Genomic DNA, 72,089 nt, shown 5'->3' with positions numbered 1-72,089 from the left:
CATGCTGGCGCTGCGCTGGGCATGGACGTGGGGCTGGCACTGGCCCGCTGGCTGGACCGGGACGGCTCCTGCTCGCAGCTGACTGCTTTTTTAAAAAAAATGTGACTATGGGATTCCTTTCCAAATAGATGCCATCAATCCAATCTGTTTCTTCTTTTTCAAGCCATTTGATATAGCCTCTGTTTCTGTATATTAGTCTTTTTTCTAATCATGTTTTGGGATTCAAGGATCCCAGGTAAAAGCAAAACCTTACAGTGTAACTGCCAGATACTCAGTATCAATATTGGCTCACATGACACACAAGGTTCATGTTTGCCCTTCTCCACTTAACAGGAAAATCTATACCTTCTCTTTGATGGCCTTACACAAACAGGATCAATGTTCTCTATCCTCTGGAAATCATGACTTCATTACAGTAAGTAGATATAGGTTTCCAAAGCCTGCGGTATAAGATGCAAGATAGTGTATTCCGTTGTTGAGTTTGAAGTTGGGAATGCTTACCCAAGTTCAGTTTTGACCATCCTATCTACCTTGATAAATATGCAGAGTAGACAAGAGTGATAATCAATCTATACAAAGTCAACAGGGGGCCAATTGCAAGAAATACTATATAGATGCTCAGTCTATGTAGTCCAACTCTGCAATTGGTTTCTTGATAATTTAAGAGTTTGATGGAATGCTAGAGACTAGCTTTCAAAGATTGCTTTGGATAATGATGTGGGCCACACATTAATTTAAGAAATAAATAAATCAAATTATGGGATCCAAAAATGGGAGAAGGCATATCAATGAAGTCAGGAAAGCAAAGAGAAAAAGCCCAAGATATAGGCAGATTCAATTCAATTCCATTTTGTTACAATCATAAACCAGAGACCAAAAAAACCCCAAAAACACTCAGGAAATATACAACCAAAAGTTGCAAGATAAAATAGTAAATAACAGATAAAATCCATGGTGAAATCCAGTCTGTCAATTACAGCTTATCAATACTATTAAAATTACAATCCATAAACTGTGAGGCCTATAGTCAGTTTAATACTATTAGGGAAAGGTATAAACAGGGTTGCCACATTTGTTGCATAAATTAGTTATGGTGAATTAGATATTTAAAGACCTGCTACAGTTTATATATAGGATACCTTGCAGTTAATGGCAGAATATGTTTTCCTAATCTCTGCATAAAAGGAGCAACTCAGCAGCATGTTTCCGCCCTCTCCTGAGCCGCAAGGGCATATAGGCAGATAAATGTTACCCTGTGAGAATATAAATATTGCCCCCTGCACAAAGCAGAAACAAAAACAAACAATGTAGAGACATAATCTCTGGGATATATTTTTAAACCTTAAAATTTGTGTTCCTAAAATCCCTAAAACCATTCCATTCTCATTATCTTCAAATAAACCAATGCTGCCTTTATACCGTTGGCTTTTTGCACTCGGGATCATTTTCTTCACCACTGACAGCTTCAAAGAGAAGATTGTCAGTTCCCTACCCTGGTATTTTCCTTGTTTACATTGTTAATTTGCAAATCACTTAACTCCTGGCAGACTGGAGTGGTGTTTGGTTACATTGTTAGGGTGATCAGCACTTTGGAGAGCTCCCGTGACATCATGAAGAAGCCCGCTTTTTAAAAATTGAAAATCTTAGTGCTTGAAAAATGTTGCAATGGCAATTTTAAATACACGGAAGTCAAATTGTTTTTCAGCCATGCTTGACTCCTGGTGATTTCAAGGAAACATTCATGTAGTTTTCTTCACTCTGTTATGGAAATGGTTTGCTTTGCTTCTCTGAGGCTTAAAAAAAAAACAACCCTTCCCAATCTAGATTATGGCTTTGGGATTCCAAGACTGCTCCCATAAAACTACAGGTAAGTCCTTGACTTATAACAGTTTGTTTACTGACCATCCAAATAGTCCTAAAAATGTGATTTATGACCTTTTTATCACATTACCAGGGGGCACAATCTGAGGTGAGTTGGGGGAAAGATCAGAAGCAACATGAGAAAATATTATTTTACTGAAAGAGTAGTAGAGGCTTGGAACAAACTTCCAGCAGACGTGGTTGGTAAATCCACAGTAACTGAATTTAAACATGCCTGGGATAAACATATATCCATCCTAAGATAAAATACAGGAAATAGTATAAGGGCAGACCAGATGGACCACGAGGTCTTTTTCTGCCGTCAATCTTCTATGTTTCTAGTTTGCAGCATCCCCATCAGTACAGTGGTACCTCATGATACGAACTTAATTGGTTCCAGGAGGAGGTTCATAAGATGAAAAGTTTGTAAGATGAAACAATGTTTCCCATAGGAATCAATGTAAAAGCAAATAATGTGTGCAAATCCTTCAGGAAAATCCCACTTTAGAAGGGAGGCGAACAGAGGGCAGGGAGGAGCAGCTAAAGGGGGCAGGTGAAAGAAGCAAGGCTAGGCTAAAGGGTGAGTGGGAAGGAAGAAAGGCAAGGGGGGCACCCCTCCCTTTTCTTTCTTCAAAAGACACCCTTTCAGTGCCTCTGCAAGCACGCTGTTCTCCTACTTTTTTAAATGCAAACTCTTTCCCCCTCCAAGCTGCCCCTCCCTTTTCTTTCTTCAAAAGAGGGGGGGAAAAGAAACCCCTTCATCCCAGCAGCAGTGGCTTGGGTTCGTAAGGTGAAAATAGTTCAGAAGAAGAGGCAAAAAAATCTTAAACACCGGGTTCGTCTCTCGAAAAGTTTGTTAGAAGAGGCGTTCGTAAGATGAGGTACAACTGTATTGCGTTGCTACCTGGATGGGAGGGGAGGCACCATTCCGGTAGCGAAAATAGAACTGTGTGCGCGCTGGTCACATGCGTCAGAGTGAGATTTGCTTCCTGTACATGTGCAGGAAGCCAAATCTCATTCCAACAAGTGCACGAGAGGCATTTCGGTGATTTTCGGCACATGTGTGGAAGCAAAAAAATCCGTGAAAATCACTGAAATTTGGCTTCTTGCACATGTGCAGGAAGCAAATCTTGCTCAGACATACACATGTACGCATGCCGGGGTCACAGAGCTCTGCGGGAAGGGCACCGGTAACAGCAGTAAGTGGAATCCACCCTGATCCCCATGACCATATGATCAAAATTCAGATGCTTGGCAGCTGGCTCATATTTAGGATGGTTGCGATATCTTGGAGTGTCATGTCATCATCTTTTGAACAACCTTCTGACAAGCAAAAGCAATGGGGAAGCTAAAGATTCACCTAAAAACCGGATTACTAATTTATCAATTGCAGTGATTCACTTAACAATTGTGGCCAGAAAGGTTGTAAAATGGGACAAAAACTCACTTAACAAACATCTCACAACACACATTTTGGGCTCAGTTGCGGCCGTAAGATGAGGACTATCTGCATTTCCTGATTTCAAAGCATATGCAATTCGCATTTCTTCATATGAATATAGAGTGAAAGCCGGGAACTACCACATGTTCCAATTTTGGTGTGCACACAGTGTGAAATTTTCACCAGTAATAACGCACGCCAAGATTTCATGTTACTTTTTCATGCATAAACTATCAAAAATATGCAATGTGCAGAGCAGTTCTGTGAAGGAGAAAGATAACCTGACAATCTGGTGTTGTTTTGATCAGAGTTTTGTGATTGCATTGTAGCCATCTTAAGATTTATTTACTAAGGCTGAGCCTATAAAATAAGGTGGTGGCCCCTGACTGGTTTTGGTCTGGGTCAAGCCTGATTAACACAGGTACTCCTCAATCTATGACCACAAGAGAGCCCAAAGTTTCTATTGTTAAGTGAGACATTTGTTAAATGAATTTGTCCCCTGTTTTACAACTTTTTTTGCCACGGTTGTTAAAAGAATCACTGCAGTTGGTAACATGGTTGTTTGGGTAATCCGGCTTCCCCATTGATTTTGTTTGTCAAAAGGGTTGCAAAAGGTGATCACATGACCTCGGGATACAGCAAGGGCCATAAGTATGAATCAGCTGCCAAGCATCTGAATTCTGATCTCAGGATCATGGGGATGCTACCCTGTTTTCCTAAAAATAACACAGTGTCTTATATTAATTTTTGCTTCCAAAGATGTGCTACATCTTATTTTCAGGGGATGACTTATTTTTTTTCAATGAAGAAGAATTCACATTTATTGCTGAACAAAAAAATTGAACATTTATTATATATTGTACAGCAGTTGTCATCACAAACCAGCATAACCAAACTGTGAATCCTATCAAGAATTTGTTACTACTACCATACCATTATTTCCATGTACACCAATTATACTTTCTTCAAATATATGTTGATATATGTTCTGTTCGGGAATGCTGTGAAACGAAATGTCTCCTACGTCTTACTTTTGGGGGATGCCTTATATTAGGCAATTCAACCAAACCTCTCCTATGTCTTACTTTCGGGGGTGACTTATTTTTGGGGAAACAGGGTACAAAAGTCCTAAGTGTGACAAACAGTACTCAGTTCCATACAGCAAATTCCATACAGTAAATTGGAACGGTCACTAAATGAACTGAGGAAACACTAGTCCTCAACTTATGTTTCCACAGTTGGGAACCCAAATTTCTATTTTTTTAAACAAAGTGGTTGTTAAGTGAATCTCATTCAATTTTATGACTTTTTTGTCCACCATTTGTAAGCAAAACCCTGCAGTTATTAAGTGAACCTCGATTCCCCCACTGCTTGTCGGAAGCCAGCTGGGCAGATCAGAAATGGCAGTCTCATGACCCTGGGACACTGCAAGTGGCCTAAATACATGCTGGTTGCCAAATTTTTGTCTTGTGTAGGGATGCTACAATGGTTGTTAAGTGGGAGACCAGTTGCTAGTCACTCTTTTCAGTTCCTTTTGAAAAATCGCTAAATGAATGGTGGTACATTAAGGAGTACCAATATGTGGTATAGGGGTGAAACTGGTAATCAAATCCATGCCTTCACTGTTTTATACTAAAAGTGTTATTCTGAAAGATTTCATTGATCATGGCCATAAGTAGCAACCAAAGCCAGCATTCGGGGTCCTCTGGTGATGACCATGTCACAAGGAAATTTCCGTTCAGAATATCAGAGGACAAAGCCACAAAGAGTATGAATTATTGAATTAAAAGAAAGGAATATCTTTGTATATCTTTGAAACTAAGGGTGAAAATAAGGACGCAGTGAGATCTGAAAGAAGGATGTCTGATTTGGTGGAGCGGAGCTCATGAATATATGCAGGGAAGTTAAAATGTAGTTTAATTATGAATGAAAGGCCTAAACCATATGTCTGTAAGTAGCTGTTGTGGGTGTAAGAATCCTTGGATTAGTGGTACTTGTAAGTTATACAGCAATGAGTGGAAATTTTGGAAGAACCGAAGATAAATTTAAAGGGAAATTATACAGCATTCTAAATAAATGTAAACCATGGGGAAATTATTTTGCTACCTGTCGTGAATGATTAGAAAATATAGGGAAAAATGTTTGCCTCTTTGGAGATCCAACAATATTTAAGAACAGTGACTGCTTGCTGAGTATCTGCTTCATCTGCTTTATACAGTATAAATACACAGTTTAGTCATACGTAGTTGGGCGAACCCAACGATGTTCGGGTTTCGGTTCGGCACCCGAATTTTTAAAAAAGTTCAAGATCAGCAACTGAACCTGAAACTGAACTTTTGCAGAACTTTTGAGTTCGGCACTTGGGAAAGCGCCAGGAAGCACTGCCGCCCAGCTGTCACCTTCTGGAACAGTCGGGGTGCTTCCCAGCAATCTCCCGAACCCAAACTTTTGCAGAACCTTTGGGTTTGGCATTCGGGAGACCGCCGAGAAGCTCCCCGGCTGTTTCTGAAGGTGACAGCTGAGGGGTGGCAATTCCTGGCGCTCTCCTGAACCCGAACCTGAACTTTTGCCGAACTTTTGCAAAAAATTCGGGTTTGGGTTCGGTATGCCGAACCATGCAAAGTTCGGTACGAACCCGAACTTTGCAGGTTCGGTTCGCCCAACACTAGTCATAAGTCTATTAATGAATGGCCAAGGAATTAAAATAACTCTTGTAACATGATTGATTTGACTATTGGTCAAGATAGATTGAGAGAACTAGAGTAAAATATACGATGTCTGCAAAAGTCTGCATCGGATGAGGAGAGCACATCTTTCTCCTTCTGTCTTGGCCCCTTTTTACAGAGGCACGATTCAGAATATTTTAACAAACTCTATCGCCATTTCGTTTGGTGGCTGCAGTGTCTCAGATTGAAAGTCCATACAGAAAGTGGTAAGGACAACTGAGAAGATTATAGGAAGCTCACTTCCTGTTATTCAGGATACTGCTTATAAGCACAATGTGCTTAGAGTTCAAAGCATTGTTAGAGACCCGACACACCCACTTTACATTCTGTTTTTGTTGCTCCTCTCTGGGAGAAGGTTTCAAAGTATACTGGTCAAAAAAATAAAGGGAACACTTAAACAACAGAATATAACTCCAAGTAAATCAAACTTCTGTGAAATCAAACTGTCCACTTAGGAAGCAACGCTGATTGACAATCGATTTCATTTTGTTTTCAGCACATTCAACTTTGGACAGAACAAAGTATTCAATGAGAATATTTCATTCATTCAGATTTAGGATGTGTTCTTTGAGTGTTCCCTTTATTTATTTTTTAACAGTGTATTTCTAGCAAGTCTACCAGATCAGTGGTGGATCGTAAATGATGTTGCTACCTGCTTGCAACATTTCTGCACATACATCCTGGGCGGATGGGTGGAGCATCTTTGCACCAGCGCTACCAGTTCTAAGAACCAGTCCAAACCAGGAGCAACCCACTGCTGTACCAGATTCTGTAACAGCTTTGTTCCCTATGCCATCCATCTGGTAAGCTTGAAATATTCATTTTTCTCACCATGTACAGGTATACATCCAAACTAGACAGTGTTGTTTCACTGTGTCATATGTCTGGGTTTATGCATATTTTTTGTATTTATTTATTTAGTCATGTTTATGTGGTGTATATTGGAGGCGGCGCCGGTGACCCTTTGAGAGCTGTAAGCAAGGAAATTTCATTTTAATGTATGCTGTTTAATGTGTGACAATAAAGTTCTAATGGTGATGAGACATTCTACTACATGTGGCACATATTGCTTCTGGATTTGGGGGAAATTGGCATGGAAGTAAAGGAAAGAAGTGAAAGAAGCTAGAGTGAAAACAGAATGACTTCAGAAAGAGAAAATGATGAGCCTTGCTTTAAAAAGAAACTATGACAAATCTGTATATGTACCAGGGGCTTGGAGGGCCGTGAGTGATGAGATTGCCTCTGGCCGATATTATGAATGATTGAATTGGATGAATGTGCATGACCATACATGGTTTTTTAATAAATTTTTTAGCAATTTGTATAATTCTTTTAAAAAATAATTAGATTTCTTTGCATATATTGTTTGCATTTATAATGTTGTACGCAGCCCTGAGTCGCTTTGAGAAGGGCGGCATAGACATCTAATACATAAGTAAAATAAGTAAAAAAGGTAAAAAGGTAAAAAGTAAAAAAGTAAATAGGTAAATAGGTAAATAAGTAAATAGGTAAATAGGTAAATAGGTAAATAGGTAAATAAGTAAATAGGTAAATAAGTAAATAGGTAAATAGGTAAATAATAAATAAGTAAATAAGCACCATATTTTTCAGAGTATAAAACATACTGGAATATAAGATGCACCTTAGTTTTGGGGGAAGAAAATAGGGAAAAGAATCTGCTTACCAGGTATTTATCTAGCTAGCATCCTTAGTCTGGTCAGCTTCAGCACATTACTTTATCCCCTGGTTAAGAGCTTTTTTTTCTGAGAGAGTAACAATGAAAGAGCTTGCAAACCAGTAAGAGCTAGGAACATTGTTAGCACCTGGAAAGAAACAGTCTGAGCAAATAGAGCAATGGGAAAAGCCCTGCAAAGACTTAGGGCTTGGAAAACATTCTTCTTTGAAGAGAGTAACAATGAAAGAGCTTGCATGCCAGTAGGAGCTGGGGACATTATTAGCACCTGGTTAGGGCTGGAAAGAAACATTTGGAGCAAATAGAGAATTTTTTTAAAAAAATCACAGAGTTTGGAATACATTCTTGGCAGAGAGTAACAATGAAAGAGCTTGCAAACCAGTAAGAGCTGGGAACATTGTTAGCACCTGGTTAGGGCTGGAAAGAAACTTACTCAGAGCAAGTTAGAGTAATGAGGCAAAACCTGCAAAGACTTAGGGCTTGGAAAACATTCTTCACAGAGAGAAACAATGAAAGAGCCTGCAAGGTAAGAACTGGGAAGATCATTAGCAGCTAGTTGGGGCTGGTAAAAAGCTACATTCAGAGTATAAGCCGCACCCTAATTATCAGCCTCTTTTAGGGAGGAATAAGTAAATAAATAAATAAATAAATTGCTCTTACCTCCTGCTATCCGTGCATGCACAGGAAGCAAAAAATGCACTAAAATCTTGTGAAGGGACACGCATATAAGAGAGATTTCAATGATTTTTATCACGGAAGCAAAAAACCACTGAAATTTCATGCACACAAGCGCCCCCTCACAAGATTTTGATTCTGCACATGTGCAGGAATAAAAAAAATACCCCAAAAATGAGGGGGGAAATGGTGGCGCCCGAAGGACTGGCACCGGAGTAGTCACGTGAAAATTGCGCAATCTGGCAGCCGCTCTCGTTGCGCAGTTGCCTACCGCACCAGTAGCAAGCCATCCCTGGTATGTACATGGTTTAAAATTTAAGCAAGAATGATTCTCATACTTACAATATATCTCAATGCAATGCAATGCAATTAGGTGTAAAAGACAATCTAAATTATTGGAAGACATAATTGATTATAAAACAAATTGGCAAACACGTAGATGGTGAAGGGGAAGGTCTTAAAGCAACCCATCAGTTTGTTGGGGAAGAAGAATAGAGGCTGTTACAGATGGTGTTATAAGCCACAATTCAGAGTTTGACTCTGACTTGGAATCTGAGAACTTTGAATGTTGTGTTTCCTGTGTGTATCACCAACCTTGAAACAAAAGAGATGACTATTGGGTTTAATTCAGAGAAAGAATAGCTGATAATCCTAAAGTGGATTGGGCTGTGTATTTGTGTGCCATTGAAGGTTCATCAGTTCAGAAGTTGTCCCCAAAGTACTCAACGATGAGTGAACCATTTGAAAGGAAAAGTAATGTGATGCAAAATTACTAAGCAGTACTGATATTTGCCAGAAGATAGATGAAAGAAAGAAAGATCAAAGGCTTACCTATCAGGAGTTCCCAGTTGAATCTAGGCCAATTACCAGTTCCTTTGGACTACACTGGAAAATTGTAAGTTCTATAAGCCCTTACCCTAACTTTAGAGAGGGTAGGTTTAGTACAGTGATGGTGAACCTATGGCACAGGTGCCGCAGGTGGCATGCAGAACTATATCTGCCGGCATGCAAGCCGTTTGCCCTAGCTCAGCTCCAACGTGCATGTGTGTGCTGGCCAGCTGAATTTTGGCTCGCACAGAGGTTCTGGAAGGGTGTTTTTGGCTTCCAGAGAGCCTCCAGAGGGATGGGGGAGAGTGTTTTTACCCTTCTCGGCTCCAGGGAAGTCTTTGGAGCAGTTCGTGGCGCTGGCGAGGGAGCTTCGCGCCCAGGAGGATCTCCCAAACCCGCCGTGGATAAGGACTCCTCGGCAGGCTCCGGAGAAGAAAGAAGCGGCGGGTAGCTGGCGAGGCGCCGGCTAGAGGGCTGGACCCCGCCGCTTTGCCGCCGCTCTCGCCACCGGCTTTGCTCTCCCCGCCGCGCCTGGGGCTGCCTGCCTGCCTGCTGCCGTAGCCGGGCTGGGCGCGGGGCATCCTCGGCGTTGGGCAGCAGCGGGAGGAGCCGGAGCCGGCCAGCCGGGTGCCCCCAGGACGCGCATCGCGGACTGGCCCCGCCGTGGCACAGGAGGGATGGAGGCCGGGCCCGACGGGCAGCCGCGCCTGCCGCGCAACGCCGCCTAACGCCGCCCGCCCGGAGGAGAAGAGGCCTCGCCCGGGCCGAAGCCCGAAGACGAGCTGCAGCCTCCGGAGCCAGCCAGCCGGGCGCCCCCAGGACGCGCATCATGGACCAGCCCTGCCGCGGCGCAGGAGGGATGGAGGCCGGGCCCAACGGGCAGGCCCCGCCCCGCCCGCCCGGAGGAGAAGAGGCCTCGCCCGGGCCGAAGCCTGAAGACGAGCCAGCCCTGGTGCCCGGGACAATATACGACATACCCCCAAAGTAAGACACAGTGGGGTTTTGGGGGGTAAAAAGATAGTAAGACACTGCCTTACTATCGGGGAAACACGGTAGGGGTGTGAGCACTCGCGCATACATGACAGTTTGCACACATGTTCTTTGGGCACCCAAGGAAAAAACGTTTTGCCATCACTGGTTTAGTGTTTAGCAGCAGTGAAAGGTGCATATTTGCTACAAGCTAAGCTTATATCAAGACATGCTAAGATATCTGAAATGGTGTAAGACGGGAGTGTCAAACTCGTGGCATCACCTTGTCATCACATGACATATTGCAACTCCCCCCGGCCCCCACCCTGCTTCACTAAACCAGGAGTGGGTGTGGCCTGCACGTGACGCATCCAGCCCATCGGCCACAAGTTTGACACCCGTGATGTAGGGTTTCCTGCCTTAGCAGGGAGTTGGATTAGAAGACTCCCAATGTCCCTTCCAACTCTATTATTCTGTTATTCTGTTGGTCCTTAGAATGGCTTCAAACTAAAAATTAAGAATCTAGATGCAGTGGTTCTCAACCTGGGGGTCGGGACCCCTTTGGAGGTCAAATGACCGCTTCACAGGGGTCACCTAACACCACGGGAAAAGACAAATTTCCCAGGGTGTTAGGAACTAAAGCTATTCTGACACCTTGGAACATATTTTTACAATCCGACCAATCAGGTGTTTTACAGTGGGGGGGGGAGTGTTCCTCTGACCTTCCTGCCAATCAGCTTAAAGCTCTGTTGGGGGAATTGGCACTAGACTTATGGCTGGGGGTCACCACAACATGAGGAACTGTATTAAGGGGTCGCAGCATTAGAAAGGTTGAGAACCACTGATTTCTAGAGGAAAAGAAAGAGCTGTTTGCTTTTATAGCAGAATCTAATGCTGGAAGGGAAGAGAACTGTTCATTGTATAATGCAAAACAATTACAGTGTCATAAATCATGTGCTGGTTGGAATCTAGGGAACTGGATTTTTTTAAAAGTTAAATAAAATAGCAGGGAGAATTGGAAAACGACTTCTGAAATCTTACAGGGAGGGGGGGAGGGAGGGGGGGAGGGAGGGAGGAAGGAAGGAAGGAAGGAAGGAAGGAAGGAAGGAAGGAAGGAAGGAAGGAAGGAAGGAAGGAAGGAAGGAAGAGGCCCTTATGTATCAGTGGGAACACTTAGGGTTTTTTTAAATTAAAAAAGCCTTAAAATGACTTCCTTCCTTCCTCCCTCCCCCAATGCTGCAGGGGAATCAACTCTCAGTTCATTCCACTTCAGACTGCATTATTTATATCCACTTGAAGAGGCATTATTTACATGTGTTTATATTTATTGCAATAAACATGCAAGCCTTTCAGTTTGAAAATCAATAGAGTCATAGGATGTTTAACTGGGCTGAAAGCAGTGCTCTGCCAAATGACTGCTTTCCTTCAAGCACAGGGAGCGTCATGAAAGGGATGAAAGGAAATGGATGAAGCATTTGGCATAGCATTAATTTCAATCCAGTTATCTTTCTGACCCGAACAGTGCATGAATCCAAATAAATACAGGAATAAACATCAGATTCTTACCAATTATAAATAAGCTTCTTATGACGAAGAAAGCTGCTGCTGTTGCTAACATAAACTATTCACTCAACAGACATGAATAGTAATGCTGCAGAATCCTACAGAGATTAAAAACTTGTTCTCATTTTTTTCTCTCTCTTCAAAATTCACCATAGTCAATTCTTGAATAGTGCTTGTGGGAGGTGTGGTGGGGGAATGCCAAGGATAGCAGGGGAAAGATACAATCAGTTATCATTTTAAACATTTTAAAAGAATGAATGAAGCCTAAATATAAAGTGAGGTCGGTGAACTTACAATCCATCACGTCGAACACTGTTGCCAAGCATTGATAGTAGTCTGCTTATTAAAAAATAGCCATTCTTCCTTACTATTTTCATGGGAGCCAAAGTATGAAGTGCACAAATATTCAGAAATGTTTTTCTACACATGCTCAGAGAGCCAAAAAATCACCCAAAAATAGGGGGGAAAGATGGTGATGCACACTGACTAACAAATACACCCCGGAGCCATCACGGCAAAATTACACAATCGGCGTGTCACTACCAGAGCAGTGCACCGGACCTCACCGGTAGAAAACCACACCAGCCACGGGCCAGATGTGGCCCACAGGCCTTTGGTTTGACACCCCTGATTTAGGCTATTATAATGGACTCTACATGGAGCTACCCTTGAAAAATATCTGGAAACTTCAGTTGATGCAAAATATGGCCACACGGGTAATATTGGAACCTTATAGAACAGTGCATGTAACACCTTTGCTGTGGCAGCTGCACCAGGTGCTGGTTTGCTTTCAGTTCCAAGTCAAGGTGTTATTTATGACATTTAAAACCCTACATGGCAGGAGTGAGGGTACCTATGTAACTGTCTTTGGCCTATTAGTTTATATTTTTAACTATTAGATTTGAATACGTATTGTTTGCATTGTATGTTGTGAGCTGCCCTGGGTCCCCAGAGAGGGGCAGCATACAAGTCTAATAAATAATAATAATAAATAATAATTACATCTGACCATCCCACACAGTCAGGGAAGGTAGGTTGCAGATTTGGCCATTAGTATATTCAAATACATCTAGAGAACATGTTTAGGAAGCCTGCCATCCGGTGCACACACTCACACTTACACACAAACATTTATTTAATGTTCTTTCTGCGGCAACTCAGGAAGCTCAAACTGCCCAAGAAGTTGCTGATACAGTTCTACAGAGGAATCATTGACTCTGTCATCTGCACCTCTATAACTGTCTGGTTTGGTGCTGCAACCCAACAGGACCAACACAAATTACAGAGGATAATCAGAACTGCAGAAAAAACGATTGCTGCCAACCTGCCTTCCATTGAGGACCTCTATACTGCATGAGTCAAAAAGAGGGCAGGAGAAATATTTACTGACCTCCTTGCATCCTGGACACAAACTGTTTCAACTCCTACCCTCAAAATGTCGCTACAGAGCACTGCACACCAAGACAACTAGACACAAGAACAGCTTTTTCCTGAATGCCATCACTCTACTAAACAAATAATTCCAACACTGTCAAACTTTTTACTAAGTCTGCACTTCTATTTCTACCATTTTTTCTCATCATTCCTATCATCCTTTTCCTCCCACTTAGGACTATACAACTGTAACTTGTTGCTTGTATCCTAAGATTTTTATTAATATTGATTGTTTCTTCATTGCTTATTGGACCACTATGACAATCATTAAGCGTTGTTCCTCATGATTCTTGACAAATGTAGGCACCAAGACAAATTCCTTGTGTGTCCAATCACACTTGGGCAATAAAGAATTCTATTCTGTTCTGTTCTGTTCTATTGAAGTGGGTCGCATGGAGTTTCATCTCAAACCAATTTTGCATATTTTAAAATTGCGAAAACATTTGGAAGGTCCAATAAACAATGGAAAAAAATGGGCAAGAAGAAGAGACACTAGAAGAAGAAAAGACACACCCCAAACATTGCAATGCAATATACAATAAATCTTGTGACTCGAAGGATGCCAAAGGTTAATCCATGCAAACATAAGGGAGAGAGAGGGGATCGGTGCAAGAGCTGAAGAGAAACAGTGTTTTTAACTGTTGAATCATTGAAGAGTAAAGCCTTTAAAAAAAAAAATGCAACATTGGTTAGGAATGCTTCCACGCAATCTCAACCGGAACTGCTTAGCTTTACAGATGAAGAAAAATGCAGAAGTATTTGGATGATTCAGTTGAGTCATTCCAACTCCCCCAACACCCACTCAAACAATTTTGCACATTTTAGATTTGCTTAGTCACTGAAAGGACTGCCCTTTTCTTTTCTTTTCTTTTCCAGGCTAGCCCTTCTCCAAATTGATACCTTTAGATTACAATTCCCAGAAATGTCTCCTAAATATGTCCACCGTCATGAAGCTGGATTCCAAAATCCTTTGGTCCAACTGTCCATTATCATTTTTCCCCAGCCTAAGGTTATCCATCTGTGCGAGCCTGATTGCTTTTTTGGTTGAAAGTGCAATCTAAGAGTCCAGAGGGCTCAGCATAGCTATGATGTGGTGGATTCTCCAGCTAGACTGGAGGGGTGAAGAGGGGACTGTGCTTAGAATCCGTGCACCACAAGGGAAAGTAGCACAGGCCTGACACCTCTGCCCCCGCCCCAAATTCCTGAAGCCTTATCTGACTATTCCTAAGGGAATGCAGTCTGGTGAGATCTTTGCAAGGTAGTCCTTGTCAAGCACCAAGAAAATCAGGAGATTCAGACAGCTCAAATGAGTATAAAGATATATTGCAAGCTTCAGCTCTCTACAAAAATCTAAGCTACTAACGGTCAAGGGAAATGGATGGGAATTAAGGAGGCATTCAAGGTGGGCTGGACTTAGGTCTCTTGTGGGCATGCGGGGACTCATGGATTATAACGCATTTGACCCATCCTTCAGGCTCAGCTTGGTCCTCTCCTATAGCCCTAGAATTACAACCATGCATTTAGTGACCATTCAAGATTACAACAGTACTGAAAAATGTGACTTATGACCGATCCTCACATTTACAATTAGTGCAGTATCATCAAAGTCATATGATCAAAATTTGGATGCTTGGTAACCGGCATCTATTTACAATAGTTGCAGCATCCTGGGCTCCTGTAATTGCCATTTGTGACTTTCCCAGCTGGTTTCCAACAAGCAAAATCTATGGAGGAAGCCTGGTTCCCATAATAACCACACGATTCACTTAACGTTTGCAGTAATTCGCTTAACAATGTGGCAAGAAAGGTCATAAAATCGGGCACCACTCACTTAACAGTTGCTTTGCTTATCACCAGAAATGTTGCAGTTGTACATTGAGAACCACCTATAAAACTTCCACTGTTCATGAGTGGTCCTGATTGCTTGTGAATACCATAGAGATGAACTTTGGTTTACAGGTAACTTCTCTTTCTCAAAGTACTCTACAATCTACATTAAAGAAACATCTTTCAGCTGTGGCAAGGGGGGCGTTTGCCCAGGTTCGCCTGGTGCACCAGTTGCAGCCCTATTTGGACCGGGAGTCACTGCTCACAGTCACTCATGCCCTCATCACCTTGAAGCTCGACTACTGTAATGCTCTCTACATGGGGCTACCTTTGAAAAGTGTTTGGAAACTTCAGATCATGCAGAATGCAGCTGCGGGGGCAATCATGAGCTTTCCCAAAAATGCCCATATAACACCAACACTCCACAGTCTGCATTGGTTGCCAATCAGTTTCCAGTCACAATTCAAAGTGTTGGTTATGACCTATAAAGTCCTTCATGGCACCGGACCAGATTATCTCAGGGACCGCCTTCTGCTGCACGAATCCCAGCGACCAGTTAGGTCCCACAGAGTGGGCCTTCTCCGGGTCCCATCAACTAAACAATGTTGTTTGGCGGGGCCCAGGGGAAAGCCTTCTGTGTGGCGGCCCGGTCCTCTGGAACCAACTCCCCCCAGAGATTGGAATTGCCCCCACCCTCCTTGCCTTTCGTAAGCTACTTAAAACCCACCTCTGCCATCAAGCATGGGGGAACTGAGATACTCTTTCCCCCTAGGCCTTTACAATTTATGCATGGTATGTTTGTTTGTAGGTATGATTGGTTTTAAAATAAGGGTTTTTTAGTTGTTTTAGTATTGGATTTACATGCCGTTTTTTATTATTGTTGTTAGCCGCCCCGAGTCTACGGAGAGGGGAGGCATACAAATCCAATAAATAAATAAATCTGAGTCCCCTGGCCCGGTCCGTGGGCCTGCACGAGTCCACAGAATCGGGGACAGATTGTTCCTACTGCCACTACCGGTGCGCTGCATGCACAGCTTTGGCTGTCTTGCATGCACCCCGTGTCCAAGCATGTTTTTGCTTTTGTGCATGCGCAAAAAGCAAAATCTAGTGAGGGGATGCCTATGCTCATGAGATTTCAGTGATTTGGAGGGGGTTCCGCACATGCGTGGAAACAAACAAATCACCAAAATCTCTGACACACGCAGGTCCCCTCATGACATTTGGCTTCCTGTGCATTCGCTGAAGCAAAAGCATGCTGGGACACATGCACACGCATGCAAGACACCCAAAGCTGCATGCGCAGCTCAACTTTTGCTAACAGTGCAGTGTCCTTTATCGTCCAGGGTAGCAACCCATTACTGCACGGCTTGCCAGCAACCGGTCTACACAAACAGGAACAGCCCCATCTGCGGGGTGCAGGCAACACATGAGACCACGCCCCCTCTGATCCGCAGAAAAGGTCTTTCCACGGAATCAGTCCCTGGTGCTCAAACGGTTGGAGGCTGCTGCTCTAGAACTATGGTTCAGTAAGTAAGTTAAGTAAGGGGTGTGCATAAATGCACCTTTGTGCCTACTGTTCCTGTCCTAATGTTTTTTTAATATTTTCTATCTCTACTTTATCCTTATACTATGTTAAACATACTACAATACAATACTATATTTGTATGACAAATAAAAATAAATAAATAAACACTGAGGGACTAGAAATACGCTAAATGACAATTCACATGACGGTTTGAGGAAAGTCACAACACTGAATATTTGAAACTTCTCTTAACTCCCCGGTCAAAATAGCTTTTTTTTCTGAGAATTCTGGGAGCTACTTTTCACACATCTGGAAGGCATCCAGTTGGAAAAGGCTGGGGATCCAAATGTAGGGCAAGGGAGTATACGTTCGGGAATGAGGAGAGTCCAACATTAATTAGTGTTCAACACCGGGTCTCTACAGCTCTAGTTTAATGGTGCTGCTTGGTCTTTACTGCAGCATGAAAAATTGTGCAGGGAAAGGAGACTCAGATTCATAGGACACAAGATACAGGCTGTTTGAATATTTTTTTTTTCTTTTAAGCTTTGCTCCACTAGCAAAATGCCACCTCTGACAACAGCCATGAATCATCGGAAATGGAATACCTGAGGCAAGTTTTTAATTAAGAAAAAAATGTAGCCTCCCAACGTCTAACGGGTAGGTCAGGATCGGACTAGAGCCAGGTTATTGGCCGCGACTGACCACCATTGTGGATCTATACAGCTGTCAGTTCTGAGCTTCTTTTTCCACCCCCGGAATTCACAATCTAGGCTCGCGCTCTCTGTCTTGCTCCTGCAAGACATGTTATGCTACAGTAGAATAAATGTCATTTTTTTAAAAATAGTGTCTAGACAGTTGTCTGTGCATGATCAGACAATGTGACCGAACAAAGAAGTCAATGGGAAAAAGGTTGTGAGCCACTGCAAACTGCAAAAACAAACTTCTCTGGAACACTGTGGCTGATCTGTACGGTGAATGTTTCTGAGGAGCAGCCCTCTCCACTGAAGGGCTACCAAACCTTTTACTACCACACTGTGGGTGTGGCTTATGCAGGACGCCCTGCATTTTCTTTCAACATCTTTCAATGCAGATTGGGTGCTCTGGGGTGGAGCTCCATTTTCGCTAACCCACTGCATCCCCCCCCCGTCCAGGCAGCAGCCCACCCTTGGCCCTCTCCCTTCACACCCTCACCCACGCCCGGCTAAAAATGAACTCTCCATGGGAGGAGACTCCTATAACTTCTTCAGGTGTTGCCACTATCAGTTCTGCTGAGAAGAGTTTCATTATAGCAGTGATGGTGAACCTAAGGCACAAGAAGCCATATCTGCTGGCACACAAGCTGTTACCCTAGCTCAGCTCCAATACGCATGCTGATTTTGGGCTCAACTGGAGGCTCTGGGAGGGCATTTTTGGCTTCTGGGGAGTTTCCAAGAGGATGGGAGAGGGCATTTTTGCCTCTGGAACCTGGGGAGGCCCCCTACCAGTCCCACCAGAGTTTGAGGAAAGGGGTATTTCAGATCTCCAGAGCAGTGTTTCCCAACCTTGGCAACTTGGAGATATCAGGACTTCAACTCCCAGAATTCCCTAGCCAGCATTTGCTGGCTGGGGAATTCTGGGAGTTGAAGGCCAAATGTCTTCAAGTTGGGAAGGTTGGGAAACACTGCTCCAGAGGACCTCAAGGGGGGCGGGGCAGGCCATTTTTGCCATTAGGCATTGAACTATGGATGTGGGCACTCACATATGCGTGATAGCACATGCATGCCCACTTTCGGCACCCGGGGGAAAGAAGGTTCCCCATCACTGAGTTATAGCTTCAGTCTCAAGAGGATTGTGAAAACGTAGACTATGAGTCAGGTTGGTCTAGTGGTTAAAGCACCAGGTTAAAAGCCAAGAGACTCTGAATTATAGTTCCACCTTAGGTGTGAAAATGGCTGGGTGACTTTGGACTAGTCCCCCTCTCTCAGGCTAATTCATCTTGCAGGATTGTTGTTGCGGAGAAAATAGGAGGAGGAAGAAATATTAGGTGTCTTCACCCCTTTGGGTTTTTTATACAATAATAAAGGGTGGAAGGTGGGGAGGGAGGGAGGAAGAGGAAAAAGAGAGAAAGAAAGAAAGAAAGAAAGAAAGAAAGAAGGAGGGAGGAAGGAAGGAAGGAAAGAAAGAAAGAAAGAAAGAGTAATGGAGGGAGGGAAGGAAGGAAGGAAAGAAGGAGGGAGGGAGGGAAGGGAGGAAGGAAGGAAGGAAAGAAGGAGGGAGGGGGAAGGGAGGAGGGAAAGAAGGAAGGAAAGAAGGAGGGAGGGGGGAGAAGGGAAGGAAGGAAGGAAGAACGAAAGAAAGAAAGAAAGAAAGAAAGAAAGAAAGAAAGAAAGAAAGAAAATTTCAGCACAAAAAAAACCAGCCAATCACTGGCCATCAACATACCAATCACACCAATAGGAAAACACTCCATAAATGCCATGCATTGAGTAAGCACATATTACAGCAGAGAGAAGTTCCCTGAAGATGGGCTCCAGTACAAGTCCCAAAGCTCAGAAGATGAAACCTCTGGTCCAGGTGACTGATCCAGATTGGATCCTGAAAAAGTAAGTATCATAAAATAATACCTTGGACTCATGGAGATACCTCCAGGAATATCCCAGAGAGGCCAGCATGAGAGAGCTTAGTCATGCTAATGGTGATGCCTTTTTACCTGGCTTCAAAATTGTATCTGTATTCTCCAAAGACATTACCTTATTTCATTTTTTTAAATACAGCTTTATAAATGGCAACAAACAAACCCCCAAACCGGCATCTACACAAATGGTAGAAGCAGAGAGAATTCTCAACACAGTATTTTTCAGATCATCATTTATTAAGATCTTTTCTCTTTTTTCTTTCATCCTCCTTTGTGCTGCTGCTGTTTACATGACAATTTAGTGGAGGAGCGATGGCTGTGTTCACTTAACTTAACCGCTGCTTAGAGAATTGCTTGAAAGAGAACTCTGGGTTTGCAAAATTCACTGAATCACAGCCTAGCCAACAGAGGCTGGATCTGCAAAACAGGACAGACTGAAATGCATCTGGCTCCTTTGCGGTTCAATATGTTATGCGAACACAGCTTATAACTGGGAGAGTAAAAAAGGGAGTTAATATGACTAATAAGCTCTGTGATTAATAAACGGAAAGAATGGGAAATAGCTCTGGGGCAGAGCTCCATAGCATTTCATCCCGAGAATCCCGGGCTTGATCAGATCAATTGTCTCTCTTGAAAGCTTGGAATTTGGAAAAACCACTTCCAGACAATTATATTATTAGTCTAGAATGGACCTTCAGACTTACTCATTGACTCACTATAGCCAGTCTCGTCTAGTGGTTAAGGCAATGACCTGGGAACCAAGAGTGACTTTGGGCCAGTCACTCTTTCTCAGACCAGCCCACCTCATAAGGGTGGTTGTTGTGAGGAAATTAAGAAGAGGAAAGAGTACAACAGTTCATTTGAAGTTACAATGGCTCTAAAAAAAAGTGACTTATGATCATTTTCTTTCATATTTAGGACCCTTACAGAATTCCCATGGTCACGAGTTTGATCAAAAATTTGGACCCTTGGCCACAGGCTCAGATTTATGACAGCTGCAGTGTCCCCTGGGGTCATGTAATCTGCTTTTGTGACCTTCTGATGAACAAAGTCAACAGGGAAGCCAGATTCACTTAAACATCTCCGGGACCACCTTCTGCCGGACGAATCCCAGCGACGGGTTAGGTCTCACAGAGTTGGCCTTCTCCGGGTCCCGTCGACTAAACAATGTCATTTGGCGGGACCCAGGAGAAGAGCCTTCTCTCTGGCGGCCCCGACCCTCTGGAACCAGCTCCCCCCAGATATCAGAGTTGCCCCCACCCTCCTTGCCTTTCGTAAAGTTAGGTTAGGTTTAGGTTAGGTTTATTGGATTTATATGCCGCCCCTCTCCGCAAACTCGGGGCGGCTCACAACAATAATAAAAAACAGTACAGTACATAATACCAAATCCAATGCCCACCCATCTAGTTACAATTTAAAATTAATAATCTCATAAAAACAGTATATATAAAAAAACAGGCACACAGTCAATCAATCAACAAAACAACATGGGCAAGGGGGAGGTGTTTTAGTTCCCCCATGCCTGACGGCAAAGGTGGGTCTTAAGGAGTTTACGAAAGGCAGGGAGGGTGGGGGCAATCCTAATCTCAGGGGGGAGCTGGTTCCAGAGGGTTGGGGCCCCCACAGAGAAGGCTCTTCCCCTGGGTCCCGCCAGACGACATTGTTTAGTCGACGGGACCCGGAGAAGGCCAACTCTGTGGGACCTAACCGGTCGCTGGGATTCGTGCGGCAGGAGGCGGTCCCGAAGATATTCTGGTCCGGTGCCATGAAGGGCTTTATAGGTCATAACCAACACTTTGAATTGTGACCGGAAACTGATCGGCAGCCAATGCAGACTGCGGAGTGTTGGAGTGATATGGGCATACTTGGAGAAGCCCATAATTGCTCTCGCAGCTGCATTCTGCACGATCTGAAGTTTCCGAACACTTTTCAAAGGTAGGCCCATGTAGAGAGCGTTACAGTAGTCGAGCCTCGAGGTGATGAGGGCATGAGTGACTGTGAGCAATGACTCCCGGTCCAAATAGGGCCGCAACTGGCGCACCAGGCGAACCTGGGCAAACGCCCCCCTCGCCACAGCTGAAAGGTGTTTTTCTAATGTGAGCTGTGGATCGAGGAGGACGCCCAAGTTGCGGACCCTCTCTGAGGGGGTCAATAATTCCCCCCCCCCAGGGTAATGGATGGACAGATAGAATTGTCCTTGGGAGGCAAAACCCACAGCCACTCCATCTTGTCTGGGTTGAGTTTGAGTTTGTTGACACCCATCCAGGCCCCAACAGCCTCCAGGCACCGGCACATCACTTCCACTGCTTCGTTGACTGGACATGGGGTGGAGATGTACAACTGGGTATCATCGGCATATTGATGATACCTCACCCCATGCCCTTGGATGATCTCACCCAGCGGTTTCATGTAGATATTAAATAGCAGGGGGGAGAGGACCGACCCCTGAGGCACCCCACAAGGGAGAAACCTCGGGGTCGACCTCTGACCCCCCACTAACACCGACTGCAACCGACCGGAGAGGTAGGAGGAGAACCACTGAAGAACAGTGCCTCCCACTCCCAACCCCTCCAACCAGCACAGAAGGATACCATGGTCGATGGTATCGAAAGCTGCTGAGAGGTCAAGGAGCACCAGGACAGAGGACAAGCCCCTGTCCCGGGCCCGCCAGAGATCATCCATCAACGCGACCAAAGCAGTTTCCGTGCTGTAGCCGGGCCTGAATCCAGACTGCTGAGGACCTAGATAATTGGCTTCATCCAAGGACCGCTGGAGTTGAAGTGCCACCACCTTCTCGACAACCTTCCCCATGAAGGGAAGGTTGGAGACTGGACGGTAGTTATTAAGCACGGCTGGGTCCAGGGAAGGCTTCTTGAGGAGGGGGCGCACAACCGCCTCCTTATAAAGGGGTGGAAAGGGCCCCCTCCCCAAGGAGGCGTTGACAATCTCCTGGACCCAGCTCCGTGTCACCCCTCGACTGGCCGAAACCAGCCAAGAGGGACACGGATCCAGTAAACAGGTGGCGGAACTCACAGCTCCAATGGCCTTGTCCACTTCATCAGGTGTCACCAAGTCAAACTCTTCTCTCTGATTAAGAAGGGAGCGGGTTACCCTAAACAGAGCGGCCGGGCGGGATTCCGCTGATGCAATCAAGGCGGCATGATACGCGCATCTTGCCGCCTTGAGCGCCACTTTGTAAGTCTTAATATGAGCTCTTACAAGTGTTCGATCGGATTCGGACTTACTCTTCCTCCATCACTTCTCCAGACGTCTCTTCTGGCGCTTCAACACCCGGAGCTCCTCGTTGAACCATGGAGCTCTACGGGGTCTAGTGCCGCGGAGAGGTCGCAACAGTGCAATCCGGTCAAGAGCCTCCCCTGCAGCCTTGTTCCAGGCCTCAGCAAGAGACTCTGCCGAACTGTGGACAAGTGTATCTGGAATAACCCCAAGCGCCATCTGGAAGCCTTCTGGATCCATCAGGCATCTGGGGCAGAACCTCCTAATTGGTTCCGCCTCCCTGCGGGGAAGGATTGGAGCCAGGAAGTTAAGCCGCAGTAGGAAATGATCTGACCACGACAAAGGCAACACTTCTAAGCCCCTTAATCTCAGATCATTACTCAGTTGCTCAGAGAGAAATATCATATCGGGTGCGTGCCCACCCTCGTGAGTCGGACCCTGAACTACTTGAGTCAGGTCTATGGCTCTCATGGTGGCCATGAAATCCTGTGCCAGTCCAGAGGAACGCCGAGCGATGGCAGATTGAAGTCCCCCAGGACGATAAGTCCGGGGAACTCCACCGCCAGCCCGGCCACCTCCTCGAGTAGCACAGGCAGGGCTGTTGACACGCAGCTGGGAGGCAGGTACGTGAGTAACAAGCCCACCTGAACCCCTAAGTCCAACTTCACCAGGAGGGACTCGCAACCCGCAACCTCTGGAGCAATGAGCCTACGCAGGCCAAGACTCTCCCTGGCTATAATAGCCACTCCTCCTCCCCTTCCCTGGGGTCGAGGTTGGTGCCATACCCGAAACCCAGCTGGGCAAATTTCAGAGAGAGGAACTCCTCCCTCCGGGCCCAGCCAGGTTTCGGTCACACAAGCCAGGTCGGCCTCCTCATCCAGGATCAGATCCCGGATGAGGAGAGCTTTATTTACCACCGACCTGGCATTGAGTAGCAACAACTTGAGCCCAGGGCCAGAATTACACTCATCACCAGTGCCTTGAGTTAAGCTCATGGAGCCTGAAGAAGGGATCGTCGGGCATGGGGGAACTGAGACACCTCCCCCGGGCCTATACAGTTTATACATGGCATGTTTGTGTGTATGCTTGCTTTTAATAATGGGGTTTTTAGTGTTTTTTAAATTATTAGATTTGTTCTTACATTGTCTTTGTTATTGTTGTGAGCCGCCCCGAGTCTATAGAGAGGGGCGGCATACAAATCTAATAAATAAATAAATAAACCAGGTTACCGCCTTAAACAGCTGCAGTGATTCCCTTAACAACTGCGACAAGAAAAGTTGTAAAACAGAGAAAAACTCACTTAACAAATGTTTCACTTATCAAAATACGTTTTGGGCTCAATAGTGGTCCTAACTTAAGGACTACCTGTGTTAGGTACATTTGAGATTTTAAAAAATCAAGCAAAGAAATGAAAGTAAAGGTTTGCTAAAAAGGAGTAGAAAGGGGGAGAGGGAAAGGTAAGCAGAACTCTGGTTGTTAACGCTGGGAATTAACCAGGGAGACAATCTGCTTACTGATTCAGCTGTTCCAATATATCAAGGGAAACATACTGCAGGAAGGAGAACAGCTGGTGAGACATATCTCTAATGCCTAAGTAGATATTAGAGAAACATTGCTAATCATTATTCAGAAGACTCCAAAGGACATTTAAACTCTTTGGGGGGGGGGTTCCTTTTTTACAGATCACACAGGAACATGTTTCGTACCATTCTTTGATGTCACTGCCTCTTGCATTTCAAAATCCCAATGACAGCTCCAAGACCCACACAATTTATAGCATTTAACAAGAGCTTTTAGACTTAGCTGCTCTGAGTCCTCGAAGAGGGGCAGCATACAAATCTAATAAATTAATAAGCAGTTTACAGAGTCAGCCTATCGCCGCCAGCAATCTGGGTCCTCATTTTACCTACCTCTGATGGATGGAAGGTTGAGTCAACCTTGAGCCGGTGGTGAGATTTGAACTGTTGAACTAAAGCTAGCAGTTAGCTGAAGTAGCCTGCAGTGCTGCACTCTAACCACTGTGCAACCCTGGCTCTTAGTTTACTGCAGTGTTTATTGCAGTTTACTGCAGTGGTCTCCAACCTTTTTGGTGGTGGTAGCAGGGCTGGGTTCCACTTGCCTTCATCACCAGTTCGCATCACGACGTTTTGCTCACACACACATTCCCTCATGCAATTTGGCTTCCGCACATGCTCAGTAGATGGAATTGGCCCGAAACACAGCTGGGGAGCTGATCAGCTATGCTTTGGGGGAAGAAATTGTGTCAACCCGTAACCCCCAACATTTCTCCCTTAGACTCTCCACGATTGACCTCTCCAGGTTCCTAAGAGGCCAGTAAGGAGCGTACATAAGTGCACTGGTGTGCCTTTCGTCCCCTGTCCAATTGTCTTTCCTTTCTTTCACCTATCATATATATTTTCTTTCTTTCATATATCCTCTCCTCTAAGTTCACTTTTACCCTCATATATATTACCACATGTCTATTTTTCTTCCTATGTATTTGTGTATTGGACAAATAGATAGATAGATAGATAGATAGATAGATAGATAGATAGATAGATAGATAGATAGATAGATAGATAGATAGATAGATAGATAGATAGATAGATAGATAGATAGATAAAATAAAGATCAGAAATAGAGGGGCGGGCATTCATAGATGGCGGCATCCACAGATCGGCACCGGCTGAACCGAATCCATGACACTATCATCACATCAGTGAGTTGCTAAAGGTTCAGATGATGTGGTCCGAACTGGGAGGAACCCACCCCTGGGTGGTAGTTGTGGTGGCAGGGGAGAATGGATGGTTATATGTATGCAACCTAATCCTGCGCATGCACAAATAAAGCTTTGCACGCTCTCCCACTGCTTGCATGGCCCTGGGTTCAGGGACCTCTGGTATTCAGCTATGTCACCACTTACTTTATTATTATTTTATTATTATTATTATTTATTAGATTTGTATGCCGCCCCTCTCCGCAGACTCAGGGCGGCTCACAACAGTGACAAAAACAATATATATTGACAAATCTAATAATTAAAATCTAAGATAACAATTACACATTTAAAAATCTAAAAGCAAGGAACCCCAATATAAAAAAACATACATACAGTCATATCATGCACTAGAACTACATAGGCAGTGGGAGATGTCTCAGTTCCCCCACGCTTGATGACAGAGCTGGGTTTTAAGGAGTTTACGAAAGGCAAGGAGGGTGGGGACAATTCTAATCTCCGGGGGGAGTTTGTTCCTTTTGCTGACTTCCTGTTTGGATTATAAGGATGACTTTCAGCAGAGCGAATGTCAGGCTTGTGCCAACTTGGATATTTAGGAAAGAAAGACCCTGGACTCCACCGTTGGAAGTGAAAGGTTCTTTTACTAAAGAACTCAAGCTATTACAGTACAGGTGAAGCTGGTTCTGGGTATTCCCATGCAAATCCTACAATTTACCCCTTTCCCTGGCTCTCCCCCCCTTGACCAACCCATCAGTGTCCAGTAGCATTCAGTTTGGGGGATGGCTTTGATGCTTGGTTCCTCTTTGATGTAGTTTTGCATTACGTCGGATGCAGAATAAATGCATGGACTCAAGAGCTGGGTATTGATTGTTTGTTTGTTTGTTTGTTTGTTTGTTTGTTTGTTTGTTTATTTATTTATTTGTTTGTTTGTTTGTTTGTTTGTTTGTTTGAATTTTATGCCGTCTTTCTCCTTAGACTCAGGGCGGCTCACAACATGTTAGCAATAGCACTCTTTAACAGAGCCACCCCATTGCCCCCCACAATCCAGGCCCTCATTTTACCCACCTTGCAAGGATGGAAGGCTGAGCCAACCTTGAACTGGTGATGAGATTTGAACTGCTGACCTACAGATCTACAGTCAGCTTCAGTGGCCTGCAGTACAGCACTCTACCTGCTGCACCACCACGTGCAGCAGGTAGAGTGAGTCACTTTATTAATATGTGTAAAAGACCTGCAGAGATCGCTAAACAGGGCGGAATTCCTCACAGCAACATACTTGGGCAACTATAGACATAGCTTCTTGCCTGTGCAGGGTGAGGCTATTGTTACCCTCGCCTTGCTCCCAGCCACACCCCTTGGTGTGTGGGAGGGCTCACCCCCCATGCCCTGGAACCGGAACTGACGTATGTGAGCCCCAAGGGCACTCCTGCTCCAACACTCTGGCCGGGTCGGCTTTGAGCTTCTGGAGAGGGGCAGCCCATCCCCTTTCAAAAGATGCCCAACAGGAGAACACACAGTTGCTACTAATACTCATTTCCATCCCTTTCTCCCACCCCAATGACCAAAGGGAAAGTCGCCAATTGAATTGTTCACTTGTCTACTTAAATCGGTACACCCTCTAACCGGATCCCTCCCTTCCTTCCTTCCTTCCTTCCTTCCTTCCTTCCTTCCTTACTTACTTATTTATTTATTTATTTGTATGCCGCCCCTCTTCGTAGACTCGTCTCCCTTGTCTCCCAGTGTGGAGTAGGTGAAAAAACGGCTCCAACTTAATTGTGTTGTTCCCGCAAAAAAATCCCCGGTGAGTGACCAATGAACACAGTGTGATTGAGAGAAGGGTAGGTGGGTGTCTGCTCTGGAGACTGGCTAGCAACAAAAGGAGAGCCTGTGCGGTGTAACTGCCCTTTTAAAGGGGGCTCCTGAGGCCACCCTCTGCCCCTCTGCGCAGGGGCCACTGGGTGATCTCACGCAATTGTGCGAGACCGCCCCTTCTGTGCTGGCTGCAATGTCGGGTGCTGTGCCCATCCAGCCCCAACACAAATGCCGGCCTGCCATTCAAATTGGCCAGCCTCTCAATTCCGTTTTCAAGCTGCATCCTTGGCCAGCGGGTCTATTTACGACGCTGGTTCCTGTAAGCCTGTCATCCTTCCCTTCCTTTACTATCATTCCTTACTTTCTCAATTGCCTCCCACCCACCTTTGCATTTTATGGCAGAATGCATGAAGATAGTGGGCTTGACAGTAAGTACCACCCTGTCCCTGGTGGGTGAATTAGCCAGTGCTGATTGGTCATAGCCACAGGAACCTCCCAGCAAAATCATCATGTTAAGATGCCCTTCTGCTTGTGTCCACATCATGACTTTTCTAAACTTCGGCTTGTTCTTCAGTGACCACACTCCAGCTTCATGACATGAAAATAATTTCGTGCATTAAGGAAGAGGGATAGAAATGGGCAAGGCAACGCAGTAGTTTTCTCCCAGTGAAATACGTTACCCACTGTGGGAACTTCTATCCATAAAACAATGAGGTCATGCTTGTGGGGTGAAGGTGGAGAGAGAGAGAGAATTCCTAATCCAGAAGAAAATTAATCATAGCGTTAAGGGGGGGTACAACCAACTCCGCTGATGCAAATGAAGCTAATTGGAATAAAACTTTCAAAGATTTATAGAGTTATTTTGCCTTTATTTAGAATGCAAACCCATACGAGAGCAGTAAATAAGCTAAAATGTAGTATAATTTAACCCAAGAACGATGCATCAAGAAAATGTAGTGTAATTGAACCCAGGAAAAGCCATCAAGAAAGCATAGTATAATTTACCACATTTCTTTTTAAAAAAAATCAAGCTTTTGTGTTCAATGACAAATATGTAGCTTTTGTCCAGTCAACGAAGCGGTGGAAGTGATGTGCCGGTGCCTGGAGGCTGTTGGGGCCTGGATGGGTGTCAACAAACTCAAACTCAACCCAGACAAGACGGAGTGGCTGTGGGTTTTGCCTCCCAAGGACAATTCTATCTGTCCGTCCATTACCCTGGGGGGGGAATTATTGACCCCCTCAGAGAGGGTCCGCAACTTGGGCGTCCTCCTCGATCCACAGCTCACATTAGAGAAACATCTTTCAGCTGTGACGAGGGGGGCGTTTGCCCAGGTTCGCCTGGTGCGCCAGTTGCGGCCCTATTTGGACTGGGAGTCACTGCTCACAGTCACTCATGCCCTCATCACCTCGAGGCTCGACTACTGTAACGCTCTCTACATGGGGCTACCTTTGAAAAGTGTTCGGAAACTTCAGATCGTGCAGAATGCAGCTGCGAGAGCAATTATGGGCTTCTCTAAGTATGCCCATATCACTCCAACACTCCGCAGTCTGCATTGGTTGCCGATCAGTTTCCGGACACAATTCAAAGTGTTGGTTATGACCTATAAAGCCCTTCATGGCACCGGACCAGAATATCTTCGGGACCGCCTCCTGCCGCATGAATCCCAGCAACCGGTTAGGTCCCACAGAGTCGGCTTTCTTCGGGTCCCGTCGACTAAACAATGCCGTCTGGCGGGACCCAGGGGAAGAGCCTTCTCTGTGGGGGGTCCGACCCTCTGGAACCAGCTCCCCCCTGAGATTAGGATTGCCCCCACCCTCCCTGCCTTTCGTAAACTCCTTAAGACCCACCTCTGCCGTCAGGCATGGGGGAACTAAAACATCTCCCCCTTGCCCATGTTGTTTTGCCATTTGATTGATTGACTGTGTGCCTGTTTTTTATATATTTTGGGACTGTTTTATGAATTTATTAATTTTAAATTGTAATTAGATTGGTGGGTATTGGATTTGTTATTATGTACTGTTTTTTATTATTGTTGTGAGCCGCCCCGAGTTTGCGGAGAGGGGCGGCATATAAATCCAATAAATCTAATCTAATCTAATCTAATTTTTGCAGCTTCACAGTATACCATTCCAAATATTCTTCTGGTTATCTGGGTTCTTCATTCTTTAATTGCTCTGCCGTGAGCCACTCTCTAATTCTAACCAATCATATAATTAGAAACTTAAAAGTTCCAAATAAGTTGAAATATAACAGCCCACTGGAAGAATGAAACATTTTTCTTGATGTCCTTGGAATTAAATCATGCAATAGTTATTATTCAGCTCTCCGGTTTTCTTCAACTGAATGAACTAGAAGAAGATTTGGGATCTGAGGCTTAAGACAGAGGTCTCCAACCTTGGCAACTTTATGACTTGTGGACTTCAACTCCCAGAATTCCTCAGCCAGCCTGTGCTGGCTGAGGAATTCTGGGAGTTGAAGTCCACAAATCTTAAAATTGGAGTCCCCTGGCTTAAAGGGAGCTGTGTGGTAAGAATCTTCTCGTGGATAAGCAAGAGCTGAAGGACAGAAAACTGAGTGAAGAAATAAAAGGACCACTAAATTGTTTTCTGGAAGTACCCATTACAATAATATTAGATCATAATGATGAATTTGTTAGGAAATAATTGACTACTGAAAAGTATAACATATATAGTAGATTACATTAATTATCCTAACTATTTTTTTCTTTCTTTTCGTTCTTAGTTTGCATTTTGGGTTTGTTTGGGGATGTCTCTTTTCTATTATTTTTTAAAAATAGATTAAATATTGTTAATTGCAACAGCATAGCATAATTTATTTATTTTTTTAAAAATATTTCTGGAAGTAAAAGGATTTTCATGGTGCTGGGTTGGTTTTTTTAATAATAATTATCTTGATGCAGTTGAAATGTTTCCAATTGCTACAGTAGTTTGGCAAAAGACAGAAAATAAAGAAAACATAATTTCAAAATTAAAAGCAAACTTCTCTCTCCACTTTCTCTGCCAAATAAAGAATGTGTTCCTCTCTCAAAAGAAGAATTTTTTAAATAAATAAATAAATAAAACCCATAAATTTTTAGATCTTGTATCCAGCGTTTCCTTTCTATGTATATTTCATGCTTTGTTCAGGTTATGTGGATTCCATTTTGCATATATTTTAAAAATCTCTTTTTCCCAGGTATCATATTTTAGGCTTGTGCCATAGGGGTGAGATCCCACCCCATAAGGGTGAGGGTGTTGCACTGACTACTGTGCAACTATGCTGCCCCGGGTCCTCGGAGAGGGGCAGCATACAAACCTAATAAATTATTATTAAATTATTATTATTATTATTATTATTATTATTATTATTATTATTATTATGTCAATACAACACAACAAACAAGATCACTATGCTGGATTTCATATTTCATCACCAGTCGGGCACTTCCCAAGCACCTAGGACTGCGTGATGTAGCGGCGAATTATGTTTGCCGATCCCAGTAAAGCGGCCTTTTGCAATTGACAGATGGAGATTTTGTCAATTCCGATGGTTTTCAAATGTCCGCTGAGATCCTTTGGCACTGCGCCCAGCGTGCCAAGTACCACTGGGATCACTTTCACTGGCTTATGCCAAAGTCGTTGCAGCTTGATTTTTAGATCTTCGTATTTCACTAATTTCTCTAGCTGCTTCTCCTCAATTCTGCTGTCTCCTGGGATTGCGATGTCGATGATTCATACTTTCTTTTTCTCCACAATCACAATGTCTGGTGTGTTATGCTTCAGAATTCGGTCAGTCTGAAGTTGGAAGTCCCACAGTAGTTTTTTATTATTTATTATTTATTATTTATTATTTATTATTTATTATTTATTATTTATTATTTATTATTTATTATTTATTATTTATTATTTATTATTTATTATTTATTATTTATTATTTATTATTTATTATTTATTATTTATTATTTATTATTTATTATTTATTATTTATTATTTATTATTTATTATTTATTATTTATTATTTATTATTTATTATTTATTATTTATTATTTATTATTTATTATTTATTATTTATTATTTATTATTTATTATTTATTATTTATTATTTATTATTTATTATTTATTATTTATTATTTATTATTTATTATTTATTATTTATTATTTATTATTTATTATTTATTATTTATTATTTATTATTTATTACTTCAATCAGCTCTATTAAAACAAGTACAGTTAAGGAAACTTAATAAGCCTCTTTTACAGACTAGGGATAAAATTAGAGGTAGTCCAGTAGTGAGTTCTAAAACCATTTACTACCGGTTCGTGCGCGCATGCGAAGAAGTGTTCTGGGCAGATGGGTGGGGCCTCCCACCACTGGCGCTACCGATTCTAAGAACCGGGCCAACCCGGAAGCAGCCCACCCACCCCTGAGGTAGTCCTCATGTTTGGCAATTGGGACCAGAACTTCCATTGCTAAACGGTGTGGTCTTAAAGCACAATGTCACATGACCTCATTGCTTAATGATGACAGTCCAGATTGCTGTCATAACTCAGAGACTGCACTGGTAATAAATACAGGCTCTAACGTGACTGGAATCCTAAGCAAGCAGGCCAGCGGATGAAATTTGCAGGCAGGAGGGTGAGTGCTGGGAGGCGGGTGCTACTGAGCATGCGCAGGCCGGGGGATGCTGCAGGCTGGCCAATGGGGTTTGCAGGCAGGCACTAACTGATTGCAGGCAGGTCAGGAGCAACTTGCAACCTTCCCTGCCAGCTTCCCCATTTATTTTGCTTGAGGGGAAACCCTCAGGAAAGGTTGCAAAAGGTGATCATGCGTCCACAGCTCACTGCAGTATCGTAATCGTGAGCTGGGCACCCGACCACTTGAACCACAAGGACACGATTGCAAGGATGATGCAACGGCTACAACTTTGCAGATCAGTCATAAGGCCCACTCATTTAGCAATTTTGCATGGTTTGTGTATGTTTATAACCTGAGGACTACCTGAGAAGCCACTTTGTGGAGTTATGGTAGAAGACTCATTTTCTTATTTTCCAAAGCACCAGAGGACAGGACAATAAACAAAGGATGGAAACTAAGCAAGGAGAGAGAAGCAACCTGGAATTAAGGAGAAACTTCCTAATAGTGGGGACAATTAACCAGTGGAACAGCTGATGCCTTCAGAAGTTGTGAGTGCTTCTTCCCTGCAGGCTTTTAAACAGAGACTGGACAGTTTGAAATGGTATTGGATCTCCTGCTTGTGAAAGGGGATGACTAGAAAATCTTTTTGTAATATTCTGTTTCCTCCTTTTCTTATAAGTTTATCCATTTCAACACACTCTAAAACCATTCTAATCAAATTTTCTTCTGATGGTGTATATTTCCCCCCCAATTTTGAGTGAATATTATTCTTGCAACTGTTACTACTTATATCATTAAATATCATATTTCTTTTTTATAAGTTTCAGGTAATGTTCCTAATAAAAATATTTCCGGTCTCATCTCTTATTTCTTTCTTTAGTGATCTATTCTAATTGTATTTTAATTTTATTCCAACATTGATTTGCTTTTGGGCAGGTCCACCACATGGGATAATACGCTCTTTGAATTTGATTGCATTTCCAACAATTTGACTTTGTATTTGGGCATATCTTAGCCAAGCGCGCAGGTGCGAGATATCACCTTTAAACATTTTATACACGTTTTCCTTATAGGGTACAAACATTGTTAGTTTATCATTTCAATTCTACAGTCTCCCCCATTTATTTAGATCTATATTAAAGCCAAAAATCTTATTTCATTCTTGTAATTTTGATTGGTTGCTAAATAAACTGTTATAAATCAAGGACTACTGTATTACATCATCATAATCTACAAACTCTCCATATGGGCAATTTCTGTTAATATCTCTGAAGCTTTGGCATTATCTATGCTATAAACAGAAGAAAAGCCACAGAAGGAATGCTTCAATTGTGAGGATTTGTTTTTCTGAATCAGGATAGACAGAAGCAGGGCCAGTCTGCACACAGAACCCCTCTTTCTATCCATCTCTTACTTCCATTTTTCCCAGAAGGACCCAGTAGAATATAATATGGAACCCAGGTAACCGGAATCAAGGTTTAGTGAGAAATTGATTGAATTTCAACAGCCAAATTTTGCCCATTTATCAAGATTGGAGGAAAGATATGGAAGCTCCATTCCTGGCCTTCAAAAAAATTCAAAATGGGCCCAATGACCACATCCCTAGAGGGCCTCCTGCAATCCTTCAGAAGATCAGGAGGCTGCGTTGTGGCTATCAACCCTTCAAACTTTAGCTTAAGGAAAATATTTACAGTCTCGATACATGAGGAATTGGGAACAGCGCTGCCTTCTTTGGTATCAGAAGTGTAAGAGGAAAGGGGTTTAAATCGTTTTGACAAATTTATTCCTTGGGTGGAATAACTGTGTCACAATAATTTCCAAAGCCAATCATTTTTCATTAAGCATATTTAAGTCTGAACATCATTCTCAGCTACATACTTTATAGTGAATGATTACTAATTAAGAACACATAGCAATGGCTTTTGGGAGCCAAGCAGTTGAGTTCTGCTTTAGCCTTTCTGACAAGCTCTCTTTTGAATCTGATCTCATAGCTCTTTTTGGAAAGAGTTGAGATTGACCATTCTCCACTTGGCAGATGTTTCTCCAAAAAGGAGGGGGATCCACATAGAGTGCTACCTCTACCTAGGAATGCCTCTATTTAAGAACCTTTCTAGATAAGAACCAGGTGTTCAAGATTTTTTTTGCCTCTTCTCAAGAACCATTTTCCATTTACAAACCCGAGCCTCCAAAACTGTAACCGGAAAAGGCAGAGAGAAGTCTCCGTGGGGCCTCTCTAGGAATCTCCTGGGAGGAAATAGGCCGGAAAAGGCAGGGAAGAAGCCTCCATGGGGCCTCTCTAGGAATCTCCTGGGAAGAAACAGGGCTGGAAAAGGCAGGGAGAAGCCTCCATGGGGCCTCTCTAGGAATCTTCTGGGAGGAAACAGGGCCTTCACCCTCCCTGTGTTTTCCCCAATCCCATGCATTATTTGCTTTTACATTGATTCCTATAGGAAAAATTGCTTTTTCTTACAAACTTTTCTACTTAAGAACCTGGTCACAGAACAATTTAAGTTCATAAGTAGAGGTACCACTGCATTCTCAAAAGTGCTCTAAATACCAAATATTTGGGATGCCAACCCAAACTGGATTGATATGCAAGTTCAAAAGATGTTTGCATATACATATATGCCCAGATACATACAGTTAAGAGTGTGTAGCAGGCCTTGAAACATTTTACATATGCAAATAAAAATCACGACAGTAGTTATTGCCTCTGTACGTGTTCTCAAAAGCTATTTGCTGAGTTTTCCTTGTTGTCTGGCGAAAGACTGAAACGAGGACATATTTTCTTGAGGCAAGAAGACCGAACATTACTTAATAAATGTGATATCTGAGGCTTGTATTTTAATACTACACACACAGCCCTCTCTCTTTCCTTCTTTTGAATGCTTAGGTTTCAGAGCCCTATTTCTATTTCTCTCCAGCCTACATCTGTGTTTGATTTTTTTTCTTTTTTTTTGGCCTGCAAAACTGACAATGCGCAACCCTATTTGTGTCTTCCAGAAAGAGAGCACAGTTTGTTTATCTGTCAGCTAGCTATAGGTGCCAGCGTGTAATGTGTACTGGCTGAAAGGAAAATAAATGGAGCTATTATATACCACATGTAGCCTTCCAATCCCTTAACTCTGCATTTGTCTTTATAGCTGACCTAAATGTGGAGCTTCAGAGCAACATATTCTGCCGCAGCTCTTAATCAGTTGGCTTTTTTCCATTTTGGTAAATAGTATTTTTCAAGGTATTCCTGGGTCTAGAAAGCTTAGAACTATGGCGCCTAAAACAAGATTTAAGTATTGCCCACAAGATTATATGCTGCAACGTCCTAGTGGTCAATGACTACTTCAGCTTCAACCGCAACAACACAAGAGCACGCAACAGATTCAAACTTAATATTAACTACTCCAAACTTGACTGTAAAAAAATATGACTTTAACAATCGAGTTGTCGAAGCGTGGAAGTCATTACCAGACTCAATAGTGTCAACCCCTAATCCCCAACATTTCTCCCTTAGACTCTCCACGATTGACCTCTCCAGGTTCCTAAGAGGTCAGTAAGGGGCGTACATAAGTGCACTATTGTGCCTTTCATCGCCTGTCCAATTGTCTTTCCTTTATCTCATATATCATATATATTTTCTTCCTTTCATATATCTTCTCCTCTATTTTTACATATTATCTTTATATATATTACTTCATGTCTATTCTCTTCCATATGTAATGTGTATTGGACAAACAAATAAATAAATAAATAAATAAATAAATAAATAAATAAATAAATAAATAAATAAATAAATAAATAAATAAATAAATAAATATTGAATCTGACTTAATTGGGACTTAATCCTGCTCTGTTTTTTTACATGGAAGCAGCCCTGGTCCTCAGGAAAGCCAAAAAAAAAAAGAGAGATAAAAAATATCCCAGAACAATCAAAAGAGAAATGCCATTCAAAGTAATAGCACACCTGGTTAGAATGCAGTATTGCACACAAAATGTGCCCACAGCCTGGGACTCAATCCTGACCAGCTCAAGGTTGACTCAGCCTTCCATCCCTCCTAGATCAGTAAAATAAGGACCCAGATTGTTGGGGAATAACATGCAAATAATGCTTCTACTGTACATTGTAAACCACCCAGAGGATACTGTAAAGCGCTAGAAGAAATCCACACGGTTGCACAAAAATATCTCTGATAAACTGAAAGACAAAAAGGACAAGTAACAAAAAATGGAAAGAGGAAAGCACTTAACTAAGACAGAATGTCAGCCGATAGCTCGAATCTCCAAAGATGAAGTCAGGAGAGAAAAGGCTCAGGATGAACAAAGACTTGCAACAAAAGTCAAAGATAATTTTTAAAAAGTTTCTTTCGACATACAAATAACAAGAAAAAATCAAGGAAACAGTAGGTCCGCTTAACAGAGAAGATGGCAAGGAAGTATCATATAGCATGTTGTGGTTAGCTCTGGCCCAGCTCCTGCCCCAAGGAATGTGCAGGTGGATGTGGGGAAAACATCCACATGCCGCAGGCCTGTTTTGCTCCTGATGGAATCTGCCGATGAAGCCTCCTCTGACCAAGGAAGGGTGAGTGACAGGGAAGAGGGGAGTTCGGCAGACAGCCCAGGAGGAGATCAATCATCTGTGTCATCCCTGGATTCTGAACAAGAATTAATGACACATCCACACATGTGTTGAGTGATGCATAGGAGACAACAACTGAAGGATTATTACAAGAGAAAATGAGGCCACCTGTGGTTGGGTGGGGTTGCTGTAATTAGTGCTACAGATAAAGTGCAGCTTGGTGTTTTAGCCTCATGGCAGTTTATCTGATTCATTGTTTCGTCAAGATCGTGGTTTTTGTGCTGTTCAAGATTGTGTGTGGACTCTCTGGACTCAATTTCCCAGTTATTGGGTGAGCAATTGTATTGCATTTAACCTGTGCCTTGTGTGTACCAGAAAATCCCTTTGACATTTAAAAAGGGAGCTGTTTCTGTTTTTCTGTTTATAAAAACTTTTGGGTTTTCCTTTTATCGTGTGGTGTGTGTCTTCCTGGACTAATTACCCTCTAATTACAGGTGGTTGAAACACGCCGGCAGAACATAGCAGAGAGAAAGGATTGCTTAATTCAATCTTTGCATCAATCTTCACACAACTGTAGCTCAATCTATCAAAAATCTAGCTATGAAAGGCAGACTAGAAATGAATATTAAAATAAGCAAGAAAATGGTTAGAGAACACCTGTTTGATCTTGATGAAACCTGATGAATTACATCTCAGAGTTCTGAAGGAACCAGCAGATTTTATCTCAAACCAATCTCCAGTATCTTTCAAAAATCCTGAAACAATAGGAAATTACCTGAGGATGGAACAGAGCTGATGTGATTCTCATCTTCAAAAAAAGTTGGGGGAAACAGACCCAGGAAACTACAGACCAATCGGCTTAATGTCAATACCTGGGAAGATATTAGAAAAGATGATCAAAAAATGGATCTACAAACATTAAACATCTTCAAAACATCTACAAAAATTATAACTAAAAGCCAACATGGGTTTGTTAAAAACAGATCATGCTGAACCAATCTTATTTAATTTTTTAACTAAATCTGGAATTAAGGAGAAATTTCCAAACCACTGGAACTGCTTGCCTTCAGAAGTTGCAAGGGCTTCATCACTAGAGAAAAGACTGGAGAGTCACCTATCTGAAGTGGTATCTTACTTGAGCAGAGGGCTGGATTAGAAGACTTCCAAGGTCCTTTCCAACTCTATTTTGATTGATATAAGTCTAAATGCTATTGCTATATACCTAGTTTTTGACTTATGAGCGGTTACCTAGTGACCATTTGAAGATATAATGGATCATCATAGAACTTTTTCCCCCATGGGTGCTGAAAGTATATGTGTGCCCACTATTGCACATGTGTGAGTGCCCACATCCATACTTCAATGCCTTGGGAGGGTGAAAACAGCTTTCCGCTCCCCCTGGAGGCCCTCTGGAGGCCAGAAATGGCCTGTTTCACAACTTCCCATGTGCCTGGTAGGCCCATTTTTCACCCTCCCCAGGCTCTAGAGACTTCCCTGGAGCCTGGAGAGGGCAAAAATGCCCTCCGCTATTCCCACGGAAGCCCTCTGTAAGCTGAAAACACCCTCCCATAGCCTCCATGTGAGCCAAAAATCAACTGGCCGGGATGCACATGAACGTTGGAGCTGAGCTAGGGCAATGGCTTGTGTGCCAGCAGATATGGCTCCGTGTGCCACCTGTGGCACCCGTGCCATAGGCTCGCCATCACTGCCTTAGATGATACTTACAAGCCAGTTCTGAAGTTCCAATCATGTCCGCCCCATGGTCATGTGATTACCTTTTGGGCACTCAGTAACCAGCATGTATTTATGGCCGTTTGCAGCGCAAACACAGTAACATGACTGCAGCTTATGATGTTTTGCATTTGCTTTTGCAAAAATGTTCTATAGAGAACAATGAGTCTGCTTAACAACCACAGCCTTTGCTTAACAACCGCTTCCCCCAAAAAAGGTGTAAAATCACATTGGTCATGAAATGACTTGCTTTATCACCGTCAAACTTACAGCCATAATGGGCAGGTTCCATTAATTATTATTTTTTATTATTATTATTTATTAGATTTGTATGCCACCCCTCTCCGAAGACTAATGTCCTAAGTTGAGGGCTACCTTTATATCCCCTTCTCCTCAGGTAAAGTTATCATATTTGGGGTACACAAATACAGATATATAATGAGATTGCAACAAGAAGTAGGAGTATTGGCCTGGAAAAAAGTGGGTATCAATTACCTCAGCTGTTTATCCCTTCCTCACTCACTACATTTACCTCAACTAGTGCCAGCCATTTTCTACAGGCAATTTCAAAGATGAAGTGGGGGGGGGGGGGGAATCCAGCCTGGAGCAAATCCATACTGAATTTGATACCTATCATTTCAGAGAGAATGTGAGACATGTAGAGAAATAAAGTCAATAAAGTCAATATAACTCAAGAACTAGTCAATTGCTGTCTGACTTCTACTTATTAGCACAGCCCCCCTCTCTCTTTGTTAAAGGCACTGGTTTGTTTTGCCTGTTCTTGAGAATTAACAGGGGATCTGATGGTTTCAATGCAATGTTTCCCATACAAATCTAATAAATAAATAAATAAATAAACAGACAAACAAACAATTAAATAATTAAATAATTAAATAATTAAATAATTAAATAATTAAATAATTAAATAATTAAATAATTAAATAATTAAATAATTAAATAATTAAATAATTAAATAATTAAATAATTAAATAATTAAATAATTAAATAATTAAATAATTAAATAATTAAATAATTAAATAATTAAATAATTAAATAATTAAATAATTAAATAATTAAATAATTAAATAATTAAATAATTAAATGATTAAATGATTAAATGATTAAATGATTAAATGATTAAATGATTAAATGATTAAATGATTAGATGATTAGATGATTAGATGATTAGATGATTAAATGATTAAATGATTAAATGATTAAATGATTAAATGATTAAATGATTAAATGATTAAATGATTAAATGATTAAATGATTAAATGATTAAATGATTAAATGAATAAATGAATAAATGAATAAAATAAAATAAAATAAAATAAAATAAAATAAAATAAAATAAAATAAAATAAAATAAAATAAAATAAAATAAAATAAAATAAAATAAAATAAAATAAAATAAAATAAAATAAAATAAATGTGCCCCCATTTAGGGTTATGTGTTAAATACTGGCAGTGTGGGGAAAAAAGGTTGCAAACCTGACAGGGAGGTTAAAAAAAATGGGACTGAAGGTACAATTGATGGCTGAAGAACAAACCCCAGGAGAAGTAAATCTCAATTTGTCAAGGCAGGGCTGTTTCAAAAAAACATCTGTCAAAATGTCTTCCCCACATCTGCCAAAGGCTAGTTGGATGTTCTCCTGTTTGTTTTTACAAAAAGAATTCCTTCTTTAAAAGGCTTGGGAATTCACATTCCGTGTGAAGAATATTTCATATTCTTAAAGCGTTTCACACACAACACTCAGCGAACCTTATGAAAGCCTTGAAAAGAAAACCAGCACTTTCATCAGTGCGCAGAGGGGAGAATATATTTCAAACACCAGGCTCATCTCTAATGTTACATGTGTTTCCATTCAGCGCAGTCCCACATATCAGTTTTGTTGAGTGTGAGCAAGATAACTGTATTTAACACTAAAATATGTTCTTGTTTCCTAGAAAATTCCAGAAATTCTTCTGTGCTAAAGAGCATTAGGAATTATTTCGGTCGGCCCACAGCATCTTCGTCGCACCATAATGCTCAGAGTTATTTAGACAATAACTCTTTGCAACAATTAAACCAGGAGTGGGTTCCATTTACCTTTGCCATTAGTTCACATCATGATGTTGTGTGCTTCTTCCATTGTGCATTTCCACTTCTGCGCACACTCACTAGTCTGATAGAGCAGCGTTTCCCAACCGGTGTGCCGCGGCACAGTAGTGTGCCGCGAGACATGGCCAGGTGTGCCGCGAGAAGCTCAAGCTGGGCGGGGCGTTGCCGGCGCCCCTGCCTGAGTGTCGTCCTGTGGATGGTCTTGGGCTTCACAGTCGCTTCCTGGTTCCCTCTCCTCCCACCGCCTGTGTCTCCCGCCGTCGCCTCCCACCAAGCCGTCGCCCGTTGCCGTGGGTTCCTCGAGTGGGAGCTGCCGCTGCCCTCCGTCCAGCTCAGCCACGCTGCCGTAGAAAGCACAGAGGTTATTGCCACCGCTTCTGCCTCCACTCAGGGAGCCACCGTGGTCACCGCGCCTTTTCCTCTCCCTCAGCTCCCTGAGTGGAGGCAGAGGCGGCGGCAATAACCTCTGCACTTTCTACGGCAGCGTGGCTGGGCTGCCTGGAAGGAAGCGGCAGCTCCGAGGAATGAGGCGCTGGCGGTAGACACAGGCGGAGGGAGGAGAGGGAACCAGGAAGCAACCGTAAAGCCCCAGACCAGCCACAGGACGACCTTCAGCCAGGGGCACCGGAACCGCGTGCAGCCATGGTGAGAGAAGCATGAGGTCGCAACGAGGCGCGAGGACAGGCAGGCAGCTTGGCGGAGGGGAAGCGCTGAGGGGCTCTCCTCCTTCCCCACCCCCGCGCTTCTCTCCCGCCCTGGCTTTTGCTTCGCCCCATGATTTCCCCGCAATTTCATCCAGGCCACCTCTTGCCTCCTTTTGAACTGCGGGGAAATCTGCGGGCAAAGCAAAAGCCAGGGCGGGAGAGAAGCGCGGGGGTGGGGAAGGAGGAGAGCCCCTCAGCGCTTCCCCTCCGCCAAGCTGCCTGCTTGTCCTCGCGCCTTGTTGCTACCTCCTGCCTTTTTCCAGGGGCCTTTGGAAGGCACCCAGGGAAGGGGGGGGATTGGGGGTGGCTGCAGCGGCTTCTCGTCCTCCTCATCCGGCTGCTAATGCCCGCCCGGCCCCTCTTGCAGTCCCTTCACCGAGCGCTTTTGTCCCAGGCTGTCAGCGAAAGGGCTGCAGGACAGGCGGGGCAGGCGTTCTTCTCACAGCTGAGGCAGAATTTGGAATGTCGGGGGTGTGTGCGTGCGGGCTCCGCATCCCCCTGCCACCCGGAACATTTAAAATAAGAAAAATCTTCGCTGGCCTCCGCAGAGAAGAAAGGAAGAGAGAGAAAGAGAGACAGCAAGAGAGACATAGCAAGAGAGGCAGAGAGAGAGAGACAGAGAAAGAGAAAGAGAGAGAAAGAGAGCTAGCAAGAGAGAGAGAAAGAGAGACAGAGAAAGAGAGACAGAGAGAGAGAAAGAGAGAAAGAAAGAAAGAAAGAAAGAGAGAGAATGAAAGAGAGATAGCAAGAGAGGCAGAGAGAGCAAGGGAGAGAGAAAGACATATAGGGAGGGAAGGAGGGAGAGAGAAAGAGAGCAAAAAAGAGAGGAAGAAAGAAAGAGGGATGGAGAGAGAGAAAGAAGGGAAGGAAGGAAGAGAGAGAAAGAGTGAGGGAGAAATAGAGCGAAATGGAGGAAGATTTTTTTTTGTCAAAACTTTTCTTTAGCCACCCCCCCCCCCACCCCCCCGTTCAGTGTTCCCCAGGATTTTGAAAATATGAATAATGTGCCGCGGCTCAAAAAAGGTTGGGAAACACTGTGATAGAGCCTGAAACACAGCTGAGGAGCTGGTCAGCTGTGCTTTGGGTGAAGAAATAAAGCTCAGGATTGACCTGCAGGCAGGTGAGAGGGCTTTTTTTTCAAGTGGAAAAGCCATCCGAAGATGGAAAATTTGCCAAAAACCTTTTTAAAAAAAGATGGCGGCACCCACAGATCCGCACTGACAGAACCAGATCTGTGACGCCATTGTCACATCACCAGTGGGTCACTAACAGTTCAGGCAATCTGGTCTGAACCAAAAGGAAGCTGTTACATTAGCTAAGTTGGTGGGAAAGAACAGCAGCATTTACCAGATGTAATAGGGATATACAGCTGTTTTGTACTGCATTTTTACTTGGCCTAGCAGAGTGGTGGCAAACCTTTTTCCCTCAGGTGCCAAAAATGCATGCACGCACACTATCGCACCTGCGCGAGTGCCCACACCCATAATTCAATGTCTGGAGAGGGTGAAAATTGCCTCCCTTGACCCTCAGGAGACTCTCTGGAGGCCAGAAACAGCCCATTTCCAAACTTCTGGTGGTTCTGGTTGGCCTGTTTTTCACCCTCCCCAGGCTTCAGAGGTTTCCCTGCAGCCTTGAGAGGGCAAAAACGCCCCCTCCCATGCCTGGAGGCCCTCTGGAAGCTGAAAATGCCCTCCCAGAGCCTCCATGTGAGCCAAGAATCAGCTAGCCAGTAAGCACATGTGTGCTGGAGCTGAGCTAGGGCAATGGCTCATGTGCCAGCAGATATGGCTCCACATGCCACCCGTGCCATAGGTTCGCCATCACTGGCCTAGCAGGTCCTAAAGCAGAATGAAATATGAGATCTAATCCTTAAGCCTGTGGCTCATTTTCTGACTTCTGATTATTCGAAGCTGTGAACTGCAAAGTGTGACCATATTTGCATAGCCTATGTTTTGCTTTCTTTCACTCCCCCACACTTAATTCGGTGAGCTGGGATTTTCTTCCAGACACAAATTTGCAGTGATGTCAAAGCCCATGAATCCCACACTCAATAAAACACAACAGTAATAAAGTTTACAGAGGACCAGTTTAGCCATTTGATAAACTCTTGAACAGGTCTTCCATCCCCCACCTCACTTTTATCTCTACCCAAAGGGAGAGAAATAAAATAATGGCTTTTTGAAAGTGAAAAAAAACCTGATCAACTCTCAGCTGTCTGCCCTGAGGCCATAAGAATGTGTTGATGGCAGTGTTCAGTCAATAGCAATACTACCACAAAATAACAGGATATCATGAGTAGGAGGAAAATCTCCTATGTGTAGCCCATGTGCAGTCTTGAAAATGTTCAAAAAATGACTAGAAATTATTGCAGAAAACTACCATATTGCCCCCCAAAAATTGAGTAAAGAATTAATTTAATTTAATTTATTTGATTTATAAGCTGCCCAACTCCTTACGGACTTTGGGCAGCATACAACAGTATTAAAGCAACATAATAACACTTTAAAACCCCCAAATTCATTCATATCCTATTAGCTGGAGCTAGATGGCATCAGTGATGGGCTCCTATGGGTACGGTGAGGTACGCAGTGCCGGTAGCAAAATTTTGATTCCCCCCCCCTTTTTTTCCCCCTTCTGGGATCTGGGTATGTTTTTCCTATCACAGTAAATGAGGTTGAATGTGTATAATTTTAGAAGAGAACTTTATATAGTAGATAATCAGGGGTGGGCTACTGCCCAGACGGTGAGGAACACAGTGGGGTAGCAAAAATGGAACTCCACCCCAGAGCACCCAATTTGCACTGAAAGATGTTGAAACAAAATGCATAAGCCACGCCCACAGTGTGGTAGTAAAAATTTTGGTAGCCCATCACTGGATGGCATACTCATTGGCCCCAGGCCTGCCAGCAAAGCTAAGTTTTCACGGCCTTCCAGGAGACCAGGAGGGTGGTGAAAGTGCAGATCTCTGGGGGCAGTTGATTCCAGGGAGCCAGAGCCACCACAGAGAAGGCCCTCCCATGTGGCCCCACCAGCCGACATCGTCTGGCCAACGGGACCTTGAGAAGGCCAACCCTGTGGGCCCTAATTGGTCAGTGGGAGGTATGTGGCAGAAGACGATCCTGTATGAATGTTCACCAGCAGCTGACAACTATTCTTGAAAGCAAGTCTCATTCTCATGCGATTTTTGGAAGATGTGCAGGGCAGGTGAGAATGGGATGTGCAGTCTCCAGACCTTCCATAAATTGTAGACCTGCGGAACCTCCAAAAATAAGTTTGTTTTACTTGTAATAATAATAATAATAATAATAATTATTATTATTATTATTATTATTATTACAAGTAAAACACACTTATTTTTGGAGGTTCCGCAGGTCTACAATTATTATTATTATTATTATTATTATTATTATTATTATTATTATTATTATTATAATTATAATAATTATAATAATTATAATAATTATAATAATTATAATAATTATAATAATTATAATAATTATAATAATTATAATAATTATAATAATTATAATAATTATAATAATTATAATTATAATTATAATAATTATAATAATTATAATAATTATAATAATTATAATAATTATAATAATAAATTTATTGTCATTGTCAAAACAACAAATTGTCATTGGCAACTAAAGTTGTGTGACACCCAGAGACCAGTCCCACCATACATAAAATTTAAAAATAGAATAAAAATAGAATAAAAAATAGTATAAAATGTCCCACCCACTACAAATTCTCCACCCTGAACCACTCAACCATCTACATGACAAACCGAGTAATATTGTCCAACAGTTCACTGATGGTGACCCTTTAGTTCGTTGTTAAGTGCGAGTATAGCTCTGGGATAAAAACCATTCAGGAAACGTGTGGTCCGAGTTCTAGTTGTTCTGTATCTTCTGCCAGAAGGCAACAGTTCAAAGAGATTGTAAGCAGGATGAGAAGAGTCTTTGAGAATGGTATGCACCTTCCTAGAACAGTGAGATGTGAAGATGTCATCCAGGGTGGGTAGCTGGAGCCCAATGATGTTCTGGGCAGTTTTAATAATTCTCTTTAATAATTGTACAGATAACCCTTGACTTACAAAAGTCTATTTAATGACTGTTTGAAGTTACAACAGCACTGGAAAAAGTGATTTACGGCCATTGTTCTCAATGACGACTGTTGCAGCATTCCCATTGCCACAAGATCAAAATTCGAAGCCTTGGCAACGGACTCATACTTATGATGGTTGCAGTGCCCTAGAGTCATGTGATCGACTTTGATGATTTTCTGGCAAGCAAAGTCAATGGGGAAGCCAGAGTCACTTAACAATGGTGTTGCTAATGTTCGTTTAAACAACTGTGGCAAGAAAGTTTGTAAAATGGGGCAAAATTCACTTAGCCAATGCTTCAGCAACAGAAATCATGGGCTCAATTGAAGCTGTAAATCAAGGACTACCTTGTAAGTAATTTTTTTGTAGTTATTTGATGTTTATTTATTTATTTATTTATTTATTATTTGGATTTGTATGCCGCCCCTCTCCGAAGACTTCTTTATATAATACACAGCAATGCATATGATTGCACTACATTTTTAAAAAAAATAAATGGATATGTAAACAATTGTTTCTCTTTCGTTTGGCTGGTGGCCATACATAGAAGTAGAGTTCGCTTGGCTGGTGGCCATACATAGAAGTAGAGTAGAAAGCAAGTAGGATGCTTGGCTGCATAGCTAGAGGTATAACAAGCAGGAAGAAGGAGATTATGATCCCGCTATATAGAATGCTGGTGAGACCACATTTGGAATACAGTAATACCTCATGATACGAACTGAATTGGTGCAAGGAGGAGGTTCGTAAGACGAAAGGTTCGTAAGACGAAACATTGTTTCCCATAGGAAACAATGTAAAGTCAATTAATCCGTGCAACAAAAAAAAAAAACCCGCAAAAAAACGCTGCCGCCCGGCTGTCACCTTTTAAAACAGCCTGGGGGCTTCGGCGTTGGGAGGCTGCTGAGAAGCCCCCCGGCTGTTTTAAAAGGTGACAGCTGGGCGGCGGGGCTTCTCAGCGAAAGTTCGGGTTTGGGAGGCTGCTTTGAGGAGGCGGGAAGCCTCTTGCAGCAGCTGCCACAGCCGCCGGCTTCCCCGCCGCTCGCCCGCCGAGTATGCTGACCTGCTGCCTCGCGGGGAAGCCGGGCAAGAGCGATCTTCTGCCGGCCATGGGTGAGCGGCGGGGAGTCGCCCATGGCCGGCAGAAGATCACTCTTGCCCGGCTTCCCCGCGAGGCAGCAGGTCAGCAAGAGCGATCTTCTGCCAGCCATGGGCGACTCCCCGCCGCTCGTCCATGGCCGGCAGAAGATCGCTCTTGCCCGGCTTCCCCACGAGGCTTCCCCCATCCTCGCCCGCCGCCCGCCTGTGCAGAATGCTGACCTGATGCCTCGCGGGGAAGCCGGGGAAGAGCGATCTTCTGCCGGCCATGGGCGAGCGGCGGGGAGTCACCCATGCCCGGCGGAAGATCGCTCTTGCCCGGCTTCACCGCGAGGCATCAGGTCAGCAAGAGCGATCTTCTGCCGGCCATGGGTGACTCCCCGCCGCTCGCATTGGGGTGGGGGGGCTGTCAGGACACCCCCCCACCCCAGCACTTTGCATCCCGCTGGCTAAGAGCAATCGGGCAGCAGCTTCTGCCGGACACGGGTAATGAGCGGGACAGAGAAGCAGGGAGAATCAGAAGGCTCCTTTGGCGGCTGGAGGCTGCCTGGCTTTGTGTTTTTGGCTGGGGGAGGAAGCAGTAGGACCTTCCTAACTCCCTCCCCACCAACCAAAACCCCAAAGCCTGTTTGCTGCCACACGATTTAGCCAGGACAGGAGCGAAGTGACGTGGAGGAATGGGGAGCTGAAACCGGGTGGTTTCAGCTTTCCATCCATCCACGTCACTTCGCCGCTAAATCGTGTGGCAGCAAACATGCTTTGGGGGTTTGGCTGGGGGGCAGGGAGTTAGGAAGGTCCTACTTCTTCTCCCCCCCAGCCAAATCCCCAAAGCATGTTTGCTGCCACACGATTTAGCGGCGAAGGGACGTGAAGGGATGGAAAGCTGAAACAGCCCGGTTTCAGCTTTCCATCCATCCACGTCACTTCGCCGCTAAATCGTGTGGCAGCAAACATGCTTTGGGGGTTTGGCTGGGGGGAGGGAGTTAGGAAGGTCCTACTTCTTCTCCCCCCCCAGCCAAATCCCCAAAGCATGTTTGCTGCCACACGATTTAGCGGTGAAGGGACGTGAAGGGATGGAAAGCTGAAACAGCCCGGTTTCAGCTTTCCATCCATCCACGTCACTTCGCCGCTAAATCGTGTGGCAGCAAACATGCTTTGGGGGTTTGGCTGGGGGGGAGGGAGTTAGGAAGGTCCTACTTCTCCCCCCCAGCCAAAACCCCAAAGCATGTTTGCTGCCACACGATTTAGCGGCGAAGGGACGTGAAGGGATGGAAAGCTGAAACCGCCCGGTTTCAGCTCCCCATTCCTCCACGTCACTTCACTCCTCTCCTGGCTAAATCGTGTGGCAGCAAACAGGCTTTGGGGTTTTGGCTGGGGGGAATAAGTAGGACTTTCCAGCAGCCTCCGAACGCCGAACGCGGAAGTTCGGGTTTGTTCGGCTTTGGGAGGCTGCTGGAAAGCCGCCCGGCTGTTTTAAAAGGTGACCGCCGGGCTGGGGGGCTTCCCAGCAACCTCCCGAACCCCGAACCCGGGTTCGGGGGGTGCTGGGAAGCCCCCCAGGCCGGCTACGACCTTTTAAAACAGCCGTGCCGCTTCCCATCTGTCGCCTGAAGCCGAACGCGGAAGTTCGGCTTTGCCGTTCGGCTTCATGAGACAGATGGGAAGCGGCGCGGCTGTTTTAAAACGTCGCAGCCGGCCTGGGGGGCTTCCCAGCACCCCCCCTAACCCAGGTTCGGGGTTCGGGGGGTGCTGGGAAGCCCCCCAGGCCGGCTGTGACCTTTTAAAACAGCCGCACCGCTTCCCATCTGTCTCCTGAAGCCGAATGCAGAAGTTCGGCTTTGCCGTTCGGCTTCATGAGACAGATGGGAAGTGGTGCGGCTGTTTTAAAAGGTCGCAGCCGGCCTGGGGAGCTTCCCAGCACCCCCCCCGAACCCAGGTTCGGGGTTCGGGGGGGTGCTGGTTCGTAACTCGAAAAAAGTTCGTAAGAAGAGGCAAAAATTTTCTGAACCCCGGGTTCGTATCACGAGTTGTTCGTAAGACGAGGGGTTCGTATCTTGAGGTATCACTGTACTGTGTTCAGTTCTGGAGACCTCACCTACAAAAAGATATTGACAAAATTGAATGGGTCCAAAGACGGGCTACAAGAATGGTGGAGGGTCTTAAGCATAAAACATATCAGGAAAGACTTAATGAACTCAATCTGTTTAGTCTGAAGGACAGAAGGAAAAGGGGGGACATGATCGAAACATTTAAATATATTAAAGGGTTAAATAAGGTCCAGGAGGGAAGTGTTTTTAATAGGAAAGTGAACACAAGAACAAGGGGAAACAATCTGAAGTTAGTTGGGGGAAAGATCAAAAGCAACATGAGAAAATATTATTTTACTGAAAGAGTAGTAGATCCTTGGAACAAACTTCCAGCAGACATGGTAGATAAATCCACAGTAACTGAATTTAAACATGCCTGGGATAAACATATAACCATCCTAAGATAAAATACAGAAAATAGTATAAGGGCAGACTAGATGGACCATGAGGTCTTTTTCTGACGTCAGACTTCTATGTTTCTATGTTTCTATGTTTCTAGAGTCAAATTAGTGATTTTCCAAATTTTTGATGGGCTGAGCTCAAAAGATTTCTCAGACAGGTTCGCCAGAACTGGTAGCGACCTGCTGGTAATGTCACGATGATGTCACTGAACTAGATCAGTCAGTGCCGGTCCAAGGGCACCACCATCTTTTTAAAAAATAATAATAATTTTGGGGGTGTTTTTTTTTAATTCTTTCTGAGCATGCGCAGAAGCTGAGTTCTGACACTGTGCATGCAGTCACCATCTTTTTTCCAGCTTTGGTTTTTTTGCAGATTTTTTGTTACTGCACATGTGCGCATGTGTGAATCACGTGCACGCCCATGAGGTGTGGCCACGCGGTGGAGGAGGAGCGAACTGGCAGCACAGTAAGTTGGATCCCACTCCTATTCCCCATCACTAGTCTATACCAACTAAAACATTTATAAGCAGGTTATATGGAAAGCAGTGCAGAGCTCTCTGCCACCATTTGATTCAAAATTAAATCCATAGTTACATTTGATCTTCCAATACCTCTTATTCCCCATTGAGTAACCAGAGAAATTCACAATTAGTTTTCCACTCACTTTATTTAACCAGCCCTGGAAAAATGCAAATGACCACGAGGGGGAGGCAAAGAGTCTGAGTTTTTTGTAGTGCTTTGCTATGCCATCTTCTGGTCATCTGGAGTTTTGAAATACAGATCAAAAAATGGTAACCCCATTTTTAACATACTACAATGAATGGGTATAGAGATTCTCAATAATCCAGGTCATGGTTGTCCCAAAGGTGCTTTTTCCAAAAGGCAAATGGACTTTCTAGTGGGGTTTTTTTTTTACTTTGGAAGTAAAACCAAAAAATCCAATTGCCTTTTGGAAAAAGTACCCTTGGGAGAATGCAATGAAATTACAAATTCCCAAGGATGTAAAAGTGCCCAAATAAATATTACACAGGAACTACTTGAAAAACAGTAGAAACCGTGGAATGCATGATCTGACTAGAATAGAGCAATGATAAATCCTACATCTGATATAGCTCAGATATTTAAAAAAACAACTTTCAAGCACAGACACAACTTTCAAGCACAAAGGAGGGAAAAGTCAGAAAAATCTTGTAGACCAAAACCTTATAGCCACATGATATTCTTGCTCAAATTGAAATAATGACAAACACTTTCTCTGAAAATTGAAATTGAAAATGTAATGTACCGGAAGACCACCAGGGGACTGCTCTAGGAGGGGGAAACAATGGTAGTCTGTGATTGGCCAAACCGTTTGACAGCCGACTATATAAGGGAGCTGTCAAACGGTGCTGGAGTTCTTTTTAGTCAGGCATTTGGTTCTGAGTTGTTGCTGTTATTCAAGTATTAAAGTTATGTTCAAGGCAACCACTGAGTCACCTCAGTTATTGAGCCCACCGACAATGCAGAAAATAGAACATTTTGACATCCCCAAATATGGTCTCATCTATTCTGCCCAATGTGAATCTTAAACCATCAACCCCGAATGCTGAGCAACTCCCAAATACCAAAGGGTTTTCTATCTGTGTTCTAGAATTAGGAGCACGCTTTCAATAAATGGATTGAATTGGAAAATGAGTTTTTAGCCAAAGGGCAAAATAGTTGCAATAAGGGGACATGTCTAAAATGAAGTCTGGTTGGAAAGAGAAGATAACGCCAACTACCAACATCTTCTTCCACAAACTTCCTTCAATACAGATAGTCCTTGACTGTTTGAAGTTACAAATGGCGTTGAAAAAAGTAACTTACGACCATTTAGGGGTAGTGATTTCTGACAGTCTCAAAATGGGTGAACAGTGCAGTCAGGCGGTAGAGAAAGCCAGTAGGATGCTTGGCTGCATAGCTAGAGGTATAACAAGCAGGAAGAGGGAGATTATGATCAAAAGCAACATGACAAAATATTATTTTACTGAAAGAGTAGTAGATCCTTGGAACAAACTTCCAGCAGACGTGGTTGGTAAATCCAGAGTAACTGAATTTAAACATGCCTGGGATAAACATATATCCATACTAAGATAAAATACAGGAAATAGTATAAAGGCAGACTAGGTGGATCATGAGGTCTTTTTCTGCCGTCAGTCTTCTATGTTTCTATGTTTCTATTTTTCACACTTACATGTTGTACAGCATCTCCACAGTCATGGGATCAAAATTCGGATGCTTGGCAACTGCTTCATATTTATGACCGTTGCCATGTCCCAGGGTCATGTAGCAACCTTCTGATAAGCAAAGTCAATGGGGGAGCCAGATTCACTTAACAACTTGTGTTACTACCTTAACTGCAGTGATTCATTTAACAACTGTAGTGACAAAAGGTCGTTAAACAGGAAAAATCACTTAACAAATGTCACCTTAGCAATGGAAATTTTGGGCTCAATTGTTGTAAGTTGAGGACAGTCTGTAATTCCTGCTCAGAGGCTATACTGTAGATAACACCAGCAGAAAATACACTGCTCCAAAAAAAATAAAGGGAACACTTAAACAATGCAATATAACTCAAAGTAAATCAAACTTCTGTGAAATCCAATTGTCCGCTTAGGAAGCAACACTGATTGACAGTCAATTTCATATGCTGTTGTGCACGTTCAACTTTGTACAGAACAAAGTATTCAATGAGAATATTTCATTCATTCAGATCTAGGATGTGTTCTTTGAGTGTTCCTTTTATATTTTTGAGCAGTACAGTAGGATCAACATTCCTTCCATAAAGCATTATGACTACAAAGTCCTAGTAGACTGAAACATCTGACTGGAAGGCAAAAGGGCCAGTCATTTATCTTCTTTTCACCCTCTTCTCTTCCCATCATGCTGTTTGTCTCCCTCCACTTCTCCAAAGATCAAAACTTACATGAAATTCCAAAAAGTCTCATTTATAGCTAGTCTAATAGGCATGAGCAATGGGTAGGATGGGATCTAAATATGACAAATAAATAAATGCCATTTTATCTCAGAGCACCAGAGCATCTCTCTGAAACAATGCATTTCTGTCTCTGGAGTTTGGAAATCGGCTGAAAGCGATGGCACTTTCCTTCTATTAACTGCTTTGGGGGGAAAATACAATAGTCAACAACATGGAGAACAGGGGATTCCATGAGTCTAAAGACAAACCTCATTACCAAATATCCTCAGGGCTAGCACTTTTCAGTATTGCTCTGTACTCCAGCGCTCTAATTAACTGCAATGCATCGAATACAAAGCTTGTTTATGGCCAGGATGACTAGCAGCCAAAAAAGATCCCAAAGAGGACAATAACAGTCAGATCTTAATCTACAAATTGGTTCTGAATTTCTATGCTCATGCAGGGCATGAGGTGTAGCTTTTGCAATGATCTTAATTCTGGGTTTTAATTTTGAAGACAAAGGTGGAAAAAAAGGAAGCGTTCAGGTGGCTGTCGGAGTAAAATAATTCAACAGAGCTTTCTGTTGTCGAAAGGAACTATAATGACTATACCCAGAGTTTTATTTATCTTTATTGGTATAGAGATGAAAGAGCATTTTAACATTGGGGGATTCCTAGTGGTGTCACAAAGTTCTAACAAGCCTACTTATGTTTGTGCTGTAGCTGTTGTTGGCATCAAATTATTCCAGTAATCATAGATGTACTGTTTCTAAATTCTTCTAAGGCTAATAAACCAAACATTCTCCCTTCAGAAGTCATGTTTTGCTATAGTTTTAATGGAGATTCTCAGTCATCCAAGTCATGGTGCTTTTTGGACAACCGTGAAAAAGTCAGTTGAAAAAGCAAAGTAACTGAACTTTTGGAAAACTCCAATTGGCTTTTGAAAAAGGACCTTTGGGTTTTCCGATACACTGAATCACAGGGATTACATTTTCTATTACACTATTTATACTGTATACTATTTTGGACAAACAGCATGAAACGTAACAAAGAAACAGGCAACATTCTGTTAAACATAGGCCACAGTGACTTTTCCTATAAAGCCTGCAAACCCGGACAAGCCCCTAATCTCCCGCCATCCTCAATACAAGGCCTATAAAGCTTTTTCTTTCTTTCTTTTTTTAGAATTATCGGTTGGTAAAGTACTTCAAAATGTAACAATATTGGGGGTTAGGAACTTTTATTTTAAATTTTCAGTTCAGCATCAATAAAGCTTCCACTGAAACGTGCCCTCACACACATGTAAGTGAGGCTATACTAACATTATGGGTGAGATTGGCATTTCATCCTGTTTAATTTAATGCTTCTAAATCTAAATAGAATGATGGTGAGACCACATTTGGAGTACTGTGTTCAGTTCTGGAGACCTCACCTACAAAAAGATATTGACAAAATTGAACGGGTCCAAAGACGGGCGACAAGAATGGTGGAAGGTCTTAAGCATAAAACGTATCAGGAAAGACTTAATGAACTCAATCTGTATAGTCCGGAGGACAGAAGGAAAAGGGGGGACATGATCGAAACATTTAAATATATTAAAGGGTTAAATAAGGTCCAGGAGGGAAGTGTTTTTAATAGGAAAGTGAACACAAGAACAAGGGGACACAATCTGAAGTTAGTTGGGGGAAAGATCAAAAGCAACATGAGAAAATATTATTTTACTGAAAGAGTAGTAGATCCTTGGAACAAACTTCCAGCAGTTGTGGTAGATAAATCCACAGTAACTGAATTTAAACATGCCTGGGATAAACATATATCCATCCTAAGATAAAATACAGAAAATAGTTTCAGGGCAGACTAGATGGACCATGAGGTCTTTTTCTGCCGTCAGACTTCTATGTTTCTATGTTTCTATGTTTCTAAATCTAAAATCTAAATCTAAAATTTAAATCTAAATTATTTTTATTTTTATTTTTATTTTTTATTAGATTTGTATGCCACCCCTCTCCGTAGACTCGGGGCAGCTCACAGCAATAATAAAAACAATGTACAATAACAAATCTAATATTTAATCTAAAGCTCACTTTCTCCTGATGCTATATTTACTACTGATATACTACAGGTGGTTCTCAACTTACAACCATTTGTTTAGTGATTGTTCAGAATTATACGACTGAAAAAAATGTGATTTATGACCAGTCCTTGCCCTTCTAAATGCATTCCCACTATCACATGATCAAAATTGGGGCATTTGGAAACCGACATATATTAAAAAGAATTTCAGTGTCCTGGGTTACATGATCACTATTTGCAAACTTTTCAGCCTGCATCTGGCATGCAAAGTCAATGGGGGAAGTTGGATTCTCGTAATGACTGCATGATTCACTTAAAAACCACGGTGTTTTGCTTAATCACTACGGCAAGAAAAGATCACAAAAAAACAAGGGTGGCTCGCTAAAAAATTGTCTTGCTTAAACAGCTGGAAATCTGCATCTAGTTGTGGTTGTAAACTGATGTACAACAGTTCATTTAGTGACCGTTCAAAGTTACAAAGGGACTTTAAAAAGTGACTTATGACCATTTTTCATACTAACGACCCTTGCAACATCTCTATGGTCAGATAATTTACATTTGGATGCTTGGCAACTGACTCACATTTATGATGGTTGCTGTGCCCTGGAGTTATGTGATTCACTTTTGCGAACTTCGGATAAGCAAAATCAATGGGGAGACCAGTGTCGCCTAACAAACGTGTTACTCATTTAAGAACTGCAGTGATTTACTTAACAAATGTGGTGAGAAAAGTTGTAAAATGGGGCAAATTCACTTAACAAATTTTTCACTTAACCACATCCACTTTGGACCCAACTGTGGCTGTAAGATGAAGGCTACCTGTACTCAGTGATGGGCTACCAAAAATTTTACTACCACACTGTGGGCGTGGCTTATGCATTTTCTTTCAACCTCTTTCAGTGCAGATAGAGATAGATAGATAGATAGATAGATAGATAGATAGATAGATAGATAGATAGATAGATAGATAGATAGATAGATAGATAGATAGATAGATAGATAGATAGTGTTCTGTCTGGGTTCCCCCAGACCTCAACACCAACTGGAAAAAACAGCCAGACACTCTGGTAAAAGCCAAAAGTATTTTATAACTGGAAAAAATAAGCACAGAGGAAAACCTGTTCTTCCCAACAGACAGGATATAATACGGTACAGCAGGGTCCTGATGTCCAGACAATACAGCAAGCTTCTTGCTGGCACCCCCCCCCCCCCAAGGTTTCAATAGTCAAAGGCACAAACCAGGATTCCAAGACGCCAAAGTTCACAGTCAGGTCCCACGACTCTCAAAGATAAAACTCCACAAGCCAGGAAGGGTGGGTCTGCCTTTTAGCCTTTCCCAAGAGCACCACACCCAAACCCAGCTGTTGCCACTTTAATGCTGAAAGTATTTAGCCAATTGATTCCGTCTCTGAGTAGCTCTTCGTTGTCGCAGATCAATTATGGCTTGTGCACTTTCCTCTAAGGAATCCAGGCTGCTTGCTGGGGAGAGCTCCCCCTGGTGGGACTCTGGCTGTCCTCCCTCTTCTTCAGCCTGGGATTCCTCCTCCTCATCTGTCTGCACCTCCTGTTCCTCAGCCTCTCCCTCTGATCTGGAAACCGACAGAAGGTCAGCCGTTCCCGGAGGGGCCTCAGACGGAACCACAACAGATAGATAGATAGATAGATGCTCTGGGGTGGAGCTCCAAATTTTGCTACCGGAACTGGGTTCTTGAGCATTCCCGTAGGAGCCCATCACTGCCTGTAAAAGTGGCTGAAAGACATCAGGAAGATACACGTGGCAGAACTCTTTCAGTTTCCTTTTAAAATTATCTACTGCACCTATTACGTTTCTCATTCAGTGTTTATTTTTTTCCTTTTGCAGATAGATTGCATTCTAGAAAAACACTATTCTGGAACAGCACCAGGGGCGGGTTTATCTTACTTGTTCCTATCGCTGCACATTGTGACATTTCATGCACGCATCCCCTAGCACATTTTTTTTTTATTTTAATCTTTATTGAAGAAAGAACAACACCACAAAATATATGTGTCTACATGTACAAATCACAAGAAAGAAATTTGGACATCAGGAATATAAGAACAAATACAAATATATAACTTTTACATTAAACCTGTTTCATAATAGGTAGTTAATGTCTGAGCTGAATAAAAAAGAGAAAGAAGAAAGAGAAAGATTTTGCTTCTGCGCATGCGCAGAGGGATGATTTAACTTCTGGGCATGCTCAGAGAGCTGAAAAATTGCTCAAAACGAGAAAAAAAGATGGCGACGTGCACGGACCAGAGCTGTCGTGCCAAAATTACATCATCGGCAGGCCACTACTGGAGCGACGCTCTGCACTGGAAGGACCCCATCTCTGAACAGCACCATTTCAGTTGCTGGCCAACCTCTCTTTAAACCCAAAATACTGGTGGTAAATCATAGCAGGGACTCCCTTTCATCTCAGCCCTTCCCATAATAAGGACCCAGGAGTCAGAAAGAAGATTCTCTAGGTTAAAGGAAGGTATTTGGCCACCCATGTCTATTGCACATGAGATTTTTCTCCATATTGAATCTGTAAAGACAGCCCCAATCTCCTGCCTCTTTCCTGGGCTTGGTCACTGGGTTTGGTCACTGGGACAATGCGATTTTATACCAGCATACTTTTCTGCCGACTCAGGGGTTAGAGGAATGTACATTAACATGTCTGGGAAGGGGAAAAAACCCAGTCTGATACTGCAGAAAATGTGCTTATAAGAAAAGGAGACTCTCAGCCTGAGAATGTAGGAGATGTCAATCCGGTCAAAATCTGGGCGTTCTTCCTTCACAAAGATCAAATAACTTTGGTCTAGGATAAGAGAACATTCATGTGGTATTTCGTGTGACATCAGCAACCTGAATCTTAGATAAGTTTACTTAAAGTAAGTCCACAAATAAAATGATAGACAATCAATATCAGGCTCACTTGACATCTATCACATAGAACAGGAGTCTCCAACCTTGGTCACTTTAAGACTTGTGGACTTCAACTCCCAGAATTCCTCAGCCAGCTTTGTGGACTTCAACTCCCAGAATTCTGGGAGGAACTCTGGGAGTTGAAGTCCACAAAGTCTTAAAGTGACCAAGGTTGGAGACCCCTGACATAGCCTGTTTCTCTGCCTTCTCAACAAGCATTAACCAGGAGATTAAACACAATCCATTCTATCTAGTTTCTCTTCAAATTGTATCCATCTATTAAGGGGGGGGAATCAGTATTTTAGCTGTTTTTTACCCTAATGTGGTAGGCAAATCAATTTCACTTTTCCCTCAGAAATCAATATTAGGCAGTGGATGTAATGTCCGAAAAGGAAGAGGATTTAATTAAAACAACTGGATCCTAAATACCTTCAGAGCATAAACATTCTGATTTTTCAATATCTTAACAAATACATTTTGAAAATCAGAATGCTGATGCAGTCTTGAGGAAGACATTATTTCTGGGTCCCCAAAGGAACGAGCCTGCCCCATTTTGTTTAAAAAAAAGGAAAGCTTCCAGGTTATATTCCTTATGAAAGTCTAATGCCCTTCTCTACTGCTTTTGCTGAACATAATACATCCGGTGTGGTGAATAATTAATGGTGCCATCCATCAGAAGTCGCTTGCGAGAGACACTCCTGTTCTTCGTCTGTATCGTGTCTGGTACAGCCACTGCCCATTTGGTCCTATCAGTCAAACTGCCTCCATTCCCTCAGCCCAAGGGCATACTAGGAAGTGAGGCAGGCAAAATCATCAATCTAAGGCCGAAAACGGAAAGAGAGCAGTTCTTCCTTCCTCTCTTTCTCCTCGTTGCACTGAGACCAATTACTACGGAGCGAGGCAGAAGGTTCCTTCCTTCCAACATGACCGCAGGGCACAGAGGCTTATCTGGTTCAGAAAGCAGCTCCAGAGTTCTCATAAAGTGGTCAGCCACTCCAATGCAGTTGATCATAGAGAAGATCCATGGGACATGGGGAAAGAACAAGATGTGTTGCGGTGAATTTATTAATGTCTTACATTTTAAAAATGCATTTATAGACTTATTTGCTGATAATGCAAGGTAGCAACTGAGAAATCAATTTGACATTGTTCTATTTATTTATTTATGTAGTTAGTTAGTTTGTTAGTTAGTTAGTGTTGTGGTTGGCTCTGGCCCAGCTCCTGCCCCAGGGAATGTGGAGGTGGATGCAGGGGAAACATCAACATGTCATGGGCCTGTTTTGTTGCCGACAGAGTCAGGTAGTGCAGTTTCCTCGGACGAAGAGGAAGGTGGGGGTGACTTGGAAGAGGGGGGCTTGGCACACAGTCCAAGAAGCCAATCTCCATTATCTTTGGTCGATTCGGATGAAGAAGTGTTAGACCCATGCATGCGCAGAATTATGCATCGAAGAGACCAATTGAAGAAATATTACAGGAGATAAGAGAGGCCACCTGTGTTTGAGTGGGGCTCCAGTAATTAGAGCTGCTGATATAAATAGCAGCATGTTGGTTTGGCCATTGTGGAAGATTATCTGATCGTTGTTCTTCAGGACTGTGCCTTGCTGTTTCTGGACTTTGTTTGTTGATTTTTCACGACTTTGAAACCAAAGCAGAGCAAAGTGTGTGTGTTTCACTTCATGGAAGAAGAAGGGCTGTGATGTTTCTTCACAGCTGCTAGCTAAGTACTTAAGGACTGATTAAGGGGATTGTACAGACTACCAGGTTGTTTTGAGACGAGTGCTCTTTGCAATACAAAAAGAGTGCTTTGTTTCTTTTGAATTTTTGTGATAAAGAACATTGTTTTTGAACTTTCAAGTGTGTGTGTGTCTGAAATTTGTACCCTTGAATTTTTGGGAGACTCTTACCATAGAGCCCGGCAGAACAGTTAGTTAGTTAGTTAGTTAGTTAGTTAGTTAGTTAGTTAGTTAGTTAGTTAGTTAGTTAGTTAGTTAGTTAGTTAGTTAGTTAGTTAGTTAGACTTCTATGCCTCCCAATCCTGAAGGCATATGGGCAGCTAATCTAGCAGGTGTCTGAAGTTAACATCCTGACAGGGACAAACAATCAGACCCACACATATAGAATTCAAGCTAGCTCCTTTATTGCTCTATGCCTATTTCACAGGAATCTCCACAGACTGTCAAGCTTTTGCCTGGGAAAGGCTAGATAAGGTTCAAGGACATCCAAAGGGCCTTGCCCCCTTGTGTTTACAAAATGAGTCCAGGCTAATTCCCCACTTGACCTCCTCCTACCAATAGGGATGCTCTTCAACACAACATTCTTTATTTATTTCTGTGACTTCTGATTGGATAGCGTTAATATACCACTGAATGAGATTCCGGTGTTGTGATAAAAGGAAGGATAAGGTCATCGTTTTGAGTTATCTGTAAAAATAATAAAGGTGGAATGCAAATAAATGTAAATATTTTTTCTGCATGTTTCCTGACTCTTGGATGATCCAAAAACAGAAGCGAAATCAGAAGAGAAGCAACAGCACTGAGATAAGGAAATCAATCAATACACAATCAATAAAATATAAATTTTCCACAGTCAAAACATTTTCTTCTTTCAATAAACAAGTGAAAGTCAAATTATTCAGTACTATTCTAATTATGATAGTTTTAATTATGGACCTGAGACTTGTTAAGGGACATACAAAAAGCTGGGGAGGGCAGGGAAAATTACCTGTTCCTAATGGATTCATAAACATCATTTTAAAAAGCATGTAGCTTGTTACATTAACTTTTAAAACGCTCCTATCAGTGGAGTAGATTAGGTAAAACTTCCTATAGCAGAGGTCTCCAAACTTGGTAATTTTAAGAGTTCTGGACTTTTAACTCCCAAAATGCCTCTGCCAGCATTAAGTCATGAACTGGCTGAGGAATTCTGGGAGTTGAAGTCCAGAAGTCTTAAAGTTACCAAGTTTGGAGACTCCTGTCCCACAGTTTGAAAGATTGATAGTTAGTTTAAGAATAAAGGTTATCCCCCATTCTTTCTAGGACGAGACACTTCAGAATCTTTCTATAGGTAGAAGGGAGTCTTCCAGACATGAAATCTTATACTGAATCCAATCTAGTTTCTATCTACTGATCCATATTATTTCAGTCCTATTTGTAAATTATAAATGCAGTGAGGTGAAGAAGATCCCACTGAAATTGAGTTTACAAAATACAATAATACATCAACTCAGAGTTTTCCAAACCTGCCCAGAAGCCGAGAGGGAAAGAGTAAGAGGGAAGGAGAGAGAGAGAGAGGAAGAGAGGAAGAGAGAGAAACAGATAGAAAAAAGAGAGGAAGGAAAAGAGAAAGAAAAAGAATGGGAGTAAGGAAGAGAGAAAGAAAATCAAAATCTAGTTTGAAACTAGCTGAACTATTTAAGTGGCATTTTGATATTGATAGAGTTGCCCTATTATGAGCTCACTGTTATAGACACACAGTACAGTATTTTATTTTGAAATTCTCTGAGGCAAAACAGGGTGGGTTTTTTATTTGTTTGTTTGTTTGTTTGTTTGTTTGTTTGTTTGTTTATTTATTTATTTATTATTTCTGTGCCGCCCAGTCCCGAAGGGACTGCCGCTCAGACACTATACTTTTCCGCCCACCCCAAAAAAAAATTAGAGGGAACACTGACCACAATTGAGGCCAAAATTTATGTGGCTAAGTGAGACATTTATTGTGATTTTCTCTCCTCATTTTATGACTTTTCTTGCCATAATTATTAATGAATCGTTGCAGTTGTTAAATTAATAACCCGTTTTTAAGTGAATCTGCCTTCCCCATTGGCTTTGCTTGTTAGAAGTTCACAAAAAGTGATCACATCACCTCAAAACACTGCAACCATCATAAATATGAACCAAGTGCCAAGTACCTGAATTTGGATCATCTGGCCCCTGTAACCAGAGTCCTTCGGGAGTTGGGTAGCATACTAAATAAACAAACAAACGGATGGATTGATGGATGGATGGATGAAGAAATGAACAGTCACTAAACAAACTGTTGTAAGTTGAGGACTACTTGTAATTTTTCCTTAGTCTCTTGTGGAAAGGGTTTTCCCCCTCCCCTTAAGCCTACAAATCACATTCAAGTCCTTTAGGCGCCCTAGGATTCCATGGTACCCAGTATAAAAAACCCTGATGCAGACGTTACCGTGTTTTTTGGGGGGGGGAAACCCCAAAGAGTAATTCTGAAACTCTGTCAAAATAGCTTCATGAGCCACTTTCTTAAAAACAAAATGCCTACAAGGTCTTCTCACCAAATATATTGCTGCCGTGCCTAAAAAGAATGTATATTCCAGATAAGACTAGAATCCCTAAATTCAAGGATCTACAATAGTCTTTATGGTTTTTTAGAGACTGCACCAAAATATTAAGACTTAGTCAGACCTAATTAGTACTCAAATGTATTCAGGGCTGGAGGCTAATTCCTAGAAAAATAGCCAGTGGCAACAGTCCTCAACCATTCTAGGAGTTATTAATGTTGTTGCTATTATTGTTGTTGTTATAGATTCATATCCTAACTGTTTGACGGTTGAATGAATGATATTGATGGTTTTTAAAATTAGAATTTTAAGATTGTTTTTAATGTATTAATTGGATTGTTATTATTGTTTCTTGTTTTTCTGTACATGTTGTGAACCGCCCCAAGTCCTCGGAGAGGGGCGGCATACAAATCCAATTAAATCCAAATCTAACTCTTTTTCTAACAGCTCAAGTCAGGTTACATGGAGATCTTCTTCAATTACCTTCCGCCCACCCGCTTCACATTCTAATTTAAATCCCACATCAATCTAACTCAATCTTTCTCTACCTTGCCAGCTTGAAGATGTAAGGATTTCAACTTCCTGGATTCTCCAATCACCATAACTGGCTGAGGAATTCTGGGAATTGAAATCCACACACCTTCAAATTGCCAAGGTTGAGAAAGACTGGTCCAATTGATGTAGGATTTAAACTGGGGTGAAGTGAGAGATGGGTACAGGGAAGGTCATTGAAGAACATCTCCAGGTAAGCTGACTTTATACCTTTATTAGTCAGAAAAGCATTTACCAAGCCTAGGGGTTTTTTTATCACTACAGGTTAATACAGCTGTCTTCCTACCTCTAGTGTTAAATAAATACATGAAATAGGTAGAGTGGAAAGATTAACTGGCCCAAAGTTGCCAAGTCAGTTTTCACAGTTGAGACTACCCTTGAACCTGGATCCCCTGTGCTAGTTGAACACTCAATGCACTACAGTGATCCCCCGATTATCGCGAGGGTTCCGTTCCAAGACCCCTCGTGATAATCGATATTTCGGGATGTAGTGGTGCAGAAGTAAAAACACCATCTGCTCATGCGCGCCCCTTTTTCCATGGCCGCACATGCGCAGATGGTGGAGTTTGCGTGTGGGTGGCGGGGAAGACCCTTCGGCCGCCCAACAGCTGATCTGCTCCGCAGCGCGGCAGCAGCGAGGAGCCGAAGATGGGGTTTCCCCGTTGCCCAGGCAACGGGGAAACCCCATCTTCGGCTCCTCGCTGCTGCCGCGCTGCGGAGCAGATCAGCTGTTGGGCGGCCGAAGGAACCTTCCCTGGGTCTTCCCGCCGCCCAGGCAAAGGGGAAACCCCAAGATCGCTTGCCGCTTGCCCGTCACCCGCTCGCCCGGCCGCTCGCTTGCCACTTGCCGCTTGCCCGTTCGCCCGCCCGCCCGGCTGCTCGCTTGCCGCTTGCCGCTTGCCCGTCACCCACTCGCCCGGCCGCTCGCTTGCCGCTTGCCGCTTGCCCGTTCGCCTGCCCGGCCGCTCGCTTGCCACTTGCCGCTTGCCCGTTCGCCCGCCCGCCCGGCTGCTCGCTTGCCGCTTGCCGCTTGCCCGTCACCCGCTCGCCCGGCCGCTCGCTTGCCGCTTGCCCGTTCGCCCGCCTGGCTGCTCGCTTGCCGCTTGCCCGTTCGCCCGCCCACCCGGCTGCTCGCTTGCCGCTTGCCCGTTCGCCCGCCCACCCGGCTGCTCGCTTGCCGCTTGCCCGTTCGCCCGCCCGCCCGGCTGCTCGCTTGCCGCTTGCCGCTTGCCCGTTCGCCCGCCCGCCCGGCTGCTCGCTTGCCGCTCGAGAGCAAGAGGGGGAGAGATAGAGAAAGAGAGATAAGGAAAGAAAGAGATGAGAGAGGGAGGAAGAGAGTGTGAGAGAGGAAGAAGCAAGATAGAGAAAGAGAGAGAGAAAGAAAGATGAGAAAGGAAGGGAGTGACATCATCGGGTGGAAAAATCGCGATATAGCGATTCGCAATGATCGGGATCGCGAAACTCGGGGGATCACTGTATAACACATTCCTGAATGTAATCATCCAACCTGACTTTCCTTGTCAGACTATACTGTATTATGTGAAGAGCAAGTTAGCTTTAATAAGTAAATCTGACGGTTTATATAAAATCATATTTTATTTAAATCAACCAGGATGTTCACAAATACACTAAAAATAGGAAACCTTGTTTTAACTTTATTTGTCTAATTTTCATTGATGTTATAGCAATAGCACTTAGAAACATAGAAACACAGAAGACTGATGGCAGAAAAAGACCTCATGATCCATCTAGTCTGCCCTTATACTATTTCCTGCATTTTATCTTACAATGGATATATGTTTATCCCAGGCATGTTTAAATTCAGATACAGTGTTCCCTCGATTTTCGCGGGGGTTACGTTCCAAGACCTCCCGCGAAAATCGATTTTCCGCGAAGTAGCGGTGCGGAAGTAAAAACACCATCTGCGCATGCGCGCCCTTTTTCCATGGCCGCGCAAGGGCTTGAAGTTGGAGGCGGGGAGCGACGAAAGTGCGGAGGCTGGCAATGATTGTTTTTAATGTCGGCCACCCACCCAGCGCCTCCGGCCTCCTCGCCGCTACCCCCCACCCGCCCGATTCACCCCTCTCATCGGCTTTCTTGGGGCACGAGTCCTCCTGCAGCAGCGCTGGCGGCTACGGCTTCTCGGCCTCCTCATTTGGCCACTAGCTGCTCTGAGTGCTTTTAGAATGCCCGCCCCACCCCTCTTGTAGTCCCTTGGTTGAGAGCGCTTTCGTCCCAGCTGTCAGCGAGGGGGGCTGCAGGAGGCGGGACAGGCGTTCTCACAGAGAGCAACAGAGAGAGCGAGATGGAAAGGAGAGAGGGAGAAAGAGAGAAATGAGAAAATGATTGAAGCAGAGAATGACAGGAAAGAGAGAGAGAAGTGACTCTTGAATGAAAGCATACAGTATAGCATACGTATGGTAAAAGCACTTAAATAATGACAGAATAAAAAACCCCGGCCCTCACCTGTGTTTGAATTTACATACAGGTACAATATTCATTCATTCACTCAGTCATTCATTCATTCTTCTACAGTATGTCACTCAGTCCCAACACTTTTAACCCATGAATTACCATTTCCCATCCCCTTAATTACCATTTCCCCTTCCCATTACCTCTACCTGTACCTGTACAGTACATTGAATAAGACACTTAGTCATCCTGATAGTTATAAATGATAATTATTTATTTACATTTTGGGGGGGTTAGCATAACTAGGATAACTCGGGATCTTCTTCTATCACCATTTCATCGGGCACTTCTACAATGGATGCTGCAGGTGATGGTGTGACAGACCTCTTGGTTTTCGTGACAAACATAGTTATGGGCAGTTGTTGGTGCAGTTTCTGTATGGCTCTGTATGGTGCAAAGGTGTTGTCAAGGGAGGCCTTAAAGTGTATAGAGCGAGTCATGTTGGGATCCCAAAGTTCCACCATGTGTTGGAGATGTGCAGCAGCTCTGTGTAGTTCTGCAAGCCGCTCAAGCGTTAGGCCAACATCTTCTTCTTCCTCAGCTTGTTCAGCTTCCTCTTCCTCCTCTTCTTCACTCGCTGATGTGGTCAGCTCCTCCAGATCTTTGTCTGTCAGCGGTAGGCCATGCTCATCAAGCAAACCATTGACTTCATCTGGTGTCATGTCAATGAAGCCTTCTCCACCCAGTGCCTGTGCCAGCTTCACAGATTTCTGGACTGCAGCATGTTGAATTTCTTCGGGAGCAAATCCCTTGTAATCATGCACCACTTCTGGCCACAATTTCTTCCAGCAGGCATTCATTGTCTGTGACTTCATATCCATTAAGGCATTCTGAATGTTCTTCAGACACGATGCGATCGTGTACTGACGCAAGTAGCCCTTCAATGTGAAGTTTTCATCAGCGTCCATTGCTTCCACGAGGCTTCCAAAGGAATTGCGCGTGTACAGTGCCTTAAATGCGCGGATAACACCTTGATTCATTGGCTGGATAAGAGATGTGGTGTTTGGTGGCAAGAATTCGACTTGTACCCCAGCATGTTCATGTGCCAGGTCATCATGGCCTCCAGCATTGTCCATTAGGAGAAGCACTTTGAAACTGAGTCCTTTGCCAGCCAAATAATCCTTCACCTGTGGGATGAAGCACTGATGAAACCAGTCCCGCGTGAGGGCTTTTGTAATCCATGCTTTAGGATTATGCATCCAGTACACTGGCAATGCATTCTTATTTCTGTTCTTGAGGGCTCTTGGATTTCGTGACTTATAAATTAGCCCTGGCTTCATCAAAAAGCCTGCTGCATTTCCACACATGATCAAAGTTACCCGATCTTTTGGGGCCTTAAAACCAAGGGCTTTGGCTTCATCTTGCATCAAGAAAGTCCGTGAAGGCATCCTCTTCCAGAACAGGCCTGTTTCGTCCATGTTGAACAGCTGTTCTGGAAGGTAGCCCCCTTCTTCAATTAGGTCTTTAAACGTGCCATGGACGTACTGCTCGGCTGCATCTGTATCTGCTGAGGCAGCTTCTCCGTGCAATGACACACTCCTCAGGCCATAGCGCCGTTGAAATTTATCGAACCACCCTTTGCTTGCTGTGAATGTGAATGGGGCCAAAGAAGCAGTAGATGTTGATGGCTGGGGGTCTTCAGAGTCATTAGCACCTTCACCAGCACCTTCATCTGCAGAGAATGACAGGAAAGGGAGAGAGAAGTGACTCTTGAATGAAAGCATACAGTATGGTAAAAGCACTTAAATAATGACAGAATAAAAAACTCCAGCCCTCACCTGTGTTTGACAATCGTTCTTTTCCCTCATCTGCATCGCCTCCTTCTGTGTTTGCAAGACGGGTGTAGAGTTGCTGTGCCTTTGTCCGTATGGTGTTGGTATCCAAAGCAATGCTCTTTTTACGGCAGTCTTGTACCCACACGGACAAAGCAGCTTCCATTTTCATAAGGCGTTTGTTTCTAGGCATCACCATTCTTTTTGCAGCCTTGTTGAATGTTATCAGAGAAGTTTGCCTTATCTTCTTTTCGTCTTTCCGAATGTATCGCACACTCGATTGGTTGATCCCATAATGCCGACCAACATCTGCATAAGAGCGTCCCTCTTTTAGCATGTCCAAAAGTTCAATTTTCTCCTTAATTGTCAGCATCTTCCTGCTCTTTTTAGCATCGCCGCCTCCGCTCCGCGTGCAACGTTTAGGAGCCATCTTCCAACAAGTTTTAACAAGTTGCAAAAGTTCCAAAGCACGCTGGGATAACACCACTGATTGGCCGAGATTTCTGTCCATCAGCATTGTCGGGTGAAATTTTTGCAATGACAACGCTGATTGGCTGAGATTTCGGTGCATCAGTGTTGTCGGGCAAACTTTTTGCGATGGCAAAGCTGATTGGCCGAGATTTCGGCCAATCAGCAATGGCAGACGTAAGTTTGGTGATGACGTATGACGTCATCGGGCGGGGAAAACCGTGGTATAGAAAAAAAAACCGCGGACTATTTTTAAATTATCATTTTTTGAAAAACCGTGGTATAGCCGTTTCGCGAAGATCGAAACCGCAAAAATCGAGGGATCACTGTACTGTGCATTTACCAACCATGTCTACTGGAAGTTTGTTCCAAGGATCTACTACTCTTTCAGTAAAATAATATTTTCTCATGTTGCTTTTGATCTTTCCCCCAACTAACCTCAGATTGTGTCCCCTTGTTCTTGTGTTCACTTTCCTATTAAAAACACTTCCCTCCTGAACCTTATTTAACCCTTTAACATATTTAAATGTTTTGATCATGTCCCCCCTTTTCCTTCTGCCCTCCAGACTTTACAGATTGAGTTCATGAAGTCTTTCCTGACAAGTTTTATGCTTAAAACCTTCCACCATTTTTAGACTTATATATCAATTTATAGTGCTTTACAGCCCACTCTAAGTGGTGAGCCTATTGTCCCCAATAATCTGGGCCATCATTTTACCCACCTCAGAAGGGTCAACCTTGAGCCTGCTAAAATTTGAACTGCCAAATTGCAGGCAGCTGGTAGACTGCAGAAGTGGTCTGCAGTACTGCACTCTAACCACTACGTCACCGAGGCTCATATCGAACAGAACTATTGCCACAGGACTATTGAAGCCTGGTAGGTGAAAAAAATGTCCAAACTTTTGTGAACTTCCAGTATGCCCATTGTGCTGTTTTTGTACTCCAGGGCTTCAGGAAGCTGATTTATTTTAGATTTGATTTGATTTGATTTGATTTGATTTGATTTGATTTGATTTGATTTGATTTGATTTGATTTGATTTGATTTGATTTGATTTGATTTGATTTGATTTGATTTGATTTGATTTGATTTGATTTGATTTGATTTGATTTGATTTGATTTGATTTGATTTGATTTGATTTGATTTGATTTGATTTGATTTGATTTGATTTGATTTGATTTGAATGCTGCCCCTCTCCGAAGACTCGGGGCAGCTAACAACAATATAAAATGACAATGTAAACAAATCTAATATTAAAAGCAATCTAAAAAACCCCAATTTAAAATACCACTCATACATACAAACATACCATGTATAAATTCTATAAGCCTAGGGGGAAGGGAAATTTCAATTCCCCCATGCCTAACGACAGAGGTGGGTTTTAAGGAGCTTGTGAAAGGCAAGGAGAGTGGGGGCAACTCTGATATCTGGAGGGAGCTGGTTCCAAAGGGTCGGGGCCACCACAGAGAAGGCTCTTCTCCTGGTTCCCGCTTCCCTGAACCCTCCAGAGTGCAAAAAACAGCACAACGGCAAATGGGAAGCATGTTTTCCCAAACTTCCAGTTTGTAGTTGGGAGATTTTTTTTCCCCTCCGGGGCTTCAGGGAAGCTTTCCCGAAGCATCCAGAAGATGAAACAGTCTTTCCCAAGGCTGAAATTCAGCTAGGCAGGGCGCGCATGCTGAAACTTGGCAAAGTCTCACTTGCCTAAACAGTTAAAAGTTTTTTTTTAATGTGTCATAATGCAAATTCTGCACAAATTCTGATGAATAATACACTGGTCCAACTTCTGTTGAGAAATAAAACAGGTCAGAATGCCTAGAGATTCATTTTTCAATCTCTGCATGACCATTTGTGAGATGAGCAGAGATTTTTTTTTCCCCTTTCTGCTTATCACGGAGGGTAATAAACGATGTGTCTTGTTTTATAAAGACAACGTGATGTCATTGGCATGGAATTAACTGGATTTGTTTGATTCTGTGTAGCATTATGACAATCACTAAAAATGGGGGGGATTGCTCTTTGGCATCATGCCATTAATAATGCTAAAACCAAGATTATGTTCTCTAGGCATGAACCTTCATATTACTACCGGATGCTAGATGGCTGCTCAATTGTACAGGCAGGTTCATCTATCAAGACATTTAATTCTCTGCCAGCGGAAACTGTTAGTCACAAGAGAAATATATTAAACTCATGCTCAGGCAATGATCCTTTTTCCAAGAAATCAAGTTAAAGGAGGCTCTCACATCTTTGAAGCCAGTTTTCATACTGTGCCTAAATTGGGAAGGTTTGCAATATTTTGGGCAATTGAGAAAGTTCAAGACACATTTCATAAATCACTCCTTGTTCCATAGCCATTTCTTCTATTGCTGTACTGTAGCGAGACCGAGAACTGAGAAATGATCGTGTTAAATTGTTGGTGGAAATTTCAAACATCCCTAAATTATGTTTTAAAAGAAACTGGCTCCTTTGATTCTTGGAATGGTTGTAACTTTTATTTACCGCCTTAAATCCACGTAATGTGAGTCTTGGAACAAATTTTATGTGACACGTCATCTCATGGTTCAGTTCCAACAAACCGGACTTGATTGGAAGAACAATGAAGGAGTTGCATCATTTTTTCTTTGCTAGCTATTGGTCCATATAATGACCTTTCCTCATTTCTTTCTTTTTCCCCTACATCAAAATAACATGGACAGCCATACAGTGGTGAAATCCAATTTCTTTTATTATTGGTTCTGTGGCTGTGGCTTGGTAGGCGTGGTGTAGTTTGGTGGGCCTGGTTTGGTGGGCATAGCAGGGAAAAGATACTGCAAAATACCCATTTCCTCCTGTTAAATGGGTACACGGAGCAAAAAGAGACGAGTCTGGAGAGATTTCAGCACTTTATTGTAAAAAGCAGGCTGTGAGCAGGAACTGGCACTTGGTGATGGCCCCAAAGCTAGGCCAAGGCCCGGACTTCAAACCTAGCGCTAAAGTTAAATCAGTTTGGAGGCGGCATAGCTGTAAATTTTCTAAACATAGTAATTGAAGTCTGAAGGAGTAAGGTAATTTGTTGTGTGAGGAGGAGTGGAGGACTCTTCTTGTGAAGTATTTCTGGACTCCTTCAATTGTATTAATGTCTGTTATGCAGTGTGGATTCCATACAGGTGAGCTGTATTCAAGAATTGGTCTGACAAATGTTTTTTATGCTCTGGTTAGTAGATCGGTGCTTCTAGAGAAGAAGCTATGTAGAATTAAGTTTGTGACTCTTAGTGCTGTTGCAGTGGGCTCTGGTCATTGGAAATGAGTACTCCAAGGTCTTTGACTGAGTGAGGTTCTTCTGCGAGTTCAGTTTGTCCAAGTGTGTATTTAGTATTCGGATTATTTTTACCAATGTGTAGGACAGAGCATTTGTTGGATGAGATTTGCAGTTGCCAGTTGTTAGACCATTCAGCTACATGGTCAAGGTCCTTTTGAAGGGTAGAAGTATTATTGAAGGGTAGAAGTAGAGGTATTAAATCGCTTAATATCATCAGCAAAGAGAACACAATTGCTTGTAATATTGTCACAGAGATCGTTTATATAGAGTATAAAGAGAGTAGGTCCTAGGATGAATTCGGCCAATTAAACTAATCTGTGGGAACTGATGGGACAATGGGACATGGTAAAAGGATATGTGGTTAGTAGAATTCGAGACCAAGGTACAAAGAATAAATTAGAATTACTTTATAATATGTAAATAGATATATTGCTCTTAAGTTAAAATGGTATATAGAAAATATGCCCCCATCTTGGGAGAGGGGTATGAATGCTGTTTGGGGGTGGGCACTTTGAGCATTGAGCACATTGTTATGTGTTGTGTTAATGTTTTATTATTACTGTAAAAACCAATTAGAAAAGATTTATTTAAAAAAGAAAGACGGGAAACAGAATACTGTAGAAGCATGCGAAAAGTGGTATGAGTGGTTATAGAAGGGGATAAAAGCTAAGAGAATAACATAAGGAAGAGGTTAATGGATCCTCTTCCTTATGTTAATGTATAAAAACACAAAAAATGGAAGAGGAAAAAATTGTATAATTAAAAATGTTTAGTGATGCAAAAATGCTGAAAAGAAGGAAATTGTACAAATTTCTGTTTTTATTGTTAAGTAAAAAATGTTCAATAAAAAGCTTTAAATATTTTTTTTTAAAGACTTCAAACCTAGCGCCGCCCCACAACACTGTCTTGCGGCATTCCTCAAGTCCCATGAGCCTTGGGGAACAGCACAATTGCCCCAGAAGCCCAGAGTTCCCCAGGACCTGCCACATGCAGATTACCTTTGGATGGTGTTCTCTTTCTCTTTGACAGGTCTTTTGTAACCTACCCAAGGCTGCTCCAGTCGTATGTGCTGTTCATTCCTGAAACAGCTTCAGAGAACGTTCTTCCATGGCCTCTGTAGCCTCTGAAAACTGTGAAAGCACAACCTGTTCTTGCATGGGTTTTGGAGGCTCAGGAGGTTGTGTGAGAGCATGGCCCTCTTGCACAATTTCTGGAAGGTCCAGGATACCCCACTTTTTTCATACCCCACTTTTGCACGCCCCACTTTTGCATGGCCTTTGCAGCCTCTGAATACTGTGTGGGAATGGATAAGGTGTGTGGGAATGAATAAGGTGTTGGTGAACACTGGTGTGTCACCCAAAATGTTGTAAGGCATGTGAGGGCCACCACATGTACTTTTACCTTTGAAACATGTGTCATAGGTTCAGAATCAGAAGTTAGGGTGAGATTGGAACCCAGTACATGTATGATGCAATTGTATGGAGGAAGTGTTGTTTTGGGAGCACAGTGGAATGTTGGGTAGTTTTGTTGCTAAGCAGTGTTGTTTTAGCTTTTCTCTTTTTGCTACACATTTTTGCTACACATTGCCCAGGGTTATTATATATATATACAGTGATACCTTGTCTTACAAACTTAATTGGTTCCGGGACGAGGTTCTTAAGGTGAAAAGTTTGTAAGACGAACAATGTTTCCCATAGGAATCAATGGAAAAGCGATTAATGCATGCAAGCCCAAAATTCACCCCTTTTGCCAGCCAAAGCGCCTGTTTTTGCACTGCTGGGATTTCCCTGAGGCTCCCCTCACTGGGAAACCCCACCTCCGGACTTCCATTGCCAGCGAAGTGCACATTTTTGCGCTGCTGGGATTCCCCTGCTGGGATTCCCCTGCAGCATCACAAAAACACGGAAGTCCAGAGGTGGGGTTTCCCATGGAGGGGAGCCTTGGGGGAATCCCAGCAGTGCAAAAATGGGTGCTTCGGTGGCAACGAAAGTCTGGAGGCGGGGCATCCCAGCAGTGGCGGTGGGTTTGTAAGGTGAAAATAGTTTGTAAGAAGAGGCAAAAAAATCTTAAACCCCAGGTTTGTATCTCGAAAAGTTTGTATGTCAAGGCATTTGTAAGACGAGATATCACTGTATATGTAATGGGCAGCCGTACATTAATCCTTTTAAATAAATAAATAAAATAGAACTCCACTAAGAGTTATTTTGAATTTAGAGATTAGGCTTTGCTTTTGTTTCTGTTGCAAATCTCTTCTTGAGGCCCTAGTTGCTTGTTAATCTTAATAAATTCCATTATTGGCCCACAGCACATGCGTTGGCGGGAGACTGCTGTCTTAAAGTTCAAATGGGGACCTCTATTAATTAATTAAAATTTGGGAAGCTCTGCCCTCTAAGAGGCATTGTTGACCTGTTAAAGGCAAAAATAAAATGGTGCAAGAGAGAGAGAAAATGAATCAGGCATTATTCCTCACCTTGCCGTGGTATCTAAAAATAAGACGAGAGCTGAAAACTGCTTCCAAATATCCACTGAATGAAGCCATCTGTCCATATTCCTCAGCGGCCTGGCCAGCAGACAGGAAAATGATTACCTGGGCTGGGGAAAAGAGATGGAGAGGTTATAAAATTCAGTTCTGTTTTCTTCCAGACATATTTGGGGAAAGCAATTGATCATTATTCATGTCTATATAAGGCAGCAAAAAAAAAAAGTAGATCAGGCAACCACATTTTCCTGAAATAACTGCTTGAACAAATAGTGCCTTGCCTTCCTTTCACACCTTCTAAGAGTCCATTTGAGCTGACTTACTGAGCTCTTTGAGCCCCCCAACACCCGTTTCTGCAAAGGACTTAATACTGTCTCACTGCTAGTGGCCGCGGTTTCTCCTGGCAGGCCTGTTTCCTTCAGTGCTGGAGCT

This window comes from Erythrolamprus reginae, chromosome 2, assembly GCF_031021105.1.
Source record: "Erythrolamprus reginae isolate rEryReg1 chromosome 2, rEryReg1.hap1, whole genome shotgun sequence".
NCBI lineage: Eukaryota > Metazoa > Chordata > Lepidosauria > Squamata > Dipsadidae > Erythrolamprus > Erythrolamprus reginae.
Note: the sequence above shows the minus strand (reverse complement) of the source record.